A 72,089-nucleotide genomic window follows, 5' to 3' on the forward strand; every position below is an offset into this window, starting at 1 on the left:
TTAAATAGAAACAAAGTTTTCATCATATATTTACCGTTAAAGAGTTTACATATGAGGATCCTTACATTTACACACAAAGCTTGGAAATCACCTACATCTAACCTTGACAAATGGAGACTTAGCTACTCATTTTCATGGTAGCTTGGTCGGCAAGTAAGAAAAGAGGGTTGATCAACATCCAAGTCGAATAATCGAAGTTGGATGGGAATCCACCTTCTTTTTGTGGAAGATGGTTGCTAGATGAAGAGAAATGAAATTAGGGCATAAAATCCCCCACAAAGCAATGCTGTAAAATATCTAAGAGAAAGTACAAAAAATGGAAAAGTTGGTAAAAAGTGGTATCAAGTGGTCTGGGCACCAAAAGTGGCACCTGCTACTTATAGACAAGTGCAGAACTGTCATGTTCGCTAGGCGAGCAGAATGGCTCGCCTAGCGAAGGCCAAAAATGGGCACAAAATGCCCCTGCGCCCAGAGAAAACTGGGCCTGTGGAACTGTCATGTTCGCCTAGCGAACAGACCTTCGCCTAGCGAATAACTCGCTTCAACCTTCGCCCCAGCGAGGTTGAGAGGTTTTGCTACTGGAATGCTCGCTGGGGACTCGCTAGAGCCTCGCCTAGCGAGCTAGTGCTGGCTGCTCATTTCACCAAAACAGACTGAATTCGCTGCCACTTCGCCTTCAGTTCGCCTAGCGAATTAATTAACCAATTTACTGGAGCCTTTCGCCAGGAGCTCGCCTAGCGAAGGTTTTGCTTCGCCACATCCTCGCCTAGCGAGCTGGCAGATGAAATGCTCCTTTGCTTTGGTTCCTTTGCCAATTTTGTTGTGTCTTCATTATCAATTAATTCATGCCTTTCCTGCACAATAACACACACATCAAAGGCACCAAGCTTGTTTACCAATGTAATGCATTTCATGTAAAATGAATGTGGTTTAGACCACATTAGCAAGGTATAAGAGTGAAAGATGCCCACATATGATAGCTCACAAAAAAGACTTTTGAGCATCTAACAACTCTCCCCAACTAGATTCTTGCTTGTCCTCAAGCAAAGTATGCCTCTTTGAAGAACAAGAGGATTTGCTTTTAAGAAAATGGTTTCTCCGAAGTTGGATAAACGGCTCAAACACAAGCGAAATCCGCAAATACACGTTTCCAACGGTTGTGAATAAAATAATACATAAGAACTAAAACTTAAGTAGCAATGCAAAATATTTATCTATCTGCAACAATACTATTCTGAATGAATCACCCTATCTCTCCTCTTCGAATAAGGATTGAAGATTTAACGCGTTTGCAACCGCGGGAATAATCTCACTCTCTAACAAATAATGAAGAAATCAAACAGATTCATACAATGTCTAACAATTATAAGTTGTACTGTGGAAACAAAAAGATCACTAAGGGCTTTTCGGTTGAAGCTTGGTCGGGTTAACAAACAAGGGTCATTTCTAAGGCCATTGAAACGAAAGTGCCGATGCAAAAGAGACATTCACAGTAATATTCACACTACTCGACTCTGTTTCCTTTGTTTCTTATTTGTAACCTTCACAACACATATTCCACAACTCAATTCTTATTTTTCACTACTATTTTTTTTTTTTTTTTTTTCAAGCAAGCATTCATTTTTTTTTTTTTCATTCTTTCTATTTTTGTTCTTTTCTTTCACATCAAATATACAAAACAGATGTTTATTTTCTACATTTTCTATACATATATTTTTCTATGCTTGCTCGGTTTTTTCTTTTCATTTTCAAAAGCTGTGGTACTTACCAATTCTTTTTCGTTCTCCCCAACTTATTTCTTCCACACCCTAAGTGAATGCTCTTAACTTTTTACGGCAAAAGAACAATAATCAAGATTTTTCGGGTTGTAAAAAAAACATTTTTGAGATCTCGCTTTATTTCAAGCCGAGATTCAACTGTTCAGGCTCAAAGGGGTTAACAAATACTCTCTCTACTCACAGGTAAGTTGTTTTTGGATGTAGTTGTGCTCGAAAGAAAACAAGTGCCTTGATCATTTCTAATTGCTTCCACAATTTCACAATAATAACAGACAAATAATGAATCAAATGAATCAACAAAACTTATTAGACTCCAGCATTTAAGTGTACAATGGAGGTTTCCTCACCATATATGGTTCTAAGTTCTAGATGAAACATTCATTCAATTATGTTGCAAAAAGACAATATTCTATTTACCAAAAAGAGTAAAGTTCCTAATGCATTCTAAAATTCTAGCCGACGGTAACCATGTACCTTAGCTTCATTCACTTGTTATTCTTATCATTGCCATCCAAGCTCGGATGCACCTTCATTGGGTACTTCTTGAGGAGCAACCAATCTAGAAGGGTTTGCCACTCATTCAACCAAAATTTTATTAAACACACAAAATTAACAACAAACATAAATAACATTAACTGAAAAATAAAATTTTGTTCGTGGGGGACAAAACACCCCAATAGTACAACCCATTGGTCAAAATACACAATTCAAAAGTACAAATAAAAATGCCATAATAAAAACTGAAATACAAAAAAAAACAAAAACTTAACCCACAAAGGGCTCTCAAGACTCCTCCTCACTACCGGCCTCAGAACCGGTCGCCTCATCATCATCCTCATCATCATCATCAGCTCCCACCCCCTCAGAATAGACTGGCACGTCCACGGGCCAATTTGCATTAGTCAGAAACTGCTCCCGTGTCATCAAAGCATGTGCACCACTACCCTGCAGCTGCAAACGCTGCATCGAGTCGTGCATGTCAATCATAGCCCTCTGCGATGCTGCCATCCACTGGAAATTGTATTCACACGCAGCCCGCAGGTATGGATCGACCCTGGGAGTAGAAGCACTAGGACCATCGGAAACCCTAGTGCTACCTGAGGCTGCACTGCTGCCGGTGGCCTTAGCTCTGCAGTATTTTGCCACATACCGGTCATCAATAGGAGCCGGGATCCTAACCTGACCCCTAGACGGAAGTCGCACTCGTGCCTTAATGCACAGGCTCATAATCAAACAAGGGAATGCAAGGGGGCAATTCACCCGAGCCCCCGACTTCAGTCCGCTTTCTATTACCGTCTTCAGCTCATTGGCAATGATCCTCGCCACATCAATCTCAACATTGGCGAGGATGGAATGTACTAAGTGTGCCACTGGGATCGGCACAGTAGATGTGTGGGATTTGGGTTGTATGTTGGTCAAAACCAGAAGAAGAATCAGCTGAGCCATGGGAGTCATGTCCTCCCGATGATATCTCATAGGAACCCCAGATGGGTTCGGCTCAACTGATTTCCCTGGTAGAAGCAGGGCGGCTGTAATTGCTGGGATATCCTTGTGCAGCCGGAGGTCAATATGGTACTGGTCTCTTTCATCAGCACCCAGCTGAAGCGGCTCCCCGAGGATTTGGTTGATTGTATCCCTGTCAAAAGGAACTGGCCGACCGGCCACTCTAGAGACCCAAGTGAAGGGCTCATCATCATCTGGCAATGCGTTAGCGTAGAACTCCCGCACTGTAGCGATGTCATAGTGTTCCAAGGGATTTATCAACCTATCCCATTTCTTTGTATCAATCAACCCGGCAAAACTCCGATACGTGCCCTGTGGGTTAATCAGAAAACGCTTCTCAGGCAAAATGTTTCGCTTCTCCAAAGCGATGTACCGTGCCGCTTGTTTCGGGCCCACAAACTTGTCGTGGTCGAATTGGATTGGCACGGTTCGTGAAGTAGTTGTCGCTCCCTTTCTTTTCTTGCCAGCACTAGCTCTTGACTCCATTCTGCAAAACAAGAGATAAAGCAACAAACACGAAACAAACAGATTAGAACCAAAACAGTTTTTATAAGGGACTGGTTTGCTCGCTGCTGCTTCGCCTAGCGAAGTGGCAGCGAATGCTCGCCCCAGGTTCGCCTAGCGAGTGCTAGCGAACCTTACGGGTTTTGGGGTTTTCTGCATTTTCAAAATTGTTTCCCCAAAACCTGTACATACAAGGTTTCCACAGCAAAACCCAATGATTCCTCATGACAATGAATTGTTCTATGCTATTGGGGATACCTAATTTCATGGAAAACCTAAGTAAGAGTAAATCCCCAATTTAAAAACCTAAATGCACAACATTGCAAACTCCCAAAATTGCATGCAACCTCAAGGTTCCTATCACACCTATCCTATTTACCATTCAAAGTTGGAAATAAATAATGCAACAAAAGAAACATGCAATAGGGCAAACCTTGAGGTAAACGGATTTGGAAAGGAGAAGTGGGAAGTGTTTGCAATTGACCGACACACAAATGTTGTTGATATGGATGCACGGTAGAGAATTTGAGAAGGGAAATCGCACACTTCAGCAGAGCAGTTCAGAAGAATTTTTAGGGTAAAGGCAAAACTGCCCTGCTGAACTGTTTAAATATAACAGTACTGGTGCGCTCGCTACTGCCTCGCCTAGCGAGCAGCCAGCGAGCGCGCTCGCTGCAGCCTCGCCTAGCGAGCTGCAAGCGAGCATGACAGCAAGTGCTTTTGCAAATGCAGCACTTGCATGTCATCCAGCCTGAAAAACATAAAACATAAAACAGGAAATACTTACAATGTTGGGGTGCCTCCCAACTAGCGCTTGTTTAACGTCGGCTAAGCTCGACGGTGCGATGCTCACAGAGGAGCATCGAGCGGCTGAGCACAACTCTCGCGATCCACATGACCGCCGAGATACACTTTCAATCGTTGGCCGTTCACGGTCCAACTGTCTTTCTCGTCCATGTCTTCAATGATAACGGCCCCGTACTCTTTTACTTCTTTCACCCGAAATGGCCCGGACCATTTCGATTTCAACTTCCCGGGAAACAACTTCAACCGGGAGTTGAACAATAAGACCAATTGTCCGGGCACGAATTCTTTGGTACGGATCTTCTTGTCATGATACTTCTTGGCTTTTTCCTTGTACAACCAACTTGAGTGGTATGCGGCATTGCGCATCTCCTCCAACTCAAGTAGTTGTACTTTCCTTTTTTCACCGGCCGACTCATTCTCAAAATTTAAAAATTTGAGGGCCCACAAGGCCTTGTGCTCCAATTCAACCGGCAAATGGCAAGTTTTACCAAATACCAATTGAAACGGAGTTAGGCCAATTGGAGCTTTAAAGGCAGTACGGTAGGCCCATAATGCTTCGTCCAATTTTTGGGACCACTCCTTTTTCGAGTTAGACACGGTTTTCTCGAGGATTCTCTTAATCTCACGATTAGAGACCTCGGCTTGGCCATTAGCCTGAGGGTGGTACGGAGTTGTCACCCTATGCGATACACCATAATGTTTTAAAATTGTTTCCAAAGGTGCATTACAAAAGTGTGACCCTCCGTCACTTATCAACACTCGAGGTGTTCCAAAACGAGAAAAGATGTTTTTCTTTAAAAATTTTATCACCGTTTTGGCATCTGCCCGAGGTGAGGCAATCGCCTCAACCCACTTAGAGACATAATCAACAGCTACAAGCATGTACTCATTCCCGTAAGAGGGTGGGAAAGGTCCAACAAAATCTATGCCCCAACAATCGAACACTTCTACTTCTTGGATATTTTGGAGAGGCATCTCATCTCTCTTACCTATCCCACCACTTCTTTGGCAACTGTCACAACTTTGCGCATGGGTATGTGCGTCTTTAAAAATAGTTGGCCAATAAAATCCCGATTGAAGAATTTTAGTGGCCGTTCTAACCCCATTATAATGACCACCATAAGGCGAGTTGTGACAATGCCAAAGGATGCTCTGGGCTTCATCACCAGTTACGCATCTCCTTAACAGGTTATCGCTACCCAACTTAAACAAGTATGGGTCGTCCCAAACATAATACTTCGCATCCGAAAGGAACTTCCTCTTTTGGTTCGAAGTTAGGTCGGCCGGCACACAACCACTAGCCTTGTGGTTTGCAAAGTCTGCAAACCACGGCCTAACTTGAACCTTAAACAATTTTTCATCAGGAAATTCTTCCCGGATTTCCTTTTCAGATGCGGTAACCTCGACATTCACCAAGCGGGATAAATGATCCGCTACCAAGTTTTCCGACCCCTTCTTGTCTTTAATTTCGACATCGAATTCTTGTAACAAGAGGATCCAACGGATGAGCCTTTGCTTCGAATCCGGCTTGGTCAGCAGATATTTAATCGCCGCGTGGTCGGTGTACACCACGACTTTAGACCCTATAAGATAGGACCTAAACTTTTCTAGCGCATACACTATTGCGAGTAGTTCTTTTTCCGTTGTGGCATAATTTATTTGAGCCTCGTTAAGAACCTTACTCGCATAATGTATAGCATGAAAAGTTTTGTCCTTTCTTTGGCCAAGTACCGCTCCAACGGCATAATCACTCGCGTCACACATTAATTCAAAATTTTCATTCCAATCGGGAGCGACTATTATTGGAGCGGTAACCAATTTTTCTTTTAAAACCTCGAAAGCTTGCAAACAATCGTCGGTGAAGAGAAATACCTGATCTTTGGCGAGTAAATTGCTCAAAGGTTTAGCCACCTTTGAGAAGTCCTTGATGAAGCGCCGGTAGAACCCCGCGTGCCCCAAAAAACTACGGATGCCCTTCACATTGACCGGAGGGGGTAATTTTTCAATTACATCAACTTTAGCTCTATCCACTTCAAGCCCCCTTTTAGAGACTTTGTGGCCTAGCACAATCCCCTCGGTCACCATAAAGTGACACTTTTCCCAATTTAGCACCAAATTAGTCTTCACACACCTTTCCAACACCGTCTTCAAATTTGCCAAGCATAGACTAAACGTCCCACCAAACACCGAGAAGTCATCCATGAAGACTTCCATTGTTTTCTCTATTAGATCGGCAAAAATAGCTTGGACACATCGTTGGAATGTCGCCGGCGCATTGCAAAGCCCAAAAGGCATTTTTCTGTATGCGAACACTCCAAACGGACACGTGAAAGCCGTCTTCTCATGATCAACCGGGTCAACCGCAATTTGGTTGTACCCGGAGTAGCCGTCTAAAAAACAGTAGTATTGTTGGCCCGATAGTCTTTCAAGCATTTGATCCATAAATGGGAGTGGAAAATGGTCCTTACGAGTCGCGGTATTCAACCGTCTATAATCTATACACATTCTCCATCCCGTGGCAACTTTAGTCGGGATCAATTCGTCTTTGTCATTACGGATTACGGTCATTCCTCCCTTCTTCGGAACCACGTGCACGGGACTAACCCACGGACTATCCGAGATCGGGTAAATCATTCCCGCATCCAAAAGCTTCACCACTTCCTTTCTTACAACCTCTTTCATCGTAGGATTTAAGCGGCGTTGTGGTTGAGCCACCGGCTTGAAATCCTCCTCCATCAAAATCTTGTGCATACAATAGGATGGACTAATTCCTTTAAGATCGGAAAGAGTCCAACCCATAGCTTCTTGATTGGTTTTGAGCACAATGATTAGACGGGCTTCTTCTTCAATTGTCAAAAGGTTGCTTATGATAACCGGCTTGTCCTCGGTATCATCAAGGAATACATATTTCAACGTCAAAGGTAACTCTTTTAATTCAATTGACGCTTTCTCGTCAATTACCTCCTTCTTCAAATTTTCTTCCTCTACTTCCCACGGTTGTAGGTCTTCCAAGCTATCAAGTTCCTTCAAGCATTCCTCAAGAGCTAGCTCCTCTTCAACAGTGAAAACCTCCAATGAGTCGTCGAGAGCTAACTCCATAGGAGATATCTCGTGAATATGCTTTGAAACTTCCATAATAGCGTCTTCGATCACATCAATTCGAAAGCTATCATGTCTATCCTTGGAATGCTTCATCGCCTCGAATAGATCAAAGGTGACCTCCTCATTTTGAACACGCACCTTCATTAAACCGTCATCAACATCAATCATCATTCTTGCGGTCTTCATGAACGGTCGGCCCAATATGAGCGGAGCATCATCATCTTCCTCCATATCAATTACAATGAAATCCACCGGGAAGAAGAATTTGTCGACCTTCACCAACACATCTTGGGCTACGCCATGAGGATGGGTCATCGACTTATCCGCCAATTGTAATGTCATTCGGATGGACTTAATCTCGATGTTGCCAAGCCTCTTGATAATTGACAAAGGTATAAGATTTATGCTCGACCCCAAGTCAATAAGTCCCTTTCCGACATACACATCACCAATTTTAACCGGCAATGTAACTCTTCCCGGATCAACCTCTTTCTTAGGAAGTGTCCTTTGAATGATGGCACTACAGCTCGCATCAAGGACGATGGTCTCCGGTTCCGTATACCTCCGCTTTTTGGTTAGTATGTCCTTCATGAACTTGGCATACTTTGGCATTTGTTCCAAAGCTTCAGCAAACGGAATGTTTATTTGTAATTGCTTAAAAATATCCATGAACCGGGCGTAATGCCGTTCATTCTCCCTTTTTGACGGGGCGTGAGGGTAAGGAAGGTTTTGGACAGGAGTAGCGCTCACTACCTCCTTCCCTTTCGCTATTCTAGCGCTTTTCCATCTCGGCTTCTTCACTACCTCCCTTATTACCTCATCATTTTTATTCTCCTCAATCTCCACATTTTTTTCATTTTCAACTTCACCATTATTTTTATTCTTTTCAACTACTTCCTCATCACTCCACACTCCTACTTCACCATCAACATTTTCTTCCACTATTTCCTCCTCAATCTCCTTCTCTTTCTCTCTTTTTTCACTCGCCATTCTTTTTTCGTTTTCACTACCCAACTCCCTTCCACTTCTCGTCACAATCGCCTTACAATGCTCCTTAGGATTTGTTTGTGTATTGGCCGAGAAAGAAGGACCGGTTTGTTGTTCAGCTAGTTGCTTGGCAAGTTGCCCCACTTGAGTTTCAAGATTTTTTATGGCCGCGTCATTACTCTTTTGATTGGCCATTGACATTTGCATGAATTGCGTCAATGTCTCTTCCAATTTAGAATTGACTACCGGCGGTTGTTGAGATTGATACGGATTTTGGGGAGGATTTTGACGGCTAGAAGAACCACCTCCATAACCTTGGTTATGATAATAGTTGCTTCTAGGTTGGAACCCTTGGTTCCCTTGGAATTGTTGTTGTTGTTGAGGGTGCGGTTGATAAGGTTGTTGTTGTCTTGGTTGATAGTCCCGTTGATTGGCCATATAGTTCACTTCGTCAAAGCCGGGAGGTGGACAAAATCCGGTGTCATGTTCACCTTTACAAAGTTCACAACAAGCTATTTGTTTAACTTTTGACGGTTCTCTTAACTCTTTGATTTGTTGCGTTAAAAGTTCCACTTGTTGTGAGATGAGCTTGTTTTGGGCAAGTATGGCATCATTCGTCCCTAACTCAAGCACTCCCGCCTTCTTCAAAGAATTTCCACGACTTTGACTTTGAAGATCATTCAAAGCCATACGGTTGATAATGTTGGTGGCTTCTTCGGCACTTTTTGACATCAACGAGCCACCCGAGGTGGCATCCAACAACGTCTTACAGTTTGGTTGAAGTCCATTTCGGAAGATATGGATTTGAGTTAATTCATCAAATCCATGCCCTTTACATTTCCTTAGCATGGACTTGAATCTCTCCCACGCTTCATTCAACGATTCACTGGTTCCTTGAGAAAACACCGAGATGGCCGTCTTTGATTCCATGAATCGGTTATGAGAGAAAAATCTTTCAATGAATTTCTCCTCTAACACATTCCAATCTGTCATTACGGCAGGTGTTTGATCGAGATACCAATCCTTTGCTTTACCGAGCAAAGCGTGAGGAAATAAACGTCTGAACAACGGAAGCTCCTGAGCCTGATCCACTCCGGCAGCCAATGCTATCTCATAGAATTTTGTGAGAAAAGCAAATGGGTCTTCATGGTCCATTCCGGTGAATGGACTCCCATACAATAAATTCAGAGTTCCCGTCTTCATCTCAGCTTGCCTTCCAGTTTGGTTGGCAAACTGAGCGGTGTTCCTTGGACTGTTGATACATGGAGTAGAAATCGGTGGTGGTGGTTGTGGCTCCATGTTTGGTACGAATGGGTGTGGATTTGTGGTTGAAGAACTTTCTCCTTGCTCTTGGCGTTGCCTAGCCTGTTGCCTCCTACGTCTTGTTTTGCTATTGAGCCTCCTTGCGGTTCTCTCGATCTCAGGATCAAAAAGAAGTTCGTCCACAGGGATTTTCCCTCGCATAAAACGTAAGCTGCACACTAAACCAAACGAATTACAAGCACAAGTCAAAAATTCACAAGCTAAAACTTAAACAACCAATGCGATGCTCGCAATATCAATTTACAATCCCCGGCAACGGCGCCATTTTGTTGAGGACAGTTTTTAAGTGTCGGGTTTTGTTATCGTATCCACAGAGATTGTAAGATATCACTGCCGTTCAATGGTTGAATTAATCTTAACTTGAAGTAACACTAGGGTTTTGGGTTTTAATCAAGTTATATTGCATACAAAGTAATTAATTGCGGTAAAAGTTACGTTTTGATTAATATGAGAAATATTGTCAAAGTTAGGTTTCAATGATTACATTTGCTTTGCATGTTTTTGCACGGTCAACAATATTATAAACTCCTTTAGATGATAAATAATTTCACAAAGTCCTCTCAATGCGTTTCTCTCGAACACCCATTGTGAGTTTTGTCATTTTGATCCATTGTTTCTCTCGAACACAATCTATCAAAAAGACAACGTTTTGGTTCAACCTTATGGTGAACAAAATCATTCGTTACTATCTCTAGCTAACAAACAAGTTTGGATGAAAACCTAGGTCAAGAATCGGTAAACATCTCTCGATCAAATACCAACACAAAGAGTTTTAAATAGAAACAAAGTTTTCATCATATATTTACCGTTAAAGAGTTTACATATGAGGATCCTTACATTTACACACAAAGCTTGGAAATCACCTACATCTAACCTTGACAAATGGAGACTTAGCTACTCATTTTCATGGTAGCTTGGTCGGCAAGTAAGAAAAGAGGGTTGATCAACATCCAAGTCGAATAATCGAAGTTGGATGGGAATCCACCTTCTTTTTGTGGAAGATGGTTGCTAGATGAAGAGAAATGAAATTAGGGCATAAAATCCCCCACAAAGCAATGCTGTAAAATATCTAAGAGAAAGTACAAAAAATGGAAAAGTTGGTAAAAAGTGGTATCAAGTGGTCTGGGCACCAAAAGTGGCACCTGCTACTTATAGACAAGTGCAGAACTGTCATGTTCGCTAGGCGAGCAGAATGGCTCGCCTAGCGAAGGCCAAAAATGGGCACAAAATGCCCCTGCGCCCAGAGAAAACTGGGCCTGTGGAACTGTCATGTTCGCCTAGCGAACAGACCTTCGCCTAGCGAATAACTCGCTTCAACCTTCGCCCCAGCGAGGTTGAGAGGTTTTGCTACTGGAATGCTCGCTGGGGACTCGCTAGAGCCTCGCCTAGCGAGCTAGTGCTGGCTGCTCATTTCACCAAAACAGACTGAATTCGCTGCCACTTCGCCTTCAGTTCGCCTAGCGAATTAATTAACCAATTTACTGGAGCCTTTCGCCAGGAGCTCGCCTAGCGAAGGTTTTGCTTCGCCACATCCTCGCCTAGCGAGCTGGCAGATGAAATGCTCCTTTGCTTTGGTTCCTTTGCCAATTTTGTTGTGTCTTCATTATCAATTAATTCATGCCTTTCCTGCACAATAACACACACATCAAAGGCACCAAGCTTGTTTACCAATGTAATGCATTTCATGTAAAATGAATGTGGTTTAGACCACATTAGCAAGGTATAAGAGTGAAAGATGCCCACATATGATAGCTCACAAAAAAGACTTTTGAGCATCTAACAGTTGTCGTATGCCCTGGTCAACTTCTCCAATGGAATACTGTCGATCCACTGTATTGCATATGCGTTTGACAATTTGATGTCTTCGCGGTAGTGTTGGAAAGAAGGTTCTATTAATGCATACCCTGCATTGACAACCTTCTTCCGTAACATTTTGTCTTTGATCTCCCACATAAAATTTTGAGCGATATGTCTAATGCAGTAGACATGCGTCGACAGAGGATCGTGTCAACCATTATCAATTTTTTTGTAGGCACTTACTATATAAGGGTGTCAGTCAGAGGTCAAACATAAGTTAGGCTGAGGATCAATGTGCAATCGAAGATTTTTTAGGAAAAAACTTCATCCCTTAGCAGTCTCCCCTTCAACTAGGACAAAGGAGATTGGGAAAATATTGTTGTTGCCATCTTGTGCCACTATCATCAGTAGCGTTCCTTTATATTTCCCGTACAACCATGTACCATCAATTTGTATAATAGGTTTACAGAAAGAAAAACCTTTGATGCATGGTTGATACTGAAGGAGAATTGCGATCCAAAACGCAGCGGAAATTAAAATTTTCTCCTTTAGAGATCCTTACGAATGGTCATGATCAGTGATAGAATATTTACCTCTTGTGACGATTGAAACCTTTGGTGCAGATCTCTTGTGACGATCAAAACCTTTGATGCAGATCTACGGAGTGATCACGAATGTTGAACGATGACAACATCTCTACTCAGTCCACATGAACGGATTCCTTTAATCTCAGTGCTAGCTGGTACGAATGAAGGCTTTGAGTGAGTGAGTGTGTGTGTGTGTGTGTGTGTGTGTGTGTGTGTGTGTGTGTGTGTGTGAGATAGAGAGAGAGAGAGAGAGAGAGAGAGAGAGAGAGAGAAAACGAAAATAATGCAACCGCAATTAATGCTTATGCACAAGGGTTCTATTTATAGAACCACTTGTGTGGGCTTCAAGCTAAAAAACCCACTTAAGTGTATTTTGGCCCCTATCTTATAATATGCCCAAAATCACTTAAGCTCGTGGTACCTTACCATATTTTGTATTTTACTCAAGTACACCGTACCTTACGATATTCTATAATTCACTTAAGTGCACCGTACCTTACGGTGTTTCTTAGTTACTCTATCTCTCATCAATCCGTCCTTTGTGTGTGACCCTGTAGGTTTTCGCGACGTTGACAATTATATTAAATCACGCATTTAACATAATAAATAGTGAGCGGTATCTAGCAACACATCACTATTACCCGAGACACGAAAATGTCATGTGATCTGACAAAACCTTCTGTGATAATACTTATGTGTAGAATTACCTTTTTGCCCTTATGTCTATATTGAACACAAGGCATAGACCGTGTCATCCTTGTCCAGTTCAATATTGGACCCATAGACATTTATCCTGTTACGTAGGATGGGCAAATTCCATCTAGGTCACTCATGTCCCTCAGCATGCTTCGTGGAGTACCCATCAACTGTCTTTATGGTTATCCAGTTACGGACAATGTTTGATCAGCAATAAAGCACTCGACTCTACATCTAGGGTCCATAGTGGTTTCAGGTCGAAGAGTGGTATACACCATTATCACCATGAGAATAACTTATGACACTTTGCATAACTTTCTATATAGTATTCTCATAGCTGGTCAATCCGGTATAAATATTACTCTCAATATTCATACCTATGTTTAAGACTTGATAACTCCTTATCCATGATCCATGAGATGTGATCATCAATCTATATACATAATAGTCTTAATGCTTTAATGTTATCCCATTTCACAATAAAGCTCAACTACGGATACTTTAAGAATAATGTCCTTATGTTTAATGTGATCTCATGGTTAAGTCATACTTGATACATTAAACAGACTGGCTATTCTAGGGACTTTATTAAACAAACGTAATAAAGAAAAAACCTTTTATTATTAATAAATAATTCGATACAAGTACCAAAAGTATTGGCCTCTAGGGCTTACATCAACAGATACGCCCAGAAGAGTCGGTGGAATATTCCATTTCCAGTAGCCCAAGTCCCGTATAGGGTATACGTCGGCAACGTTTCCAAATTGAAAATAGTCCCTGAAGCATACTGTTTAAGAGCAACCAAGTATTTTGGAAGTTGTTTGTAAGACTCCTCCCAATTGCCATACACTTTTCAACCGCGTTTGTCCCAGTTATCCAAGTCTTCCTGTATGATGGAGTATAGTTGTATTGTGTTACAAAATGCGAGATTATTATACTCACCTTTAACGATGAATTGTCGCTAATGACAGACAAAATTTCATCGCATATTAACTGATAGCTGGGTTTGCGATGGTCTTGCATTGAGTTCGTTAGCATGCATGTGTGAATTGGAACCATGGAACCAATCTCCCAAGAATCACTCCTCTTCCGATAAGAAGCTGACAACTGGAAAATGTATAGCTCATTTCGACAATAAATCTTATACCTCGTTGCATTGGTTCGATCAACCCTGTAATCAGCTTATAGTTTCATGTGATACTTTTTAATAGCTTTTACACAATATTCTTTTGTGCGAAATGTGTCTCCTTCTTCCAATTATCCTTGAATTTGCACACAAGGATTAAAATATATTTGACGAAGGTTCATTTGCACCCAAATTCAAGCTTGTCATGTGTTAAGGTAGACAATATACATGACTAGCTAGTAATGACTCCTCTTCAACAACATTGACTTCTTCTTCTTCGTCATCAACAACATTGACTTCTTCTTCTTCGTCATCAACAACATTGACTTCAGCTTGTTCGTCATTATCAGTTTTACAAAACACTTGTGATTGATCAACGAACTGAGACACTTGTTGTTGTTTCTATATCATTGTACCCAAATTGTGCATGACTGACAAACATATGTTGAACATCATCATCATCTCGAATCTTCATCTGACAAAACTTTACTTGGTTGTCTGCAAACCGCACCAAATTTGTATAGATGAGTTGTCCCACCTGACTACACTACAATTTATTTTCTATTATTTGTTTAAAATATGAAAAATTTGATCAGCGATTTATTATAACCGAGTTACTTTTGTGTTGAAAAAAAAACCGAATAAGTGATGCTCAAATATTTCACCATCGGTATGGACACTGATCATGTAATGTGGTGATGAAGACATTTTTTAAAATGTAAGTTTAGTGTTTAATGGTGAATGCATTAATCACATATTAGCATGCTGTTAAATAAGGGAGACAGTGAATATACTGATCACATAAATAATCTGCAAAGATAAGACAATGCAATGCAAAGAATTTGCAGGATTCCATGCAGAGACAAGACAATGCAAAGCGTACGCATGCATGATTATTTGCCCTAATAAGGCAAAACATGCGTCTACGAAGATGTTTTTTCCTTAATAATCCAAAGCATACGCCCTTATCAATGATGCATAAAGCAAGCCATGCGCCACATGCATTGGCGCCACTTCCTTGCATGGATAAAAGTAAGGAATGCGTCACTAGCCTTAACGCCTATTACCATGCATGTCTAATTACATGCATGCACCCTTATCCTTGGTGCCTACCTCATTCCTCACATGCATGCGCCCTAGCCTTGCCCATACTCCCATGCTTCACATGCTGCATTCACATGCTGCCTATCTCATCTATAAATATTTTAGCAACTCATAACACTCAACATCTGCAACACACAATATCTGTAACAATCAACCTCTACAACGCTCAACATATACAACACTCAACCTCTGTAATACTCAATCTCTCTACCAAGGTCAGTCTCTCTGCAACAGTATGTCTCTATTGACTATGAATGATGAATATCGAGGAACAATTGACAATATTGTGACATTTGTATGTTATCACTTAGTCTTATTATTATTACTCCTTCTTACTTATTTCTTACTTATGTTTCTATTGTTTATTACTCCTTCTTACTTTATTTCTTACTTATGTTTTATGAGGACCCAAAGAGATTTCGATGTCGTGTACATGAATATGTACCACACGATCCTTTGATAGAACCATATATTCGAGGATGTGGTTTTGGTAATCTACTTAACATAGTCTCATACTAGATTGACTACAAATTTATTCTTGCTTTATTAGAGAGATGGAGACCCGAGACCCACACATTTCATCTTTCTTTTAGTGAGTATACCGTCACACTTGAAGACGTCTACATGTTGTTAGGTTTACGTATCGATGGTAAGGCCGTAAATGGTGGAGTTAACCAACATAACTCTATATGCAATGAATTGTTGGGTGCCCCTTTGTGTGAAGACACAATTACGAGAAGAGACTTTTGGTCAAGCTAGGAGTCAAGATATTAACTTAAAATATCTTAAACAATATTATGCAAGTATAACATTAACCAAAGAATCTACCGAGTATGAAAAGATAATTAAAGCTCGGTATTATATTATGATTCTATTCTGTAATTTTTTATTTCCTGAAAGTACTGGTAATACGGTAAATATTATGTATTTGTCGTTGTTACGAAACATAAATAAGGTAAGCACATATAGTTGGGGTTCAACTGTTTTGTCCCATCTATATAGCGCGTTGTGTAAAAATACAAAAAAAAATACTTGTACGTTTTGTTCATGCGCCTATTTGCTACAAGCATGAGGTTGGTCAAGAATGTCGTCACTCGCCCCGGTAAATGAGAAGCCATTCATATTCCCTTTTGCAACAAAGTAAGTTTAAAATTTTACCATCTAATTGATTAGACTTTATATTACAACTAACTGTAAATAATATTTTTCAAATCTTTTCGATCCAGGTGGTCAGTTAAAGGGATGAACTACAACAGGTGTCTGAAGCACGCTGTAGTAGTCTATCACAATCTATTAGACCACATTGGACCAGACGATGTAATACTACTACACAACTCTACATTTGATTTACAAAAATTATTCAATTACATATCATCTAATCATATCATATTTTTGTATAGTTTATCTGGATGCCATATCTGGGTCTTGATCATCAGGTTAACCATGATGATGATGCAGTTTGGACAGCAAAAACACAAATTATCTGGTTCACTACTGTGGAGATGCACCAGAGTGATCGTGTAAAACTGCAGTTCGGCATGCAACAACAAATTCCAGAACCTCCAACGTGTTTGAGAGATTGACATCAATAAATAATCAATGGCCAATGGAATTATTCCGACTGGAGAGACTTCACAAAAGAGATGTGTCGTCATTGAAGAAATCGACGATAACACATCTTAAATGAACTAGTCATACATGGTGCTAGACCAACTTAACATTATATGGCATGGTTTAGGTCGGTTACAACGCCATAATTTGTGTCTGAGCCAATGTATTTGATTGATCCACGCCAACGAGCTTCGTTATCATACGCCCAACAACAAATCCCCGTCCAAGAACAATGTCGACCCACCCAAACCCAACGACCAACCTCACACCATCATCCTACCATATACACCCAACCTCGCAACCAATTCATGCCACACACCCAACCTCAAAACCAAGAATCAAACCCTAACCACCAATAACCATACATAACCACCACAACAGTCTATAGCCCAGATGATTCATACGATTCAGCGTCATGCCATCGTAGCTCCCCCACCAATGAACACCCAAACACCCCATCACCACAACACCCAACCATTGTTTGACTTTAATACACCCTATGAACCCTTGTTTCGTTTCTAAACCGATTCAATGTCTCAATTCAAGCAACCATACCGTCCACAATTCATCAACCACAATGACCCAACTACGATAACATGGACATCGAACTCAATTACGGAAGCGCCGTTGGCGACAGTACCCCTAACTATTGGGGACAAATGATGACAAATCTATCAAATGCGCTGGACCTTCCACCAGACCTTCGCACCAGCCACCATTGGATCATGTCAGCATTCAAAGACCCCAAACACCTCAGGAGAATCGTGGGAGACCTCGAAGACATGCTAACGCACATGCATGTGGAATAAATGGCGTTTCAATCGGGCGGGTCATTTAATTTAAGTATTTCATTTAATTAATTATAATTATAACATTTAAAATTTTAAAAAATAAATATGAAAGGAGCATGCGTCACATGCATTGACGCATACACTATGTAGTGTATGCATGCGCCAATGCATGTGGCATCAAGACATGCATGCGCCAATGCATGTGACGCATATATGCATTGACTTTGCAAGGATGCACCAATGCTAAAGACACCTTCTTTGAAGGTTAATAGGATGCCTATGTTCAACTATTTAAAATTTAATTTAAAATAATTAATTATTTTAAAAAAAATTCTCAAGTGTAAGTTCGCCTTCAAAAATTGTCTTCATAATTGGTTTGTTATAGAATTCAAGATTTATATATATAATTTAAATGAATATCATTTTTTTCATTAATGAATATATTATATAAAAAATTTATTTAAGAATGTGATTGATTATCATATACTATAATATTACAATATACTGTATTATATTTAGATCATTACGTTTCCGTGTGTAAATAATGGAATATATCCTTTAAATGATTGGGGTACAAAAGGTTTTATGAACCGGGTCTAATTCCGGTTCAGTCAGGTCAAATTTATAAAAAAAAACCACTAAATTTATCAAACTATTGTGACCTAATTTTGCTTTCTTCTTCACGGTTCTTCACTTCCGCCACTGCTAGCTACAATGGGGAAAGCTAAAAAGGCACCCAAATTTGCTGTTATGAAGAAGCTTGTCACTTCCAAAGCAATCAAAAGGTGAGTTTTTTTACCTCTCAATTGTTATGCTTGTTTTTTTCCCCTAAATTTTCAGTGGTTGAATTTTTGTGAATTTCAGCTATAAAGAAGATGTTTTGAATCCAGAAAAGAAGAAAACACCCGACGAAAAGTTACCTAGAAACGTGTAAGCGCTTTTCATTCCAATTTAATATATCAGTTTTCGTTCTGTGTTTTTTTAGGGGTTAATAATCACTGTTTTGAATTTGCATTATTCAGCCCTAAGCCTTCTTCGGCGCTTTTCTTTCAACACAATACTGCTTTGGGACCTCCTTATCGGGTTTTGGTGGATACTAACTTTATCAATTTCTCCATCCAGAATAAAGTATGTGCCATTCGTTTTGCGTTTTTTCCTTTTCCTTTTTAATATATTTGTTATTGTGATTTTTGTATTCTCTTTTCAAATAAATATATGATTTTTGTTGCCAATGAGCTTTTTCTTAAAGGTTTGGAATGATAAATCAAACATTCAATTTCTGCTGGAAAATTAAAGCACTATAGAATTTTAGTGTTTGATTGATATAATTAGAATTGTATGAGTTTAATTTTCTTTTTGAAGTTTCTTTGTTGGTGGCTCACACAAAGGGATTTGTTTATGCAGTTGGATTTGGAGAAAGGAATGATGGATTGCTTATATGCAAAATGTGAGTTTGAATTGATTATTACTTGATTCAGTTTGTTTATTTTCATGTATGTATAAGTTTAGTTGAATGTTGGGGTTCCTGATGTGGTTTTTTAGTGCTTGTGTTTTGGTAGTCTTTCACATGATTGAAAACCTGGTTTTTCAATGTAGCATGGTGTCTTTGAATTGAATCTGTCATCCTATGCATTATTCTTACCCTTGCTCTACTCGGACTTTGAATTTTCAGGCACTCCGTGTATTACAGACTGTGTAATGGCAGAATTAGAGAAGTTGGGCCAAAAATATCGTGTAGCTCTGAGGTAGTTCTCATGTTATATGGCTTGATTATTATTGGTCTATACTTTCATACGCCTGCTATGTATGTGTAAGCATTCAAAATTACGTATGTGATTATGCATGCTGAGCGTGTCCATGCTTTTTTGGGATATTTTTATGCTAAAACCCTATATTGTTGGAAGGTATAAAAGAAATTGGTATCCAAACTTATAGCTTCATTCATTTTCTCTAGTAAAATGTGAAAATCGTTCCTTTTATATGTCTTCCTAGTTTTTCATGCTACTATTGATTACATTTTGGATTATGATACAAGCCATGTCTCAGTTTAGTGCTGAATATGAATTATATTTTTCCAGTTTTAGCTACTGGTTGTATTGATTTATCTCTTTTATAATGACAGGATTGCAAAGGATCCTCGATTTGAGAGATTACTCTGTATTCATAAGGGTACCTATGCTGATGACTGCCTTGTTGGCAGAGTTACTCAGGTGTGATTTATTTTTAAGTATATGTTAAACATTGAACAAGATATGAGATTAATTGTTAAAAGGCTCTCACACATGACAGAAGATTATCTTAACTGCTTTTTCCTTCTTCCTGTCTTGTGATCCTTTGGAATTGGAGAACAGTTTTAAATTAATGTTTTGATCAAATAATGAACGCAGAATCCAAGATAATGGTAAAAACTGGTTTCTATTTTATGGGTCTGAACTATTTTAATCTCTTAGCAGTGATCAGAGACATATAGATGAGATGGAAATTATATTTACTAAAATATTTTGGCACTTCCATACTAGAGAGTTAGAGTTACTTTTCCTTTTTCCCATCTACATCTACTTTTGAAAATATCGAAATATTGCAAGAAAGCTTTTCTAATGGTTTAATTAATACTCAGTTTAATTAATATTGCAAGAAAACTTTTCCTTTATCCTTTAATTCAACATTTTTATCAAGCAAGAATTTCTATGCAACACACACTTGCATTCTATTCTTCATATTGTTCCAAATTATTTAATCAAACCTTTTTTTTTGGGAGCAGAATAAGTGCTTCATTGTTGCAACATGTGATCGAGACTTGAAGAGGAGGATCCGGAAGGTAAACTAATTAATCCTTTCACTGCTTGTCATTACTTTGATGTTGGACCTGGATGCATGACTCATGAACTGGGTTTCTGTATTGCAGGTTCCCGGCGTGCCGATAATGTACATCACCAAACACAGATACTCAATCGAGCGGTTGCCTGAAGCAACAATTGGCGGAGGTAGCTACTCGGAATTATTCTGTATAATATATGCTAGCTATATTTGTGAATTGAATTCAGTTTATTTGTCAAGCCAATCTTGCACATCTCCTATTAGCAACTTTGCATTAATACACTGTTCTATGCTAATTGTTTTTTTTTTCTGGCACGCAACTGACGACGAACGTATGATTCTTAATGCAGCACCTAGAATTTGATGCAGTAAAACAGGAAAAGCTATGCCTACCAAAAATTTTGACACTCCTTTCTGGGATTAGAAGAAACCTTACGATATGATGTTTGATGCTTTTGCTAGCTGGATTGGAATCTACTAGAAGCTTGATACTGATCAAGACGCAATTCTGCAACTGTTGAACCTTTAAATTTCGTTAGTGTAACTTTGTAGATTTTGTGCTGTCAAACTATTTTTCGTTTTTACTCTGGTATTGCCTTGCAAATGGATCAATGTGAACTTACAGAATACCTAATTTGTGGCTGATGGCATTTTCATAGTTATAGATGTTAGCCTATTGACAAAAATACTTCATTTATGATTGGAAAAGAAAAAGAAAAAGATGTGTTCATAGAGTTCATCTCTCACATGTCATAATCACCATTTTCTTGTTTTAATTGAAGTGTATACTTAACTTAAAAAAGGGTGTGTCTGAAAAATTCAACATTATTGAGTATTTTATCAATGTTTTAATTTAAGTTAATTTCATCACAATTCCTAAATGCTGGATGAGCAGATTAAGATAGGGTTTCTGTACTGATCATATATACATTCATGCCCTGTCAAATATGTTAGTCCAAGGATATGAATTGGAACACCGAATGAGTATAAGACTATTAAGGTCAAATTTATTTCTCTTAATGAATTAACCACTAATATCTGTTTTTGAAAAAACAAACATAAATATTTGTTTATCTATTTCAAAAGATATTGAGAATTTATACTAAACATATTTACTAATATATATTATTTTTGGAAGTGAATTATGTTTACCTTATTTTATGCTAGAAATGGCAGCTAAATTGGTGAGTTAGGTTAAAGGTTCTATTCTCTCCCATTCCACTATTAACAAGAATTAATAATTGACATGTTTAAGAAAAAGTATTGTATTCCTTTGTTAGATTAATTAAAAATAATTTAAAACTAATTAATCCTATTTTTAATATAATAGTCACAAAATTACATATATAGATAAATTATTAATCCTGTGATAACACAACTAATACCCAAAACCACGTAAATTACTGAATGCTGTGCGTGTATAAACGTAAAAAATGAACTATACTATGAATGCTTTAATATGTGATAATGATAATAAAAGTAAACAACAAGTAGCGTTTGTAGTCCAACGGTTAGGATAATTGCCTTCCAAGCAATAGACCCGGGTTCGACTCCCGGCAGACGCATTTTTTTATCTGTTGTTGAAACGATTATGTTTAGAATTCAATATTCACTATTTAGCAGCAGAATGACTAGTTTGTCGAACCTCAAAATTTTGAAGCTGGAAGGGTTTTAACATCCTCATAACAATTATTAGGTCTTAGCTTCATTTTGAAGCTGAAAGGGTTTTAACGGGGTTTAACATCCTCAAAACCTCAAAATCTCCCTCGGTCGGAATCCAACTTGTCCGATGGCATTTGTCTCTGGATTTCAGCGGTTACTCGGCCATTCCCAGACCCACTTCACTTCGATTCGTTTCAATTCAACTCTCACTTCCCCCAAACTTTTCGTCAGCGGTGAGTAACCAAAGACCAACCTTTCCATATATTTTATCATCTTTTCTTTGCATCATAACTTCAATCTAAGGTTCTAACATATGTATCTTCCATGTACAAAATACCTTAAGCATGCATTTTCTTGTGTTTGTAATTTTGAACAGGTCTTTCAAGATTGACAACGGATGAAAAGCTTACTGAAGCATTTTCTCCTTTTGGGCAGCTCATGGAAGGTGATAATCAGCATTTTTTGTTTTATTATGTTTCGCAGTACTTGATTATAATATCCTTATTTTGCTTCATGATTCATTTTGATTATACAGCTAAGGTGATAATTGACAGAGCCTCCGGAAGATCAAAGGGGTTCGCTTTTGTGTCGTATGCAACCGTAGAAGAAGCTGACAAGGCCAGAGAAGGAATGAATGCTAAGTTTTTGGATGGATGGGTTATATTTGTTGATCCTGCCAAACCAAGAGAACCTCGACCTCCTCCGCAAGCAGAATCTCAGGCATCTCAAACAGGGTTCACAGTTAATAAGACTGTTGGATGGTGTGGTTGATTACTCTTACGGTGTTGGAGGTAATATTTTAAGGACCATATGGTTCAAAATAGCCAATTTTACTCTGACTTTTTTGTACCAATCAGTGATAATTGATTATTCGAGTTAGGCATTACTAATGCTGTTGAAAATTTTGATGTCAAACTAGAAACTAGTTCTTCCTGTATTCGTCTGATACGAATTTCCTCGATACTTTTCCCAATTATTTATAGTATTGACAAATATCTGCTATTGAATTTTCATTGCTAAGGTAATCTCTTGTGTATTCAAGTATTTGTTGCAACATTCCTTCATCTTTGACAAATGAAGTTTTTCATCTCTATTGAGAAGCTCCAATATTTGCAATATAATCAACTCAACACTATTAGTTCCATCTCTAAGACACTTTTACTTTTCATGTGAGATCAATCATATCCCGAATGGATTGAATGATAGAGCATATAAATGTATAATTGATTAAGATTAAGATGCAGAGGTCTAACAATCAAGTCCAAGTCCAAGGCATGTTGATAATCACTAAAGTACAACATACCTGTTGATCCGATGCTCCAAGCTAAGCTGAGAAGTCAAACATTGCAGAAGTATTGCTGTTGCAGGATTAAAGTTATGACAAGCTAGTTTTTTTCTTCTTTTTCGGGATCTTGCAATTTCTAGATCAATTGGCAGCATCGTGAATTTGACCGTATTGATATCTATAATATTGTTTTTATGAGATTTGGAACATCTGTACAAAGATTGTACAATTGCTAGTCATTTCAATTGATAACATATGCAGCAATGGTCAAATGAATATCATGCATGTCCGCATAATTTAGTTAATCGCATAATGGGCCAAAGACTAGGCAAGGGTGATACCAAAGATAAAAGTTACACATAAAGTACCCTATATCTTTTCTCACATGAACATAAACACTCCATTAATTCATGTGAAATTCAGCATGTTCCATGTCAAACGCCAACAATTAGTTTGTGAATAATTAAAAACAACAATTAAGTACAAATAAGACCATAGATTAGAAAAACTAGTTCTTTTTTTCATCCGCATGTTGTGATTTTATCATGTGTCCTGATACGAATCAAGCTTGACCAAGATAATATTTAGAACATAATTCTCACATCGATAAATTGAACTTGTCCGTTGATACTATACTGCTTAAATATCAAGTGGCATAATTCTCAAATCGTCGTAGCTTTGAAGTTGCATATTGATAAACTGAACTCGTCCATCATCATCGTTAGACGAACGACGATACTCAACACTAACCACACTTCTTGTGTTGCGATGGTTGAGAAGACAATTCATTTGGTCTAATTGATCCTTAGATTAGACAATGTAATATCAACATTGGTCCTGAACAAATGGGGATAAATTCTCTTATTCTAGTAAACTGCAACTTAGTTAGAGTTCATTATGGTCGGATATGACTAAGAAGAATTAATTATTTTACTGATGTCAATTCTATGTTCTCTTATCCATAGTATTTTGGGTAATCTAGCAAGCAGAATGTTCTATTTATGATCTTCATTACTTCCGGGCTACCGGGTAACCCTACTATATACAATCATTATACACTGTCATTATTCAAAGGCATGAACTACAAAATATAAAATGAAGTAACTGTGGGCATTAGTGGATTGTTTGAAGTGTTTTCTTAACTCTTTTTCTGTAAAAATATATGGTGACATCTTCACAAATCAGATAGGTATTTATGAGACAGAACCAGCTCTCAATTTTGCAGATCTTTGCTTGACAAAAAGACTTGATAGTACACTTTTGCTGCGACTAGGAACATGGACAGTCTCGCACAGATTTTGAGTGTTAAAGGACCCAAATTTTGTCAATGGTCTGAAACCCTCTAATGCATCCTGCAGACAAAAAAAACAGTAACATCTCTAAAAATGCATAACTTGCCAAACATTATCAGTTAAAAAAAATATGCAAACAAATTGCAAAAAATGAGTTTGGATAATCACAGTTTGACTATTCTATTAAGCATGGAACAACACTCAAACTTGCTGATGAATGTGACATTACCCTTCTTGTGACACCGAGAGATTGGTTGGCTGCACTAGATGTAGGAACTCCATTTTGTACGTGGTTTTTTGATTCTGAGGGTTTCAACTGTGTAATCTCTTCATTATCTGCATAACACACTTGAGACTGATTAAGATCCAATCTCTAATTATTTGATGATCCAAAACAAATTATATATAAACGGCAAATAAAATTGAATCACCAAAACAATTGAGAGAAATCACACCCTCAAACTAGAGCGTACATGCCATATGCATCTAACTTGTTTAATATCATATGTACGCTACAGGTGTGAAAATGTCCACTAGTTGATCATTAGAATACACCAAAGAAGTCTTAACTCTTACTGATACTAACAAGAGTCTTTTCCCAAGAGAAATAACAAAAAATCCCAATACATTTAATCCTCTCTTGCAAAAGTTGAGTTCTTGAAGTAGGTGTTTTCACCCAATGTTGGGTGAATCATGGCTGAGGTGTGGCCTAATAAAGTGTCTGAATGCCCCGAAACGAAAAAAAAAGAAGTGGAAACCAACTGTAATACTTATTTTCCTGAATAAACGTTTCACTAGTAGACAGCAGGTTCATCATGCAAGTTGCAGTCTTCCAGATACCAATTCCAAATTGATGAAAACATGATCTCTTATAATTTGAGGATACAAAACAAATAAATTTTATTGCATAAGTGGGAATCCAAAAAGGTTATGGATTGAGAAGTCACATCTGTGAATCCCACTATCTAAGGAAGCAAAATCATATCAAGGAATTAAAGGAAAATCTTAGAATTTGTGATTAGACCTAATTCAACCTTACCAAACCAGTTTGTAAGGTGAAAGTTACTCCCACTTATAATATGCATTCAAGTGATACAAGTGATACAATTAATTAACATTACCTATAAGGTGGAAAACTCCAGTGGTCTTGACAGAAAATTTGGGATCCTTGATTCTGCAAAAGTGGAGCGTAAAAGTATTAAACAAACACTGTAATTTTGTGCTGCAATAATACCATCAATGGTAATAGAAAATAAAACAAATATACCAACAGTCCTGCGCAGCATGAAACTAAAAACTTACTTTTTGGAAGGATGTGAACTCCGTCTTTTTAAGGTTGACTTAGTTTCTGATGCAAGATGCCATGAAAGAGTTTTTGAAACAGGGGTACCTAAAAACAATAATATGCATTCAGTTGAATAAAACAATGTCCACTTGCCAAAAAATCTAAAGGGGCATACATTAAAACCAAACACTTCAGAAAAGACGGTTTTCCAAACAACACACCTGAAGGTTGAGGACGAGTTCTGCTTTTAAATGAATTTTGTCTTGCATCAGTTTGTTTGTATGGACGGAAATGTACCTTTTTATTGGCCGAATCTAGCTTGCATTGTTAAACAGAAACGGAAAAAGAAGCATAAGTAAAAACAAATTTCACAATCTATGCTGTCAATTAACTACTTGTGGAGAAAATTAAAGCAGTTAAGCATACTAGGCAAAATGTAGTGCTTGTGATGTCTAGGAATAATAGCCAACAACTGCTGTTGCCGAACACCCTCTTTATTTGTATATACTTGGCATGTAAGAAGTCTCTGCATGTAAGGAAATATGTCACTTCAACTCCATTAGAAACACCTAATTTAACATGATATCTCAAAAGGTTTTGTAATGACCTGGTTTAGGGTAGAGATCTTCAAGTCCATGGTTGAGACATCCAATGCTTGCTGCTCAAGAAGGTCAGTTAACTTGTAAGCCACAGTCCCAAGATGATCAACTGCGTTTACAATGGCTCTTGCAGCATAATCTTTTAGGTTGTCAAGTACCCTGAAATCCATGCAGGTCAAGTACACAAGACTTATTGGTCAGCAGATGATGCGTAGGCTAATATCTCTCACGCGCTATTAAAATAACTAGTCACAAAAATTTCAAGGATACAAATTCATGTCATGTTCGTTAAGGATGACCATTTGCTAAAACATCCGTTTTCCACCAGTTTCACCATTGAGACACTCACACAAACATATATTTTAAGAATCAGAATAACTCTGCATATAAACAATTATGCTGACACCGGAAATTGGGAATCACCGAATCAGTGCTCACAGATGTTACACTAACAAAAAACAAAGTCTAGTTAATGTTCTTCAGGTCTGCACTTTTAGACCACACCTTGTTAAATTACTGTTTAAGCACACTAAATTTACATATCTGCTTTTTTATGCACATCATTATATTCAATCCTACCCACATAAAGCAAAGCATACAACTTACATTTATAGAAATACTTGTTGAATGATACTATAAAAAGATTTAGCCATAATATTAACCGACAAAGTTCTTTGATAAAATCAAGTTTGTTTGTCCCAGTTTAAGTATATGTTTGGAATAGCGGTGGAATGTAAAAAAACGTACTTCCATTGAAGCTACATTTTATTGCTTCAGGCTTTTCATATTGGCATTGGGACGCGAGAAATCTTATCCTAACGCCCATCCAAACATATGCTAAGTGTACGTTTGGTTTCACATTTGAAGCACTCATAATTGATTCTAAATGTGTAGAATTGATTTTGATATGTTTGGTTGTTCTTGACTAGACTTGTTTATGCTTTCTAGAATTGATTATGTTTGAAGCTAAAATTTGTAACTTTCGAGTCTAAACGTGATTTTTTACACAGAAATTTACCGTTCAACTCACTTTTACATGAATTTATTCAAACATAAATCCCTTTATCTTAAACTCACGTTTACCCAAAATCAATTTTACATAATCATTTTACTTATAATCAATTTTCTTCACCGCAGAATCAAACACACAGACTAATTCAACAAAAAAAAAGTTAAAAAGAAGGGGCTAAGATTGCCTTCCATGACAACAAACAAACATCTTACATTTCTTTGTGATGACTATGGAGATACGATTTTTCACAGTAGTCTGCAGCAGAATAGAGTTGAGGCCTCAAGTTCTTAAGTTCCTGAAAACACATAACAACACCTATCTCAAATCACAAACTCTTTTTTCATATGAAATACAGTGTTCAAATTCTGAGATAAAAACCCTAAAATAATGTAATAATAGCACCAGATAGAGATCTGAATGAAGTTACCTGAAGGGCGAAAACGAAGCTCTTGCTGGTTTCCATGGAAACTTCATCGAATGTCATAGCAAACTCCATTATGAAATAATGCACCACCAGAGGCTATATAATATAAACAACAAACTTGAAGATATTAAGTAGTGATTTGTGTTGCAAGTTGAAGCAATGGAGTTTTGTTGATTACTTAATTTGATTAAGAAGTGAAAATCATTGAAATAATAGTTTAATTAACAAGTATTATGTAAAGGAAAAATCACCTCAGATATCTGAAAAGACACTCCTTCTAGTTATTCTTGATGATGCCTCTTTGTAAGAACAACTACACCACCGCTATTTCTATTTCTATTTTGTTTTGTTTTGGAACAGAACATTTGTTTTTGTCTAACTAATATTCCTTCTTCATGCTTTAAATCTAATACTAACTCATTTCAAAATTAATGCTACCTCCTTTTCTTTTTTTAGTTCTTTGTTATTTTAACTATTCAATTTATTTAATTATTTATTATCTAAATTTTAAAGTTGTCATGTAAAGGGAAAGAAAGGGAGGGAGTATATTATTATGTCAATTCTATATATGTATTAGTTGAAAGTTTAGCACATTTTTGAAGTATTAACATGTAATTCGTCCGTCTTATAAGAAGTGTCTCATTGACATTTTTTTTATGTCTTAAAATAATTTCTGAATATTAATACAATATTTTTTTTTATTATACTCCTATTTATAACTTTCACTCCTTTCAATAATTCCACTAACTATATAAATAAGAGTATTGTAAGATATTGGATCGAATTCTAGTATGGTCAAAGAGTAGCTCATTGGTTCGACAATCCGACATGATCATTAGCATGTCGTCGAAGTCTGTTCACATGTTGTAATTGAAGTATGCTAGGATTGTTAGCATGTTAGTTATGTCAAATTGTTTAAGTTAGTTTATTCTCTAAGTTAGCTTGTTCTCTAAGTTAGCTTGTGTAATGAGTCTGTGTGTAAAAGTCCATTAGTTTAATGTGTTAGTTTTCTTATAAATAGCATATTAGTCTCTCATCATTCAATAACACAAATCCTAATTAGGATGAGAGACGTTATTTGATATTCTGTAACACTTGTGATCTTGTTTCAAAGAGAAAGTAAAGAATATCAGTTTATAACCAACTTGTTGTGTTCTTCTTACTTCCCTTTTTCTATCCTTGTGGGTTTCTTGCCGATCGAGAAAGCGATTATACTTTGTTATTTCGGTATCATTTTCACAACAAATTGGTATGGTGAACGTAGAAAAGACGTCGTCAACAAAGTATGAGATTGAAAAGTTCACCGGAGTGAACGATTTCGATATGTGGTGCTTGAAGATGAAAGCCCTACTGGCTCAACAGAGTTGTTTAGAAGCATTGAAGGGAGCCGAAGCCATGGATGTTGCGTTAACGGACAAATAAAAAACGAATATGATAGAGAAAGGCCACATCGCCATCTTATTGAGCCTTGGTGATAAGATTCTTCGACAGGTTTCGAAGGAGACGACATCGTCGGGGTTATGGGTGAAACTCGAAAGTTTGTACATGACCAAATCTTTGGTCAATCGCGTCTACCTGAAGCAAGTTTTGCATTCATTCAAGATGAGTGAGGACAATTTCTGATTGAGCAGTTGGATATGTTTAATAAGTTGATTCTTGATTTTGAAAATATCGATGTCAAGATCGAGGATGAAGATCAAACATTATTGTTGTTGTGTGCTTTGCCCATATCACATGCTCAATTCAAAGAAACTCTCTTGTATGGAAGAGAGTCTCTGACCTTTGAAGAAGTTCAATCAACCTTGTATTCTAAGGATTTGAATGAACAAAAGAAGCACAAGCCATCTTCGATTGGTGAAGGCATGTCGGTTAAGGCGAAATTCACAAAGAGGGATGGCAATTCGACAAGAATAAGGATAAAAGTCAGGAGAAGTCTTATAGTGGTGATGCATCTGGTATTTAATGCTATCATTGTGAAAAGGAGGGTCATACAAGAAAAGTGTGCCATGAACGCCTGAAAGATCATGAAGGTAAGGATAATGGCAACGCAAGGAGAGAAAAGTATTCTAAAAGTCATGAAGGGGTCGAAGGAAGTCTTAAGAGGCGTGAAGAAACAAGACTTGTATACCCTTGAGGCTGAAGTTGTCAGTGGTTGAATTTTAAATAAAATCATAAGTCTCTATTTTCGCTTTAAGTCTTCCGCGCACGTTTTTGAAAAACCTCAGATATTTTGTTTTGGAAAATCAATTGAATTTTTAATTAGGGACTATTCACCCCCCCCCCCCGAATGTTTTTCTACTCCATATTCTCAACCAAAAGAAAAACCTTTTTTGAGATTTTGGAGTCGGAGAGTCCAGAAAATGTGAGTCAACATGTTCATAGGAGACCGTCGTGTGGAATCGTCACTTTGTATCGTTTAAACCTTTTTAGGGGCACCCTTTTTTTAACCGGTTCCGACAGTGGTTTCAAATCCATTATTTTTTTATAGACAAACTTCCTTACTTTCTCTTTGATGTGTAATTTCATGATTTCATTAGCTATCATGACTCTCTCTCGGATGCTTTCCCACTTGGTCATGATAGATATGTTTGATTTATCTTCCTTCATCACACCATCATCATCAAAATTGAGCATTTTCTAGTGAGTGCAAACTATATAGTCTTGCAAATTTTCAAAGCCCATGTAGCATTGTCCTATTTTTCAGATTCCAAAAATGCAAAATTGGCTGAAAAATTCATCTCCGTAGAAGTAACACACACAATTTCAAGGAGTGGAAGTCTATACTTGTTTGTTTTATATATTGAATCAATTATGAGCACGATGGAAAAAATGTTGAACAACTTAATGGAATCAGGATGACTCCCAATTCTATCTCAAACGGTGACTTTATCCTCACAAACTCTGTACCTAGAAACATAGTCGTCATCTTCAAAAAGTTTCAACAGTTATTGCATCTCAGATCTTGATCCTCTTACCACCTTGTTGTTTCGAGCATGCACGTTGTATATTTTCTTAATGTTTGAAACATTTAGAGGTATTTTTCGTATCAAAGATGCAAGTATGTTTTTCGGCACCACCATGTTTAGCGTCATGTCCAAAATAAGTTTTATCTCCTCCGGAACAAGACGACATATAATGGAATGACCTGCTAGCTTGTCAGTCGGTCAAGACATGATTTTTTATACCAAAAATCATATTAAATTTCCATGTTTAATCCGCCATATAGTATCCACATAATTTAAATCGACACTCACATTTTCTCGATCTAGTGTCATCTCGTTTAAAGTTCTTAATTGGTACGTGCCACTTTTTTCGCATCCCATTGTTACAAACTTTTGTCTTCTATCCGAACCAATGTCGGACCTTCCGATTACAACGCCAAACCCCAATTTCCCGACCTCCATACAGACCTATTGCAGCATATGTTCATGAACAATAGACTCTTGTTTATTTGTAAATTGTACTCAAACATCGACCTTAACAACGATCAGTCGAATACGCGGTTTAACATCATCATTCACTTCATCTGATTTAACATCATGCTTCACTTCAACCTATTTAACATCTACACTCACAATAACTTTGAGAAATATATCCGAGTGCATCATATCTAATAATACCAATAACAGAAAAACAACTTTAAAACTTAAACTATCAGGACAATCCAGATATGTATCTTCGGACCACACCAAACTTCGTCCGGATATGCATATACGGACTCAGCGTTCTTTTTTTCAACTTAAAAACCAGATTAATGCAAGGAAAGAGGGATGAAATGAATGAAATGTACCTATAATTCCAACTTCTTTTACTCCCTTTGATGTGATGAAATACAAGAATGTTGTTTTGACGTTGAAAAGTTGATTGAGAATGAGAGAATTTTTTAAGGATTTTGAAAATTTGAGTCTATTTTCAGCATGAAGATGAAGATCATGCATGGTGGTGTTTTATCTAATTTTCCGCTTGACATTTCCGTGATATGCATCTCCGAAAATATACCAAGTCACTATAATTGAGTACATGGGTATTTCGGAAATGTATCTCTTGATACATCCAAATAATATACAGAGATGCATCTTCTGACCATATTTTGTTCAATATGGGATGAATTTCATAAAAACAAAGTCTGATATTATTTTGAGTGTATCCGGAGATGCATCTCTGGATGCATGAAGGATATTTTTGAATTTTTAGAGGCGTGAGATACACATAAGGGTGGAAACAACATTCCCCTAAAAAAATTTGATTTGTGTAGGCTAGACTTTAAGGCTATATTAATTGATCTGATCTATTCCGACTCCTACTCTTATAACCTTCGAGTGCATTGTTGTAATAGTACAAAATGGAACACGAAATATTATTATCATGTTGTTTTTCTTCCACTAATAATAGGTCTATGTCTACCTTTAATTTCATCAATGTCAATAATATATGTACTCAACTTATGAAACAATAAAAGCTAAATTAATAGCAGCATCATTATTCTTTACTTACATTATTGAAAATAATTAGTAGTGGTATGATGTGTGAAGTAGAATAAATTGAAGCTCATGGATCTACATGAAACAAGATATAACAAGATATTAGGAAATTAGAATCATACATGTAACAACTAGGTGTGAAGAACATGTGGTATAATGCAGTGATTCAATCTGCATAGTTCCCATTTCATTTTTGGCAAATCGTGCATCATCACATCATCCATGTTTTTTCTTTGCAACTCACAACTCATAAATATGCAACCCAGTTATATCAAATACTTTTTGGATCTGTTGTTTATGTTAGCCTGACAAGTCCCACATTGGCTTTGGCTTGTCAGGTTGGGCTGGTGGGTGCACCATGTTGGCCTGCCCGCTCCACGTTGAGGGTCGACTCAACGTGAGACTGGTTTCACTGAATAGCAAAAAAACCCTTCTCAAGTTGTCCTTATAAAATTATTTCTGAAGTATCCTCATTTATGCTGCTATTTTTTCATGAGTTTCAGATTCCTTTCAAGTTGATTAAACCTCATTTCTACTGCTAGTTTTTCATGAGTCATCATGAAATAGCTATACAGTTCCCAGAGCAGAGACAAACCTGTAAAGACAGTTTTCTGACAGTAACTACTTGTTTTGTGAGAAAAAAAAAGACAGACCATGTAGAGAGAAACTAAAGTATCCTTACTTTTCCACTGACTGGTTCAGCATACATTTAAAGTTAAATTTAAATTTAAATTACAATTACAATACATTACAAACATAGCATATCCATTCTATTTGCTGTAATGTTGCTGGAATTTTAACAAGTAAACTAATGCTTTCACATGGGCATTGTACATTTCTTTTGAGAATGTCCTAACATATGGCAGCGACCACATTGGACAACCCTTTTGGGACGCTTAAAGTTCTCTACTCTCAGAACCTTCTTTTTAGGTCTTCCAGGAGGTCGCCGAGTCTTTGGTGGCCGAATTACAATATCAACCCTTGCGCCTCCTCCACCTTCTGCCCCTTCTCCATGCTCTCTCCATTGACTCTTGTCTGGAATAGGATTTATCACCTGCGAATAGGCCATTCTGTAACTTTGTACAGTGAAACATGGTTCGGCAAACATATGGGCATTGTGCCCACAAGAAATAAGTGCAGCAGCAGCATGAGCACAAGGTAAACCATACAACTGCCATCGGCGACAAGAGCACTCACGACTTCGTATATCCACAATGTTGGTTCTTTCAGTTGACACAATTTCAAACTCAACTTCGTTTGCTCGGAGTACTTGGTAGCAATGAGCATCAGCTATTGCTTCCGAAATTCGCTTCTCAGCAGATGGTACAAGAATTGAAGTCCACCCCATGCCCACATCCCGCCGGTCATTAAACCAAGATGTCATCTGCTGGCGGATGTATTCCATCATCTGCACAACGGGGAGCTCGTGACATTCTTGGGCCCAGTTATACAGCAATTCAGTTACCCCAAGTGTGAAATGGCCATATCGAACACCATCAAAATATGCAACAGCCCAAAGATAGGGAGGGAAGTGTTGAAACCATGATATAACATCCTGTGAAATCTCTATCATCTCAGTAATTTTGCTTTCAAATTCAGCAGCTGTAAGGGCATAAACAGCATTCCAAAAGATGTTCACCAACTTTGTGTTTTTAAATGTATCGCGAAAATTTTCGCTTACATAACGCAGACAGAAACCGTGCGAAGCACTAGGAAAATGTGTTTCTACTGCCTCCACCATGGCTCTTTGCCTTTCAGATAGTATTGTAAGTCTAGGCATGTTGTCGGTGTTTACTCCAAGAAGTTTCCGTAATTCAGACATAAACCACATCCAGTTTTCATCGCTTTCAATATCAACAACAGCAATAGCCAAAGGAAACAAAGCCTCATCTGCATCAACAGCTGCAGCACAAAGTATTGTACCTAGATATTTTCCTTTAAGGTGTGCTCTGTCAAGCTCTAAAAGAGGCCTACAAGCATTTATAAACCCATAAATTGACGCACGGTAGGCAATAAACAGGCGTTGAAAACAATTTTCTTGTCCGGTGGCACCAACAGATGCAATGCTACCAGGGTTCGTTTTCCTTATTTGCTCACAGTATGCAGGGAGAAGACGGTAACCTTCTTCAAATGTTCCATGAAGCGCAGCCATGCTTCGCTCCTTTCCTCGCCAAGCTTGCATGTAAGAAACAGCAACTCCGTGTTGATCACGAATATCTTGCAGTATTTCCCTTGGTTTGTATTGTGGATTATCTCGAATGCGTGATTCTACAGACCTTGCAACCCAACCTACTGACGCCTGCTGATGATGAAGGTTGCGAACTCCCTCACAAGTGTGGTCTCCTTGTAGGGTTCTTATGGTAAAAGTAGGAACACCAGGACATTTTGCTACATGGACACGCCATGGACACCCTTCTTTGGAGCACTTTGCTATAAAACGACTGCGGTCTGACTTAACAATCCGAAGATCGAAATGCATAGCTATGGCTATATCTTTCAATGCTCTTCGGCAGGTTTCCACATCTGGAAACTCTTGACCAATGACTAATGGATGTTCTGATATAGTAACAGTATCATCTAAAACTAAAGAATGAGTATCCATATATATCTTCGAAAATAAGGAACCAGCAATGTCATGTGACTCTAAGGGTCTTCATCATATTCATGAATTTTCAAGGACTGCCAAGGATAGGCATTCAAAAATGCCACCATATTAAGCCTCCTCCCAATAACAGACTCTGCATTACACAAGAGAATGAATGTTAAATCATACACAGTTCATAACAAAAAGCCATTGAAACAAAATGAAATACAGAATTACCACACAGACAAGGAACACAAAAGCTGTAAATAAAGTATTAACTGATAGTGGATCCTCAATAGTTGGATTATTAAAAATGAGAAAAATGAAAACAATTGCAGAGGAAGAAAACACACTCAAAAAGAGTAAATTTTGTTGAACCCTCATAAGCCTTTTGTTGACTTAGAGAGGTGATGGAAATAATAAATTTAAGCTGCCAAACGATCCGGATAGAAGTTAAGCAAGCAATACATGGATGATATGAACCGAAAAGTATAATAGTTTGAACTTTGAACAAAGCCAACAAAAGATTTGAGTTAAATTTTCTTCAATGCAGGTAGAAAACCAGTTCTGTCACAGCAACCTTACAAAGGGATAATTTTATCGCTGCCCGTTCCTAATTAACTACAATCTTCCTTTACATATGCACAAGTCCCTATAGCCTTCACATCATCATCTACTTGCTTATAGTTCAAAGACAATCCATAGTTAAGAAGAATACGACTTTGTCTATACCAGTTTCGCCGCGTGTACATGCTTATACGGATCTGCTAACTTCACAGCCCCGCTTCTTTCGTGCATCACAGTAAATAAAAGCTATACTTTTTAGAAAAGCTACATACTGAACCCTAATCAGTGTTCCTAATAGCCCATTAAAACAAAGAGAAAAAAAAAACATTTTTCCTATTTGGTTTGATCCAGAAACTGAGTTCAGGGTTCAATTTTCAAAAAGCAAAGCATAAGCATGATTAAAGGATTCACATTAAAGCTTCAAATCACGAGGGGACATTAACGACATTGCTCACCTAGGTCAAAATCCTGCATTGAATGAGGCTCCAATGCAACACAACAAGTACTATTAAAACCTACTTTGGATCCAACACAAACCACAATCTGGAAATCTCAAATTCAGAATCCAAAATCCAAATTTCGTAAACTACGAGGTCGGATTTTCAATTGGGAAACACAATTAACATAAAAACATGAATTTTGTAAGATTGATTTAACTTTTTGAGGCATAAATAAAATCGTGCGCAGAGAAAATTGGGGATACGATGCGGAAGAAAACGAACAAGAGGCGGGTGAAGGGATTTTCCTACAAAACACGTGTAATAAATTGTTTGGAGTAAGAAGAAGAAGAAGAAGAAGAGAGTGTACCTTAGTTTAGAGTTATTGTTGTTATTACTGTCGAAAAGTTTGACAGTAACGGTTTCTGCTACTGTTGTTGTTGATGTTGTTCCTTGTTCTTGTTGTTCAGCTTTCGTTCTTGCAATTTCACGAGATGGTGGACCGCAGTAAACAAGATTTTATTTTAATTTCTTTAATTTCTTTTTGTTCTTCTCTCATTTTCTTTTTCTAAGATCTTTTTATTATTTATGTTATGTCCTTCTTCAAATACTCTAGTCAAACTAAATTTTGTTTATCTACTTTATCTATTATTTATTTATTTTGATAGGGAGTACCATTAAAATATCAAGAGAGTACTATGACCAAAATTTTAGTTGTTTATATTAATTAGGGTGGCAAACCGCATGTCCGTTGCGTTTAGATCTGTCGAATAAAAATCCATAAAATAAAAGAGATGAGATGAAGTGGACATAATTGAGGGTGTCGTTCTAAACTTTGTTTTGTTCTGCAGAAGAATGAAGGCGAAGTAGGACGAGCATGCAGACATTGTAGGTTTTTAGTCTAAAACTTGCAAAATTTTATATTAATACTCACGCCTGCAAAAACTCGCAAATAAATAGGGTGGGGCGAACATATTAGAGAGTGCAGGCAAAAATATTTACTCGCCTCGCGAAAAAGAGTGGGAAAAACGGACATACCCCGCAAGCCGAGTCTGTTTTGCCATCCATAGTGATAATACGTTACTTTGACAGATTTAAAAAAAAATTAAGAAGTTTATTAATAATATTTTTTTGGTAGTCAAAGGTTTTTATAAAATTCAAATAAAATATATAATTGTTCTAAATTCAAATTAGAACTAGAGGCGATGAGATAATGCTTTGCTGCGGTGGAACTTTCAGTGCGGTGAAGAGGGGACTAACATGCGAGGTTAGTACTATATAGCCTAATTGAGTGAAAGAATAATGAGTAATGTGTGTATGAGGGTGTGAATCATGTATCTTTTTCTTCATATGAGATCCTTTATGACTGAAACATAGTTTGAGTGATTCAGATTTAAATCAGATGCGGGTTTTCTCTTATTAAGTATTTGGCCGGTCTAGAAAATTTGTCCCTAAGACTTTTTGTGGCTTAGTAGCGAGAAGCATTTTAAAGAGATGGGTCGGGTTCCCCGCATTATGGTCATTGCTTGGAGAACTGGAAGACGTTTGGTAGTCAGCGTGAATAGCCTGGGAAACACATGCACTAAATGTGAGTCTCATCATTGAGACGTCTCGCAGGATTTGTTTGACACACGATCCTAGGTTTCTATACTAGGGAGTGACGCCTCTTCCTAGGATAGTCAAATGTCATTGTATTCTTGAGGAAAAATCTAACTGTTGTCTTTTTGTCTCGCTTCTGAGCCCTTGATTCATTTGCCTACCTTCTCTATATAAGGGCTACTTGTGATTTCAAAACTCTTTTCGCCCTCTACGCAAATTGCAATTCTCTTACTTCTACACACTCCAAGTTTTTTCTCCGAACTTTGGCAACACCCATTTTTTCAATATTTTTCCTTCTTTGGGTTATACATTTCCTAGTCCAGCGAATCTTCTAGGTCATCTCCTTTAAGTGTTATCTTTGTTTTTGGTTCTCTTAGGTACCATCTTTTTATTTTATGTTTACAACTCATTGCTCTCCACAAATAGGATAATGAACCCAGGAATGCCAAATATTGACCCTTTAGAAGTTAACCAACCTATTGCAAACCTTATTGTGCTTAACAACAACTCTGGGCTTGGAGGGGGTTCTGTTGAAGATGGTAACAAACACACTAGTTTTCATTCTATTGAAGGTGTAGATGATTCTCCCTAAGGACATGAAAGGAAGAACCGTGATAATTGGCCGTAAAGGTGGTAGCATTAACCACATCATTATTAATCATGCAATAGATAAATAAAAACTCTTTTTGTATGGCTACACCGGTACTATTACCTCACCCAATCAAGGTGTAGGCAAGGGCCTTTTAGGCATACTAGAAGAAAGGGTTTTGGATGGTGGAGGCTTTTTCCCCAACAGCATTATAAAAGTGATAGCCGGTAATATCGCCCCAAAAGTTCTTAACATGAAATTTGTTTGGGACATCTATGGGCCTATAGATAGGTGTCGCATCCGCGAAAAACAACCGGCGGGAAAAAAGAAACAACAGAGCCGCCACCGTGCGTTATTTATCCCAAAGGAGGGAAAGGAAACGCTCGAAGTAAACCTGGAAAAGACATGGTCTCGCGACCGGAGATTACAAGGATCGGGAGTCGGTTATGCAAGGGGAAGGTATTAGCACCCCTCACGTCCGTCGTACTCGACGGGATCCATGCTCAAAAGAAAAGGATGAGGTTGCTAAATAACTGCTCAAAAGAATGCACACACACTGGAATAAAACACAGACGGAAGAAGAGGGGAACGGGCTCGCTAGGACATCGCATCCTATGCCTACGTATCTCATCTGGAATGAGAATCAGAGCTACCGTAGTTCGGCTCACGCACGCCGAAACAAAACACACGCACAGACGCTGAGACGTTAAAAGAAACACGCAAATGGAAACAGACTGCCATGACTGGCCTTACGTCCGACTCCAAACAACAAACACAAACGAGGAAACCGACTGCCACTCGCTGGACTTACGTCAGACTCCAAGCACCCAAACAACCACAGGAAACCAACTGCCAATCGCTGGACTTACGTCAGACTCCACACAAACAAACACAGGAAACCGACTGCCAATCGCTGGACTTACGTCAGACTCCAAGCAAACAAGAGGTTAACCGGACGCTGAGTCGTCAAAAGCAACAAAAAGGTTGAACAAACAAGCCAACAGGAATTCTGGTACTCGAGCCTGCTAGCTGTCAAACAAACACACACAAAAAAGGAAAAGGGTGCCCGGAGAGATCTCGTACGATCTCCTGCCTACGTACCTCATCTGGTATGAGGATCAGGGCAACGTGTAACACCCCAATTAAAATAAGATAATTATTTAATTTAAATTAATATTTTTTTTTTATTAATTTAATTGAATAATTGGAATTTGGGATTATTATTACTATTATTTTGGAATAATAATTATTGGGATAATTATTTATTGGAAAATATATATAAGTTGGAATTAAGGAAAAAGTCCCATTTTGGAGTAAAAAGGTTTTTACGTGAAAAACAGAGAAGCGATCGTGAAAGAGGAAAAGGGCAAAGGCAGAGCAAGAGGAAGAAGGTTGGAGAAGAGAAGAGCTTGAAGCTTGAGATTTGCCGGATTAACTCAGGTAAGGGGGGTTTATCATCGGTTAAGGGTATTATATGATAATATGTACTGGGTAGTGATAACCATTGTTTTATCTCTGATTAGATTGATGTATGATGAAATTGTGAAATAGTGGATGAATGAAATTGGATGATAATTGAAAGGAATTCGTAGAAATTTAACATCTATGCACATAACAGCCAGTGGATGAATGAAATTGGACGATAATTGAAAAGGAATTCGTAGAAATTTAACATCTATGCACATAACAGCCAGTGGATGAATGAAATTAGATGATAATTGAAAGGGAATTCGTAGAAATTTAACATCTATGCACATAACAGCCAAATGACGTTCGCCATTATGCCTTCGGCGTTCGCCGTTTGGGTTTTTTTTTCAGAATAAGAGCGTTTAACGCTAATGGCGTTCGCCATTAGCCTAATGGCGTTCGCCATATCAGTTTGACAGACAGTTTTTCCAGAATGAGAGCGTGTAACGCTAATGGCGTTCGCCATTAGCCTAATGGCGTTCGCCATATCAGTTTGACAGACAGTTTTTCCAGAATGAGAGCGTGTAACGCTAATGGCGTTCGCCATTAGCCTAATGGCGTTCGCCATATCAGTTTGAAGGGCAGATTTCGCGTTTTAAACTCTCAGATGTGATATCGTGGTAATGTTGTTGTTGTTTTGTTGGGTCTTGAGTAGTATAGGCATTAGTAGAGTGTGCTAATACTGTTTTTGATTATGTGGCATGATATGATATGCTTATGTGATAATATACTGATGATGTGTGATGGTATGCATGATGCTGTGAATGTATCAGTTATGTGTGCACTTGTGAATAGACTGTTTTATGGCTTAGAGTGTGAGCATATGTCTATTCTTGAATTGTTGTTGATGATGTAGCATGGCTAGGTGATTAGCATGCATATTGTGGCCTTTATGGTGGTAGCTAATTCCCATTGTGAGGAATTAGTGAGTTAGTCATTATGGATTGTTGTCGATGTTTGCATGCTAGGTGAATTAGCGTGCATAGCATAGCCCTTGAGGGGTGGTAGCTAATTCCCGTGGTGAGGAATTAGTGAGTGAGTCACTAGGTCTCAAATGAGTGGGACTAGTTGGACTTGGTAGCCGTGCCTGGATTTGGACGGTGAGGTGAACTATATGTTCACAAATAGTCGGTACCGCATGCATGGAGTCTCATTGCATAATATGTGTATGGCGTATAATATGAATGGATGTATTCCAATATTATACGTGTGTTTGTGTTGATATTGAGTATGAATATGAGTTGTATTGGTATTGAATATGATGTTTGAATTGATACTGCCGTTATTGAGTGTGTAGTCTGGTTAGAGTGATTTGATGCGTTAGTTACTTAGCATTACATAATGTTGTATAATGCTTATTATATTGATTGAGGAACTCACCCTTACACCTATTTTTCAGGTAACGAGCAGTGAGTTGAATAGGAGCTAGTGCTTGGAGTCTAGTGTAGTCTCCTAGTGGGTCATGCTCTGATAGATGTAACATCGGGAAGGGATGTTTGAATATTTTATTGATTGGTTGTGAACCATTTTGCATGTAATATGTTACATGATGTGAATAATTGAATTGATTTTATCCGCTGCGTATTATGCAGATACTTTATAATTTGGATTAAATAAATGAGCATGACAGGATATTCTGATGATGGTTGTGAAATGATTGTGTGACACCCTTCGGGGCATAATTACTCTGATTGATATGTTGCTATTTTAATTGAAATATTTGGGGTATTTTAGAAGGGTGTTACATTAGTGGTATCAGAGCATAGTCGGTCGTGTCGAGTCGTAATTATTTTGTTTCCCCTGTACGGGATAGGTGTTGTGTAACCCTATCAGTACTTATTGTTTCATCTTGTTAGGTTCTCAGAATAGAGATGGCTGGAAGAAGTAGAGACGATGCTGTGATTGCTGAGGCTCTGGGTATGCTAGCTGGAGTACTTGGGGGAAATCCGAATGTTGTGGGAATGGGAGCTGCTCGTCAACTGAGTGAGTTCCAGAAGAACAATCCTCCAATGTTCAAGGGAGCATACGATCCAGATGGTGCTCAGAAGTGGTTGAAGGAGATCGAGAGGATCTTCCGAGTGACTGAGTGTGCCGATAACCAGAAGGTCGGGCTCGGTACGCATATGCTGACAGAGGAAGCAGATGATTGGTGGGTTGCTACCCGCACTGAGTTGGAAGCTGCCGGAAGTGCTGAGGTCACTTGGGCGGTGTTCAGAGAGAGATTTCTGAGGAAGTACCTTCCAGAGGAGGTCAGAGGAAGGAGAGAGAAAGAGTTCGTAGAATTGAAGCAGGGCAATCGGTCTGTTACTGAGTATGCTGCTAAGTTCACAGAGCTGTCGAAGTATTACATTCCCTATGATGAGGCTACTGGAGAATTTTCAAAATGCGTGAGGTTTGAGAACGGGTTACGTCCCGAGATCAAGCAGGCTATTGGGTATCAGCGGATTAGAGTGTTTTCTAATTTGGTCGACTGTTGCAGAATGTTTGAACGGGATACCAAGGCCAGAGCGGAAAGCTATCAGCAGAGGGTTGATAGGAAAGGCAAGAATCAGAATGATCGTGGGAAACCGTATGCAGCTGGCAAAGGTTTCCAGAGACAGAGTGGGATGAGGAGACCTAGTGGGGGAGACTCCAGTGTCCCTGCCAAATGTTATAGATGTGGTCAGGCTGGACATCGTTTCTATGAGTGTACCAGTGCTGAGAAGAAGTGTTTCAAGTGTGGAAAAGGTGGTCACTTGGCGGCAGAGTGCCGGTTGAAGACTGCGACTTGTTTCAACTGTGGAGAGGTGGGTCATATCAGTCCACGGTGTCCTAAGCCGAAGAAAGAGAATCAGTCGGAAGGCAAGGTCTTTGCTTTATCGGGTTCTGAGACTTCTGCAGATGATCGTTTGACCCGAGGTACGTGTTATATTAATGGCTTTTCTTTCGTAGCTATTATTGACACTGGTGAGACCCATTCCTTTATATCTTTGGATTGTGCTGTGCAACTTAAATTAGAGATATCTGAATGCATGGAAGTATGGTGATTGATACTCCTGCGAAGGGTTCAGTGACTACTACTTCAGTTTGTTTAAATTGTCCTTTGAGTATTTTTGGTAGAGACTTTGGATTGGACCTAGTGTGTCTTCCAATAGTGCAAATTGATGTTATCCTGGGTATGAACTGGTTGGTGTCTAACCGAGTTTATATCAACTGTTTTGATAAGACTGTGAGCTTTCCTGAGATTGAGGAAGGAAAGAGTTTGTTTCTATCAGCTAGGCAGGTGAACGAGGAAGTAGCAGATGGGGCAGAGTTGTTTATGCTGTTAGCGACTTTGGAGGCTAAAGATAAATTGGTGTTTCCTGAAGAAGTGAACAAATTACCGCCAGAGCGTGAAGTTGAGTTCTCGTTTGATTTGATACCTGGTACTAGGCCGGCGTCAATGGCTCCATACCGTATGTCTGCTGTTGAGTTAACTGAATTGAAGAGTCAGTTGGAAGATCTGTTGGATAAGAAATTTATTCGTCCGAGGGTGTCACCGTGGGGTGCACCGGTGTGGTTGGTTAGAAGAAGTTAGTTTCCTGGTCATGTGATTTCAAGAGGTGGTGTTGCTGTTGATCCTTCTAAGATAGAAGCGGTATCTCAGTGAGAAGCTCCGAAGTCTGTTGCTGAGATTCGAAGTTTCCTTGGTTTGGCTGGTTATTATAGGAAGTTCATTGAGGGATTTTCTAAGTTGGCGTTACCGTTGACAATGTTGACTAGAAAGGGGCAAGCGTTTGTTTGGGACTCAAATGTGAAGAAGGTTTCCAAGAGTTAAAGAGAAGGTTGACTACTGCTCCTATTCTGATATTACCGAGTCCGTCGGAACCATTGAGGTTTCTGTGATGCGTCATTGTTGGGTTTGGGTGGTGTGTTGATGCAGAATAAGCAGGTTATAGCTTATGCTTCGAGACAACTGAGGGTTCATGAGAGGAACTATCCGACGCACGATTTAGAGTTGGCAGCTGTGGTTTTTGTTCTGAAGTTGTGGAGGCATTACTTGTACGGGTCAAGATTCGAGGTTTTCAGTGACCATAAAAGTTTAAAGTATTTGTTTGATCAGAAAGAGCTGAATATGAGACAGAGGAGATGGTTGGAGTTCTGGAGGATTATGACTTTGGTTTGAACTACCATCCGGGTAAAGAAAACGTAGTGGCTGATGCGTTGAGTCGGAAATCATTGAATATGTCTATGTTAATGGTTAAGGAATTGGATTTAATTGAGCAGTTTAGAGACTTGAGTTTGGTGTGTGAGAGTACTCACAATAGTGTTAAATTGGGAATGTTGAAGTTAACGAGTGGTATTCTGGATGAGATTAGAAAGGGTCAGAAATCCGATGTGCTTTTGGTTGATAAGTTGACTCTAGTGAATCAAGGTCAAGGTGGTGAATTCAGAATTGATGAAAATGGTGTTTTGAAATTTAGTAATCGGGTGTGTATTCCGGATGTTATCGAATTTAAGAAGAGTATTCTTGAGGAAGGATATCGTAGTGGCCTGAGTATTCATCCTGGAGCTACGAAGATGTATCATGATTTGAAAAGGTTATTTTGGTGGCCGAGAATGAAAAGAGAAATCGCGAGTTTTGTTTATTCTGGTTTGACTTGTCAGAAGTCAAAGATTGAGCATCAGAAGCCGTCTGGGCTAATGCAACCGTTGGCTATTCCAGAGTGGAAGTGGGATAGTATCAGTATGGATTTTGTTTCTGGTTTGCCGAGGACAAATAAGAATTTTGAGGCTATTTGGGTGATTGTTGATAGATTGACAAAATCGGCTCATTTCATTCCGATCAGAATGGATTATCCGTTAGAGAGATTAGCCGAGTTGTATATTGAGAAGATTGTAAGTTTGCATGGTATTCCGTCGAGTATTGTTTCGGACAGAGATCCTAGATTTACATCGAAGTTTTGGGAAGGTTTGCAGAAGGCTTTGGGAACTAAGCTGAGATTGAGTTCTGCATATCATCCGCAGACTGATGGTCAGACTGAGAGGACGATTCAGTCACTAGAGGATCTTTTGAGAGCTTGTGTTTTAGAATAGAGAGGTGCGTGGGATTGTTATTTACCGTTGATTGAGTTTACCTACAACAATAGTTTTCATTCGAGTATTGGTATGGCACCGTTTGAAGCTTTGTATGGTAGGAGATGTCGGACACCTTTATGTTGGTATGAGTCCGGTGAGAGTGCTGTGGTTGGACCGGAGATTGTTCAACAAACTACGGACAAGATTAAGATGATTCAGGAGAAGATGAGAATTGCTCAGAGTCGACTGAAGAGTTATCATGATAAGAGGAGGAAGGCACTTGAGTTCCAAGAGGGAGATCATGTGTTTCTTCGTGTTACTCCGATAACTGGTGTTGGTCGAGCTTTGAAGTCAAAGAAGTTGACACCTCGATTTATTGGTCCCTATCAGATTTTAGAAAGGATAGGAGAGGTAGCCTATCGTATCGCTTTACCGCCGTCGCTTGCGAATTTGCATGATGTTTTTCATGTGTCTCAGTTGAGGAGATACATTCATGATCCGTCGCATGTAGTCCAAATAGATGATGTACAGGTGAGAGATGACCTGACTGTTGAAGCATCACCTATGAGGATCGAGGATCGAGAGTTGAAGCAGTTGCGGGGTAAAGAGATTGCATTGGTGAAGGTAGCTTGGGGAGGACCAGCAGGTGGCAATGTGACCTGGGAACTTGAGAGTCAGATGAAGGAGTCTTATCCGGAGTTGTTCGCTTGAGGTATGTTTTCGAGGACGAAAACTCTTTTAGTGGGGGAGAGTTGTAACACCCCAATTAAAATAAGATAATTATTTAATTTAAATTAATATTTTTTTTTTTATTAATTTAATTGAATAATTGGAATTTGGGATTATTATTACTATTATTTTGGAATAATAATTATTGGGATAATTATTTATTGGAAAATATATATAAGTTGGAATTAAGGAAAAAGTCCCATTTTGGAGTAAAAAGGTTTTTACGTGAAAAACAGAGAAGCGATCGTGAAAGAGGAAAAGGGCAAAGGCAGAGCAAGAGGAAGAAGGTTGGAGAAGAGAAGAGCTTGAAGCTTGAGATTTGCCGGATTAACTCAGGTAAGGGGGGTTTATCATCGGTTAAGGGTATTATATGATAATATGTACTGGGTAGTGATAACCATTGTTTTATCTCTGATTAGATTGATGTATGATGAAATTGTGAAATAGTGGATGAATGAAATTGGATGATAATTGAAAGGAATTCGTAGAAATTTAACATCTATGCACATAACAGCCAGTGGATGAATGAAATTGGACGATAATTGAAAAGGAATTCGTAGAAATTTAACATCTATGCACATAACAGCCAGTGGATGAATGAAATTAGATGATAATTGAAAGGGAATTCGTAGAAATTTAACATCTATGCACATAACAGCCAAATGACGTTCGCCATTATGCCTTCGGCGTTCGCCGTTTGGGTTTTTTTTTTCAGAATAAGAGCGTTTAACGCTAATGGCGTTCGCCATTAGCCTAATGGCGTTCGCCATATCAGTTTGACAGACAGTTTTTCCAGAATGAGAGCGTGTAACGCTAATGGCGTTCGCCATTAGCCTAATGGCGTTCGCCATATCAGTTTGACAGACAGTTTTTCCAGAATGAGAGCGTGTAACGCTAATGGCGTTCGCCATTAGCCTAATGGCGTTCGCCATATCAGTTTGAAGGGCAGATTTCGCGTTTTAAACTCTCAGATGTGATATCGTGGTAATGTTGTTGTTGTTTTGTTGGGTCTTGAGTAGTATAGGCATTAGTAGAGTGTGCTAATACTGTTTTTGATTATGTGGCATGATATGATATGCTTATGTGATAATATACTGATGATGTGTGATGGTATGCATGATGCTGTGAATGTATCAGTTATGTGTGCACTTGTGAATAGACTGTTTTATGGCTTAGAGTGTGAGCATATGTCTATTCTTGAATTGTTGTTGATGATGTAGCATGGCTAGGTGATTAGCATGCATATTGTGGCCTTTATGGTGGTAGCTAATTCCCATTGTGAGGAATTAGTGAGTTAGTCATTATGGATTGTTGTCGATGTTTGCATGCTAGGTGAATTAGCGTGCATAGCATAACCCTTGAGGGGTGGTAGCTAATTCCCGTGGTGAGGAATTAGTGAGTGAGTCACTAGGTCTCAAATGAGTGGGACTAGTTGGACTTGGTAGCCGTGCCTGGATTTGGACGGTGAGGTGAACTATATGTTCACAAATAGTCGGTACCGCATGCATGGAGTCTCATTGCATAATATGTGTATGGCGTATAATATGAATGGATGTATTCCAATATTATACGTGTGTTTGTGTTGATATTGAGTATGAATATGAGTTGTATTGGTATTGAATATGATGTTTGAATTGATACTGCCGTTATTGAGTGTGTAGTCTGGTTAGAGTGATTTGATGCGTTAGTTACTTAGCATTACATAATGTTGTATAATGCTTATTATATTGATTGAGGAACTCACCCTTACACCTATTTTTCAGGTAACGAGCAGTGAGTTGAATAGGAGCTAGTGCTTGGAGTCTAGTGTAGTCTCCTAGTGGGTCATGCTCTGATAGATGTAACATCGGGAAGGGATGTTTGAATATTTTATTGATTGGTTGTGAACCATTTTGCATGTAATATGTTACATGATGTGAATAATTGAATTGATTTTATCCGCTGCGTATTATGCAGATACTTTATAATTTGGATTAAATAAATGAGCATGACAGGATATTCTGATGATGGTTGTGAAATGATTGTGTGACACCCTTCGGGGCATAATTACTCTGATTGATATGTTGCTATTTTAATTGAAATATTTGGGGTATTTTAGAAGGGTGTTACACAACGTAGTTCCCCTGAACAGGGAAAGAGCTTCTAACCTAATCAGAGACTGGGAAATGACAAACTAGAAGGGAGCCTGACTCGAGCCTAATAGTTATCATGTAATCCACCATGGTCCTAGGTTGAGGTTTCTAACTAACTTGCACAGGGAGCAAGCTATCCTAAACAGCACAGTCAAACAAACACCAGCACAATAAACAAGCACACACACTATATGCAAACAGTTTGGGCTCATACAAGGCTAGGCTGCAAAAGCAAGCCAACTGGAATGGGGTGTGGTTAGCTCTTAACCCTAACATTGAGAGTTAGGGTGAAGCAGATGAAATAGGAAGTGAGGGTAAGACCTCACAGCTCTTATCCTTGGCCTGGGAGAGCTTGACTCAAATAGAAAGTGCGGGAGTTCAGAATGTAGGAACTCTTCTCCACAGATGACTGACACAACAGGATCTTGGGTTCTTATTCACAATGCATCAACACAAGGTATGTGAGCAAGATGAATGACACACTGAGTAGCAGGAGATGGATTACACATCTCTTTTATCTGCCAATTGCCTCCTAAGAGGTCTTTACCTGCTTGGCACAAAATTAAACATTCACAAGCATTGCCTCTTAAGGAGGGCTTCAGACAGGTGCCTGCCCACATAACAGGACAGGTCTTCCAGACTACATGAAGTCAGAAGAATTATACCTCAGCATTTAAGCAACCAAGCAAAGCAAGTTCAAAAGAACTCAAAGCAACTTAGGTACCTGTGAAAAAACTAAACCAATCAGTTCAACTGTACAGACAAACAATCAACATGCAATAACAAACAGACAGACAATGTTCACAATGTGCAAGCCACAAGGCAAACTCAAATGAGTTAGCATCAACCTAAAAAACACACAAGTGTTAGTAATCAAGAGCAAACATCAATGCTCAAATGAGGAAGCATCATCAACTATGGACTTGGATGATTAAACCTGAAATCAAAATCCACATGTGAGACACAAACCACTAGGTCAAAGCCTAGGGTCAAAGATGGAGCAAAAATTCAAAACAGAACCTAAAATTTAACATGAATCATCCTCACACACACATTGACATATTCCAAAAAGTCCCCCATCAAAATCAATCACCAAAAGCATTTCATGATCAAGTGAAGTTCAAGGCAATTTTAAAGCTCATATGTGATCAACATGAATGGAAAAATCAAATCAAAACAGAAATGAATCAAATAAATCTGAAAAAAATCATGCACATTCAAGACATCTAACATGATCCACATACAAAAAATCAGAAGCATTGAACATCATTTGGCATGGCAATCACATGGTACAAGTTGAACAAGCAAAGGTGTGACACAAATTGTCACACCAAGTTAGCACATGCATAAAACAAAAATGATAATTGAGAAAAATGTCAAACCAAAACCAAAATGTCAAGAAATGAGTCTAGATTTATCATGCAAAATTTCAGGTACATTGGATAAGAAACAAGCATTTCATGATAGGATAAGCAAGGCAAGGTCACAATTAGACATATGATCAATCAACCTAGCACAAAAATGAAATCCAGCCGTACACAATTTGCAAATTCATGATCATAAAAAACTAGACAAAATAAGGATTAATATGCAAAAAATTGGAGATGGATTGGATCATTTTTCAATTTATTATGATTTTTCTGAGTTGGAAGAAAAATTAAAATCAAAGCATGGCAAAGTGGAAAGAAAAGATGAAAAGATGAAAATATGAAAGCATTTTGAAAATCAGCGCTCAGCAGGGATCGAACCCTGTACAAATTCAAAAAAAGTGGCGCCAAGGTGAAACGACGCCGTTTCACAGAAAACCCTAACCAGAGAGGAGTCGACGCAAGACCAGCTATGGTCGACTCAAAACTGTCGAACGGTCGACGCAACATTGCTGTATGGTCGATGCAAAGATGAAAATCAAACACAGAAACCCTAACCAGAAACTGGAGTCGACGCAAGCCAGCTATGGTCGACTCAAAACTGTCGAACGGTCGACGCAACATTGCTGTATGGTCGACGCATGGCTGAAGATCTTCATCTTCTTCATGAAGAAGAAGATGAACAGTGCGCGAACTTCAACATTTTTCCAGAATTTTTTCCAGAACTCAAAAACAAATACATCATCATGAAGCTCTTGCAATGGAGAGCAAAAATCAACAATCGTTTAAGCGGAAATCATCAAGATCTAAGAGAATCAAGCAAGAACAATTCATGGATGTAAAACTTTAAACACTCATATCTTGCTTAATAATGCACCAATTCGCACGATTTTTAGATCAGAATCACTAGGAGAACAAGATCTACCAGAATATATACATGAATTTAAGAATTAAGAGATTCGAAAACTGAACCTCTTGAAGAGCAGTTCTTGATTTTGCACGATCCACAGCTTGTAAGTATCCAAATCCACTCTACAATGCTTGAAATGATGTTTGGTGAAGAAAAAGAAGCTTGCACACGTGTAGATCTAGCTCAAAACAGAAACTCCATTGTCATCTTCATGAACTTCCACCACTTGATCTTTGCACGAATTCTACAAAACAACACTTGATATACACTAAATCCAAGCTCAGGAACAAGAATATGAAGTCAAAATGCAATGCTATTTGGAAGAAAATGGAATTATGAATGAGAGAAAAATTTGAAGTGAGAGAGAATTTTAGATCTAGAAATGTGAAAAATGATTAACCTCCCCAAATTCTGTTATGATTTAGTATATATACCATGTGCTAATCCTATTTTAATTAAAATTAAGCAAGGTTTAGTTGAAATTAAGCAAAAACAAGGTGTATGGCAAAAATTGAAAATTTGAATGGTGCATGTAGTAAATGGGCGTGAACAGTAACCTTTTCTTGATCAAAGTCACTCAAAATCATCTTCTAAACACATTGGCAATGGTAGAAAGCTCCCATGATGCATAGATTTCAAATTTGTGAATTTCCCTCTAAAAATGGCTTGAAAAATCACATGATTATGTGATGAGATTTTATGAAATGTGATGAGTGATTTAGAAAGTTTATGTCATGAGAAGAGTTTTAGAAAAAGAGGCACCAAATTTGGAGTTATGAAACAAAAGTTATGCCCTCTTGAAATCCCATGCACACTTGGCAACGATTCGACCATATCTCTTCAACCATTCATCATAAATTCCTGATCTTGGACTTTTTGGAAATGGGAGAGAGAGATCTTCAAATTTCATGTTGGGCAAAAATTCATTTGAAGCTTCTTTGATGATGCGAGATCAAGTTGAATTTGAATAAAAAAACTTTCCACTTTGGGAGACTTTCAATTATAGGTCACTTTCCATTTTTGGAAACTTTTGATCTGACTTCAAATTCTTCAAGATATGCATTTGTAATGATGAATAAGCCTCTTTTAAACATGAATGAGATGTTGAAACTCATTTCTCCACCTCCTAGCCCTCAGTTGACTTTCTGTTGACTTTTATGGTTGACAGATGACTTGAACATGCACAGATGATTTTGAGCCTCAACCACTTGATGAAATAACTCCAAAATGAAACCCTAGCTTATACAAGCTCAATAAAATCATATGATGATCTCCATCTCAATAAAGACCTCATCTCCTTGAAAAACCCTGACTGGTAGAATGCATTGATTAGGGTTGACCAGAGGTCAAAACCCTAATCCCAAAGAATCTGAGCATGAACAATGAGCCCCTTGAGGAAGACATAACCATGATGATGATGATGTACCATTTCAACCAAGATAATACTCAACCTCCTTGAGGAACCAAGAAACCCTAATTGAAGCACAAACCTCAGATGATTAGTGATCAATTTATGAGACCCTCAGGCTTGCATCTCTTAACCTCTCCATCTTCTGAGAAAGACCTAGGAGGATGACTTGCCTATTTCACATGATATGCAAAGATGTAATGCCTAATGTCCTACAAAATGAAATGCAATATGCTAAGCTAGTCCCAAGAGAGGAGGGCAAATTTTGAGGTGTTACAATAGGCAATCTGAGAATATGTCCCAACTCTTCAACACTCAACTCAAAGTTTTGATTAAACATATGGAATTTGAGAGTACAATAATAGTACCTTGTACCGTCTATCCATTTTTCAGCAATTTAAAATCTAAGGTACTCAAAAACTCAAGGGTAATGCGCTCATAGGTTGGCGCTTCCCTTTGCATGAACTCTAATAACCCAATGGAATGAAACATTCTATCAATTTCGGATTTTAAACCAAAAGTTGAAAGAGTGTTTTCACACATGTACCTTATTGGTGTGAATTTTTGCTTGATCAAGGCGGAATACCGTTTGGCTTGATCTTCATTCTCGAAGACAATGTTGTATGGATTTAAGTCTCTAGTGATCCCTCTCTTTTTGGGTCTTGAAGATTCAACAACTTGTTTTCCCTTTTCACTTCTTTTCGACGCCATTGTTGATGAAAGTTGACAAATTTGAATTTAGTCTTTTGAGAATTTTGTGCCAAAATTTTGATAATTGTGATGATTGGTGAAGGTTTTGTGAATGTGTTTTTGGATTTGATGGTGGGATGGGTAAATATTGAAGCTTTTGTTTGAGTTTTAATGGAGGTTTGTTTTGAGAAATAGTTGAGAGAATGGTGAAGATGGAAAGTTTAGAGAGAGGAATTTGGGATAAAGTGATGTAAAAATCAGATTTTGAAGGTTTAAATGAGTTAATGGGAATGATTGGGTTAGACAAAGGTGGATGGGGCCAAGAGAAAATGGGAGAAAAAATTCAAAAATTTAAACTTTGGGGCATTGGTGCCTGCTATAGTCGCACGTAGCAGGTCCCTAGTTTTTATATGGCAAGGCCAAAAATTAGGGTTTTGGCGGGTGTACTGCTACGATCTATAGTATGTTCTATGCCCACCTGAAGGAGAAGGGCGATCCAAAATGCAACAGAAATTAAAATTTTCTCCTTTAGTGATCCTTACGAATGGGCATGATCAATGATAGAATCGTTACCTCTTGTGACGATTGAAACCTTTGATGCAGATCTACGGAGCGATCACGGACGTTGAACGACGACAACGCCTATACTCAGTCCACACGAACGGATTCCTTCAATCTCAGTGTTAGCTGCTACGAATGAAGGCTTTGAGTGAGTGAGAGAGAGAGAGAGAGAAAGAAAGAGAGAGAGAGAGAGAGAGAGAGAGAGAGAGAGAGAGAGAGAGAGAGAGAGAGAGAGAGAGAAAGAGAGAGAGAGAGAGAAAATGAAATTGCAACTGCACTAATGCTTCTGCACAAGGGTTCTATTTATAGAACCACTTGTGTGGGCTACAAGCTAAAAAGCTCATTTAAGTGTATGTGGCCCATATTTTATAATATGCCAAAATCACTTAAGCGCGTGGTACCTTACCATATTTCGTATTCTACTTAAGTACACCGTACCTTACGATGTTCTACAATTCACTTAAGTGCACCGTATCTTACGGTGTTCCTTAGTTACTCTATCTCTCATCAATCCGTCCTTTTGGGTGTGACCCTGTAGGTTTTCGCGGCATTGGCAATTATATTAAATCACGTATTTAACATAACAAATAGTGAGCGGTATCTAGCAACACATCACTGCTACCCAAGACACGAAAATGTCATGTGATCTGACAAATCCTTCTATGATAATACTTATGTGTATAATTAGCCTTTTGCCCTTATGTCTATATTGAACACAAGGCATAGACCGTGTCATCCTTGTCCAGTTCAATATTGGGCCCATAGACATTTATCCTGTTACGCAGGATGGGAAAATTCCATCTAGGTCACTCATGTCCCTTAGCATGCTTCGTGGAGTACCCATCAACTGCCTTTATGATCATCCAGTTACGGACAATGTTTGATCAGCAACAAGGCACTCGACTCTACATCTAGGGTCCATAGTGGTTTCAGGTCGAATGGTGGTATACACCATTATCACCATAAGAATAACTTATGATACTTTGCATAACATTCTATATAGTATTCTCATAGCGGGTCAATCCAGTATAAATATTACTCTTAATATTCATACCTATGTTTAAGACTTGATAACTCCTTATCCATGATCCATGAGATCTGATCATCAGTCTATATACATAATAGTCTTTATGCTTTAATGTTATCCCACTTCACAATAAAGCTCGACTACAGATACTTTAAGAATAATGTCCTTATGTTTAATGTGATCTCATGATTAAGTCACACTTGATACATTAAACGGACTAGCTATTCTAGGGACTTTATTAAACAAACATAATAAAGAAAAAGCCTTTTATTATTAATAAATAATTCGATACAAGTACCAAAAGTATTGGCCTCTAGGGCTTACACCAACAATCTCCCACTAGCACTAGAGCCAATCAGACATACCCCTAATGCCCATAGATCTAGTTTGACCATCATGCTTCTACTGCGCAAGAGGCTTTGTCAGTGGGTCAGCAATATTGTCAAGTGTAGGTACTCTGCATATTTTCACATCTCCTCTATCTATTATCTCTCGAATAAGGTGATAACGCCTGAGTATGTGTTTGGATCGTTGGTGAGATCTAAGTTCCTTAGCTTGTGCGATAGCACCATTGTTATCACAATATAATCCAATGGGATCCACAATGCTAGGAACCATGCCAAGTTCACTAATGAACTTTTTGATCCAAACAACTTCCTTTGCTTCACTTGAGGCAACAATATACTCGACCTCAGTTGTAGAATCAACAACTGTATCTTGCTTTGAACTTTTCCAGCTTACAGCGCCACCGTTTAAGCAAAACACACAACCAGATTGTGATCTAAAGTCATCCTTATCTATCTAGAAGCTAGCATCGGTGTATCCAATTACAGCCAACTCTTCCTGACATCCATATATCAAGAATGAGTCCTTAGTCCTTCTCAAATACTTAAGGATATTCTTGACAACTACCCAATGAGCATCACCAGGATCAGATTGGTACCTACTCGCTGCACTCAAAGCATACGAGACATCTGGTCGAGTACATAACATGGCATACATGATAGATCCTATTGCAAATGCATATGGAATCTTATTCATGCGATCCCTTTCTTCCTTAGTTGAAGGGGATTGTGTTTTTAATAGACACATGCCATGTTGCATAGGTATGAATCCTTTCTTGGAATCATGCATATTAAAGCGTCTCAACACTTTGTCTATGTATGTACTCTGACTTAGGCCAAGCAGTTTTTGTGATCTATCTCTATAGATTCTGATTCCTAATATATAGGCTGCTTCACCTAGGTCATTTATAGAAAAGCATTTCCCCAACCAAGACTTTACTTGTTGTAGGGTAGGGACATCATTTCCAATGAGTAATATGTCATCTACATATAATACCAAGAAAAAGATCATGCTCCCACTAACCTTGTTGTAGACACAAGGCTCATCTTCATTCTTGATGAATCCATATTATTTTACTGTTTCATCAAAATGAAGATTCTAGCTTCTGGAAGCTTGCTTCAATCCATAGATTGATCTTTGTAACTTACATATCTTTAGGGCTTCTTCATGTATGTCAAATCCTTTAGGTTGTGTCATGTACACATCCTCAAGAAGATTCCCATTAAGGAAAGCAGTTTTGACATCCATCTGCCATATTTCATAATCATGATATGCAACGATAGCAAGTAAAATCCGAACAGATTTAAGCATTGCAACTGGTGAAAAGGTTTCATCATAGTCAACCCCATGAATTTGTTTATATCCTTTTGCAACCAGTCTTGCCTTATAGGTATGTACCTGTAAGACCCTAATTTTGTCCCTAAGATCCCTCATGGCATCATATCATATCATTCATTGCCTCAAGGATCATTGTGCACCTTGTTTCCCTTCCCTATGGGTGGGCTATCTTTTGAGTGTGATTCTTGATCACCAAGCATGTTTGTCATATGTATGTCATTGCTTTTCATTTGTTCACTAACCAAAAGTACAAAAATATGTCATCTAACCTTGTTACTTACAGATGAAGCAATTACAGGTCAAACCAGTCAAAGGCATTCATTGAGCAATAGATGGTGGCCATTCTTGAGAATTTGGGCACCATGATCATTCACAAGAGTTCATATGAGTTATGATATCATTTTGAATCAAGATCCCAAGTGGTAGAGGCTTGGATTTCATCTGATCATAGCCAGGTCAACTGAAACCCTAGAAAAGTCAACACAAGTCAACTGTGCATTCAATCATGGATTTGGAGGTGGGAAGAGCCTAGAAATACTTCATTCATGTTCATACAAGTCTCATTTGACATTTCAAACATCAACATTGAAGAAAATAAAGTCAGATGAAAACTTTCCAAAAATAGAAAGTGACCTATAATTCACAATTGCCAAAAATGGAAAGGTTTTCTCCTCAAGTTTACATCATCAAGAAAGCTTCAAATGAAATTTTGTCCAACATGAAAGTTGAAGATCTTGCTCTCACCTTTCCAAAACGTCCAAGAACATGAATTTCTCATTTGTGGTTGAAGAGATATGATCAAAACATGGCCAAGTGAATTTGAACTTCAAACATGCATAACTTTTGAACCATAAGGCCAAATGAAGTGGTTCTTTTTGCAACATTTCTCTCTTGATCTCTACTATCCAATTCATGCATCATATTCCATGCATTTTGATCACAAAAATATTGGCATTTTCGTTTGAATTTTGGAGGGAAAATCCAAATTCAAAAATTGTGCATTGCCTTCACTTCCCACCATTGGCATTTGATTCAAAATCACATTTTAAGTGCATTTCCACCAGAACTCGTGCACTGTAGCATTGCATTACACATATAAGGGTGCTTTGGCCAATTTGCATAAACACTTCAATTTCACTAATCTCTTGGCATTAGCTTAAGCATGATTAACAAGCATCATTAGGAGAGCATATATAATCATAATCCTAACAGAATTCTGTAACCATAATTCACAAATTCAGATCTACAAATTTTTTGCTCTCAATTTTCTCTCAAATTTTTCTCTCATTTCTTCAAATCAAAGCATAATTTCTTGCTTCATTCATCATCTAGCATCATCACTGATCAAGAAGCAGGCAAAAACCACTCCAATTCGTGCATCTTGAAGCTGCTCAAAGCAAGAGGTCATCAATGGTGAAATCCTCATTCTGTTGATTCAAGCTCGATTGGACATCAAGAACTCCTCCAATCCACTCCATAAGCTTGCTAGAAGAGGATCTAAGCACTACAAGGCCAGGAACACGTGGAATTGCAAACTGCTCTTCAAGAGGTGTTGAAATCGATCCTCTCTTTTCTTAATTTCATTATGTGAATCTTGTAGATCTCTCTCTTGTGAGCATGCTGAGCTAAAAATCATTAAAAACCGTGCATTATTCACTTAGATTCATGGATTTAAAGTTTCATGTCAAATTTTATGTTGCTCGATTCATGCATGTTGTGATGATTTTGGATGAAATGCGTGTTGATTCTTAGTGTATGATGTTAGATCTACATGTTGCCATGCTTAATTGTTGATTCTAGAAAAAAAGTTCATGATGTGTTCTTGATGCTTGCTGTTTTTCTGGAAAAATATGAAGAAGACGATCCAGATGTAAGGCCACGGTTTTGGCTGTTTGATTCGCAACGCTTTTCTATTTCCTATGTTCCTGAGAAAACCGTTGCCATAGTGTTAGGGTTTAGTGGTAATTGGCTGCATGCGCGCCTTCATGAAGCTCGCTGATTGGCCAGGCTTCCACTAATTGAAACGCGCGCGTTTAGTCCTGTAGCGCCAATTCCAAATTCAAATTAATTTCAGCATATTCCAATTAATTCATTTCCTAATTCAATTTTTATTTCAATTTCCATTTGCATTTTAGAAAATTCATAACTAATTCATTAATGATCCAATTGGCATGGGAATTTTTGCTATGATTTCCTTTTTCTCTCTACTTTTTTATCAGCATGATGATCAAAGTTGTGCCTGGCCTGGATTTATTTTTGTCTAGTGTTTTTGTATGTGTATGCATTTTGGACCTTGCTTTCCATTTCCTTTGTGAAATAATGTGTGTTGATCCAATGCTTCTGGAAATTTGCATGATGAAACTAGACACTCTAATTGATATTTTGGTGTTGATTTTGAAATTTTATCATTTGTGGTTTCTGGTTTGTGAATTTTCTAAGTAGGTGTGATAATTTGTGTCACACCTTTTGATGTTCATCTTCTCCCATGTGTTTACCTTATCAAATGATGCTCAATTGTTCTGATTTTTTGCATGCTGATCATATGAGATTTCTTGAATATGCATGAATTTTTCCAGATTTTTGTGATTGATTTCTGATTTGATTGAGATTTATCTTGCTGGTTGATCACATTTGGACTTTAAAATTGCATTGAACTTAGAATGATCATGAAATGCATTTGGTAAATGATATGAATGTGAGACTTTTTGCCATGTGTCAATAATTGTTTGAAGTTTCATCATGTCAAATTTCAGCTTCTGTTTTAAATTTTTTCCTCATCTTTGACCCTAGGCTTTGACCTAGTGGTTTGCCTCTCATGTTTGAAGCTTTGTTTCAGGTTACACATACAAGTTACACAATTGATGATGCCTCATCTTGAGAGCATTTGATATTTGCTTTTTCTTACTAATGTGTGTTTTGTAGGTTGATGTTGACTCATTTGAGCTTGACTTGTGGCTTATGCCTTTGCCTATATTGGTTATCTGTTGCATTAACTGTTGGTTGATTGTCTGTATAGTATACTGATTTGTTTGATGTTTCCGCATGTACATTAGTTGCTTAAGTTCACTTTGAACTTGCTTTTGCTTGGTTGCTTAACCAATTAGGTATAATTTCTCTTCTTCATGTAGTCTGGAAGACCTGGCCTGTTATGTGGTCAGGCACCTGTCTGAAGTCCTCCTTAAGAGGCAATGCTTGTGTTTGTTTACTTTTTGTGCTAAGCAGGAAAGGTCCTCATATGAGGCAATTGGTAGATAAAAGAGATGTGTAGTCCATCTCCTACTATTCAGTGTGTCATCCCTTTGCTCACATTACATGTTGATGCATTGTGGATATTAACCCAAGATCTATAGAGTCATTCACTTCTGGAGAGAGTTCCAACTTTCTGAACTCCCACACCTTCTAATATTCAAAGCTCTCCCAGACCAGGGATAAGAGCTATGAGGCACACCCCTCATTTCCTTTTCATCTGCTTCACCTTAACTCTCAATGTTAAGGTTAAGAGCACACTTACCCCATTCCAGTTGACTTTAAAGTCTAACCTTGTTTGAGCCTAATTGCTTGTATATAGTGTGTGCTAATTGACTTGTTTGTCTGATTACTTGATTCATCTGTGCATATCTGCTTATGTGTGCCTTTGTGCATTTATCATCATCATTTGTATATCATTTCATAAACATTGCTTTATAGCATTTTTGCTTTGACCATGGAGGAGACAAGCATAAGTCCATTATTTGGCAGTTGTTCCAATGATATGGTGTGAGACTAGTGTAAGTCCATTGATTGGCATCTGGTATCATTGTTTTGTTTTAGGAGATTGGTATAAGTCCAGATAGATTGGCATATGATATCCATGTTTTGTTTTGCTTTAGGAGATTAGTATAAGTCCATTTATTGGCATCTGATATCCTTGTTTGTTTTAGGAGATTGGTGTAAATCCATTGATTGGTATCCGGTATCCACCTTTGTTTGTGAGATTGGTGTAAGTCCAGCAATTGGCATCCGGTATCATTTGTTTTGCTTATTTGTTATTGCTCATTTGCCTATTCCTAAGGACACACTTGAATCATCTTCCATATGATTTCAAGAGGTGAACATATGAGAAGTTTTACACTCCCTCCCCTCCCATCCTTTTGTTTCTTCAAACCTCTTTGCACTTGTTGACTTTAAAAAACTTGAAAATATTATTGTGCAAACTTTTCACCTGTTTTCAAATTAGAAACCTGGGCCTTAAGCCCTTGATCTTCAAACTCATTTTCTTATACACTTATTTTTGAATTGAATTCTAATCATACTTTGACCATATTTTGTAAATACTCATAATTGGTTAATTACACTCATTCAATTGTTTTGTGGCTTTGTCCATTGTTGATATGTTTTCATACATTAGCCATAGGTTTCAATTATTATAGTGGTTGATGTAAATCTCACCACATCCTTAGTGAGTTGATTGTAAGTCTCCCATACTTATTATAGGGTTAACCCCTCACTAGTATGTTGAAGCCATCATCACATGGTGGATTGTTGGTCTTGGTTGAGTTTTCTCCCGATGATAATGAAAAGCCTTAGTGCTCTTGTTTTAAAATCAATTCACCTACCTTTTTTTGGAAATCTTTTAGCCGAACTACGGCGTTTTGATCCTTACCTTTCATGGAAGGTACGTAGGCAACGGGTTCATCCGTTCAAACACAAAAACAATAAAAATTGTATATTCTTTTCTCATCCCTTCATTCATGTTTGCACAATAATACTTTCATAACAAATAACATCTTATACAACAAGTGTGAAAAGGGCTCCCTAGGAGTACCTAGGATGTTTTGGGTGCCTAACACCTTCCCATTGCGTAATTTACCCCTTACCCAGATTCTCTGATCTTTTCATTAGTTTTCTATGTGTAAAACTTCTTAGGCTTTTGTTCGCTTTTTAGCCATTCCTTAGGATAAATAAAAGTGCGGTGGCGACTCGATTCTTTGTATGCTTTGCTTTTGATTTAATCAATAAATCATAAAGTGACGAATACACCGCTACAGAAAAGTGGCGACTCCACTGGGGATATAAAATCCTTGGTGGTATTGCCTACTTTTCACCCTTGTTGTATTATATTTGCTTATCTGTTATGTGACATATTTTTGTACAATTTGGGATTACTGTATTGATTGTAATGTTTGAATTGCTTGATATACAATTGCTGTTTGCTTGGTGATCTCTGTGAGATGAGTTCTATACCCGAACTCGAGTGCACCCTAGGATAGGAGAATGGCATAGTCTTGTCGACTGGTGTGGAGTAGTCCTTAGCCAGTTGACTTGCGAGTCCATTCACTTGGTGGAGGTCATGTTGGATTAATAATGTCACACAAGTTATTTGTGGTTAGGCATTATTCTTTCAATCATGTGCCTTAGAAGCCAAGGACCTTAGTTTACCAAGCCCATCTTGGCCTATTTTTAGGACGTAGTGCGGAGGTCGTTCAGATGTCAGATCTGATGCGATTGTTACGCGATACTACACTCATAAGAGTCTCTCTTGAGAATATTTTTGGAATACGAGTACTCGTTCCTCCGATAATATTCGAAAGATGGGACGATGATTATGGGAACCTCTGGTAGAACATGTTCGGCAGGTTTAAAACCTAGTACACTCCCTTTGGGTGGTTCTTAACCAGGACTCCATGCTCGTGACTCACAACAAACCCGTGATTCATGGTTGAGTCGTTCAGACAACCTTAATATCAATGGAACCTGGGTGTTGATAAGGTGTAAATCCTAAATCCACCAAAACGGATGGTTGATATTAAGGATGTTTGAGCCGGTTCATGTACCGTTAATATCAATGGAACTTGGGTGTTGATCAGGTGAAAACCATAATCCACCAAAATGGATGATTGATATTAGGGATACAATGAGCTTTCCCATGACCTTTGTCTGGTGTGATTTGCTTGATCCTTGAGTGTGATTGTTGCATTCATGCATTCATCTGCATTCATGTCATCAGAAAATAAGAAAATTTTCAAGGAACTTAAAGGGTTTATTTGCAAAATTTTCAGACATGGAAAGACCGAAAAGGCATACAAAGAAGTACAGCTTTAGACAGCCTGATGTGAAAGAGTTAAGGAATCTGACATCTTATGTATTAGATCCCTTGGGTTTCAAAGCTCGCTATGGGAAGCTTCTGCCTCTGCTGACTACTCAGGTTGATGAGGGACTTATGAGTACTCTGGCGCAGTTTTATGATCCTCTGTATCACTGCTTCTCTTTTCCGGACTTCCAGTTGTTGCCTACCTTGGAGGAGTATTCTCATCTTATTGGGATCCCGATTCTGGATCAGGTGCCGTTCAGTGGCTTGGAGAGTATTCCGACTGCTCGAGAGATTGCAGACTTGTTGCACATAGATGAGTCTTTGATTAAAGCTAATCTGATTACCAAAGGTGGAATTCAGGGTCTTCCTTCTGAGTTCCTCATTGCTCAAGCTACCATGTATGGGAAGGCCATGAGTGAGGATGCCTTTGAGGCTTTATTTGTGCTGCTCATCTATGGTTTGGTATTGTTCCCCAACATCGACAAATTTGTGGATGTGAACGCCATTAGGATCTTCTCAGTTCTTAATCCCGTTCCGACTCTGTTGGGTGATGCCTATTTCTCTTTGCATCTGAGGAATGCAAAGGGTGGAGGAGTTATCGTGTGCTGTTTGCCTCTGCTGTATAAGTGGTTTATTTCTCACTTACCGCAGACGGTCGCTTTCAAGGAGAACAAGGGATGTCTACGATGGTCTCAGAGACTTATGTCTCTCACTAATGATGATATCTCTTGGTATGATCGCGTGTATGATACTGTGCAGATTATTGATTATTGTGGTGAATTCCCTAATGTGCCTCTTCTTGGTACATGTGGTGGGATCAGCTACAATCCTATCTTAGCACGTCGTCAGCTTGGGTTCCCCCTAAAGGATAAACCTCATAACATTTTGTTAGAAGGTGTGTTCTTTCAGGAGGGTAAAGATCCCCAAGGCTTGAAAGCCAGATTTGTCCGCGCTTGGCGCAATATTCATAAGAAGGGTAGGAATGAATTGGGTCCGAAGAATTGCATTGCTTTGGAGCCATATACCTCTTGGGTCAGACAGAGAGCTTCTGAATATCTGATGCCGTATGATCATCCGAGACCTACACCGATGGATGTGGCTAGGCCTTCAACCCTTCCTAACCAAGGTGTAGAGGAGTTGAGAGAAGAAGACCTTTCACGTGCATGGTTCCGTGAAAGAGAAGAGTTGCTTCAACAGCTGAAGGAGAAGGACACTCTGATTGAGTTTCTCGAGCATCAGGTGATCGATGATCCGAATGATATTTGGACTTCTCTGCTTCCTCAGTCTTCCAAATTCTGGAAGAGGAAGTATGATCGGCTTGCAAAGGAGAAAGCGGATATGGAAGCAGCTTATGAGAGAGAGATCAAGAAGCTGTGTGCATCTCGTCTTCCAGCATCCCGAGCTTCTAGGGATCAATAGGATGTTTATTTTCCTTTTCCCTTGTAATAATAAAAAATGTTGTACTTCTTTGTCTTGAATATATTTGATGAGATATTTTCCATATGCTATTAAATGCTTAAATATTCAAATTTGCAAATAAATGCCCTAAAAAGTTCCTTGAAAATAAAAACGAAGCATATGCACGAGCATTGCATGCATCATTTTTGCAAAAGCAGGTATCTTGTTCTTGGTCTTCTTGTCTGTGTCCTAACTCTGTGCTCTTCATTTATTTTGAAGACAAGCTGACTCATCGGTACTATACCATAGCCAATTCTGCTAGAGTGATGGATCAATTGGAACAAGAGAACAAAGAACTGAAGGAAGAGGTCGCTCGTCTGAGTGCTTTGATGGAGCAGTTCTTGTCTGCTCAGAATCAACCTTCTCCGCCTCCTGCAACTCCTCCCCAGAGGACGGTTATATCTGAAGTCGTCGCTCCGACTGTGCCAGCTGCCAGTGCTCACTTCATGCCTAATGCCATGCCAGCCGGGTTTCCTTGGGGTATGCCTCCGGGTTTCATGCCTGATATTCCTGCTCCGACTTTTGCTTCTATGCCGACATCTAGCCCGGTCCTTGCTGCTGCTCCTCCTGTCGTGCATACCATTCCCAGGGTAGACGACACCATCTATCATTCTGAGCCGTCTGAGGGCCCAGATGTTAATGAAAAGATGGAAGCTATGAATGATCAATTCCTCGAGTTGCGTAAGGAGTTGAAGACCCTCCGAGGGAAAGATCTGTTTGGCAAGTCTGCTGCTGAACTTTGCCTTGTTCCCGGTGTTAAGATTCCGATCAAGTTCAAAGTGCCTGACTTTGAAAAATATAAGGGGAACACCTGCCCTCTTGCTCACCTGGTCATGTACGCCAGGAAAATGTCTACGCAAACTGATAATGATCAGCTGTTGATCCATTATTTTCAGGATAGTTTGTCTGGTGCGGCTTTTCGCTGGTATACGAGCCTTGATAGCGCAAACATCCGGTCCTTCAACGATCTTGGCGAAGCCTTCGTCAAGCAGTACAAGTATAATGTTGATATGGCACCTGACCGTGATCAACTCAGGGCCATGTCTCAGAAGGATAAAGAGACATTTAAGGAGTACGCCCAGAGGTGGCGAGAGTTGGAAGCTCAGATTACTCCTCCGCTGGAAGAGAAGGAAATGACTAAGATCTTTTTGAAGACTCTTAGCTCATTCTATTATGAGCGGATGGTCGCTAGTGCTCCCTCTGATTTCACCGAGATGGTGAACATGGGGATGCGTCTGGAGGAAGGAGTCTGTGAAGGACGTCTGTCGAAAGATGAGAGCTCTTCTAAACGGTATGGGGCGTTTAAGAAGAAAGATGGGGAGGCACATGCTGCGCAGTCCCATGCTAAACCAAGAAGACCCTCTGTTAAAAGGAAGCCCGCGCGTCATCAGCATCAGGTGGCTCATATAGCACCTGTCTTCAGAGATAGTGCTCAGTATCAGCAACCTCAACAGCATCAGCATCAGCAACAACCTCAGTATCAACAGCAACATCGTCCACAGCAACAGGCTTACCAGCCTCGTGGTAGTACCAGCAACCAAGCTAATTTGAACTATGATAGGAAGAAGATCAGCTTCGATCCCATTCCTATGTCATACGCTGAATTGTATCCTTCCTTGTTGGAAAGGAAGCTGGTTACTCCCAGGGACCCTCCACCTGTGCCTGCAAATCCGCAATGGTGGTATAAGCCAGATCAACACTGTGTTTATCATTTCGGTGCTCCGGGGCATAACATTGAAAACTATTTTCTGTTGAAGACTAAGGTTCAAGACCTTATGAGATGCGGCATTCTGAGCTTCGAGGACTCAGGCCCCAATGTTACAAAGAACCCATTGCCCGAGCATGGGAAATCAGTGAACATGGTCCAGGGGTGCCCTGGGAAATATAAAGTCAAATATGTAAGCCATATTCGACAGTCATTGGTCGAGTTGCATCGTTTGCTGTGTCAGTACAGTCATATGGAGCATGACCATGACAGATGCCGCATCTGTTCTGTTAATCGTCTGGGTTGTCGCCAAGTGCGAAGAGAGCTTCAAGAGCTGTTGGATGAAGGTACCATAGAGATTCTTCAGAATCGAAATGTTGATGAAGATGAACCAGAAGTCAATGTTATTTCTCCTGTGTTCAAGCTGCCTGAGCCTGTTGTCATCCGTTATGATGGTAGCAAGCCGAAGGTCTCTCCTTCTCTGACAATCAAGCCTGCAGGCCCTGTGCCTTATGCTTCTGATAAAGCAATCCATTTCAGGTATAATCCCGTCGCTGTGGAAGATGGGAAGGAAGTGTCGTTGCCTTCAACCTCCGTGGTTAATATTGCTGACGTGAGCGGGTTGACCCGTAGTGGTCGTGTGTTTTCTGCACCCCCGGAGCCTCATGTTGTTTCTGATACTGTTGAGCGTCCGGTGGGGACTGCTGTGAATGTTCAGAACCCGGCACTTGCTGTTGCCAAACCCTCCTCTGTACAAAAGACTCCTGCTTCTTCTGTTGGCCCGAGTGGCGCTGTGAATGAAGAGTGTGATGAGATGCTGAGGCTCATCAAAAAGAGTGAGTACAACGTTGTAGACCAGCTTCTACAAACGCCATCCAAAATCTCAGTTTTATCTTTGCTGCTGAATTCAGAACCCCATAGGGAGGCTCTGCAGAAAGTTTTGGATTTGGCATATGTTGATCACGATGTCACTATAGAACAGTTTGACAGTATAGTTGCAAACATCATTGCTTGCAACACTTTGAGTTTCTGTGACGCTGATCTCCCTGAGGAGGGAAGAGACCACAACATGGCTCTACATATTTCTATGAACTGTAAGACTGATGCCATGTCCAATGTGCTGGTGGACACTGGGTCATCTCTTAATGTATTGCCAAAGACCACACTCTCTAGATTTTCATATCAGGGGCCTCCCATGAGGCAGAGTGGTGTCGTTGTGAAGGCTTTGATGGGTCGCGTAAGACTGTGATTGGGGAAGTTGATCTCCCAATCAAGATTGGACCAAGTGATTTCCAGGTTACCTTCCAGGTTATGGATATCCACCCATCTTATAGCTGTCTCCTTGGTAGACCATGGATTCACGAGGCTGGCGCCGTGACATCCACCCTACACCAGAAGCTGAAATTTGTCAAAAATAAGAAACTGGTCGTGGTAGGGGGAGAAAAGGCTCTCCTGGTTAGCCACTTGTCTTCTTTCTCGTATATTGACGCTGAGGATGAAGTTGGAACGCCTTTCCAAGCTTTATCTATTGCTGAGCCAATTGAGAAGAAGTCTCCCTCATTTTCTTCCTACCGTGATGCGAAACTGGCCATTGAATGTGGTGCAGTTGCTGGTTTGGGGAAGATGATCGAGCTTGAAGATAATAAGTCCCGGGCTGGCATTGGCTATTCCTCTGGGGCATTCAACGAGCGTGGCTTGTTCAAGAGTGGAGGTTTCATCCATGCTGATCAATCTGAAGAAGCAGCTGCTATCTTGGAAGAGGATGCAGAGGATCTGAGCAACTTCATCATACCTGGTGGTGTCTGCCATAATTGGGTCGCTGTAGATGTTCCTACAGTCATTCATAGATCAGAGTAATGATTCACTTTGTTCAAAACCCTTCTCCCATGCCAAAAGGAGAAGTGATGACATTGTTGGCAGCATTTATACAATGATATTTTCATTCAATTAATGCATTGTTAAACATTTGTTTTTCCATTTGTTTTCACTTTTTGCTTTTTGCATGAAATCAGTGATCACAAAAAAAAAACCCATAAAAACAAGAATAAAAGCAATCCTTTTTCATCTGCATAATGATTTGCTTGTTTAAAATTCTAAAGCTTTTATTAACCAAAATCATTATGCAGGTTGATTCTAAAACCCATTGAACATAATGATCCAACGCCATCTCCCAATTTTGAATTCCCTGTATTCGAGGCAGAGGAAGATGATGTTGAAGAGATCCCTGATGAGATTACCCGTCTCCTTGAGCACGAGAAGAAGATCATTCAGCCGCACCTTGAAGATCTAGAAACAGTCAACTTGGGGTCTGAGGATTGTGTTCGATTGGTGAAGATTGGAGCACTTCTTGAAGAGTCTGTCAAGAAGGGGTTGATCAGTTTGCTATGAGAATATTCCGATATCTTTGCTTGGTCATATGAAGACATGCCGGGTCTAGATACAGATATTGTGCAACATTTCCTGCCTTTGAAGCCTGAGTGTGTGCCTGTGAAGCAGAAGCTCAGAAGAACTCATCCAGATATGGCAGTGAAGATCAAAGAGGAAGTTCAGAAGCAAATTGATGCAGGGTTTCTGGTGACTTCTACATATCCTCTATGGGTGGCCAATATTGTGCTTGTGCCTAAGAAGGACGGAAAAGTCCGTATGTGTGTTGATTACAGAGATTTGAACAAAGCTAGTCCGAAAGATGATTTCCCTCTACCACACATTGATATGTTGGTAGACAATACAACTAAATTCAAAGTCTTTTCGTTTATGGACGGATTTTCCGGATATAATCAAATCAAAATGGCACCCGAAGATATGGAGAAGACAACATTCATCACACCTTGGGGAACATTCTGTTATCGAGTGATGCCCTTCGATTTGAAGAACGCCGGAGCCACGTATCAAAGAGCTATGACTACCTTGTTTCATGACATGATGCACAAGGAGATAGAGGTCTATGTTGATGATATGATTGCTAAGTCCCGAACGGAAGTTGAACATGTTGAGCATTTGTTGAAGCTTTTTCAGCGTTTGAGGAAGTTTAGACTTCGCCTGAATCCGAACAAATGTACATTTGGAGTCCGTTCCGGCAAGTTGTTGGGTTTTGTTGTCAGCGAGAGAGGTATTGAGGTTGATCCTGCAAAGGTCAAAGCAATACAAGAGATGCCTGCACCCAAAACTGAGAAGCAAGTCCGAGGTTTTCTTGGCCGCTTGAATTACATTTCCAGATTTATATCCCACATGACTGCCACATGTGCGCCGATATTCAAGCTCCTCCGGAAAGATCAGTCTCATGATTGGACCGAGGATTGCCAGAAATCTTTCGACAGTATCAAAGAGTATTTGTCCGAACCTCCGATCTTGTCTCCGCCTGTAGAAGGAAGACCTCTGATTATGTATCTGACTGTTCTTGAAGACTCGATGGGTTGTGTACTCGGTCAACAAAATGAATCGGGGAAGAGAGAATCTGCTATTTACTACCTCAGTAAGAAGTTTACTGATTGTGAGTCTCGATACTCAATGCTTGAGAAGACGTGCTGTGCTTTGGCTTGGGCTGCTAAGCGTTTGCGCCAGTATATGATAAATCATACAACTTGGTTGATATCCAGGATGGATCCAATCAAGTATATTTTCGAGAAGCCTGCTTTAACTGGGAGAATTGCCCGTTGGCAGATGTTGTTGTCTGAATATGATATCGAGTATCGAGCTCAGAAAGCTATCAAAGGTAGTATCTTGGCTGACCATTTAGCGCACCAGCTGATTGAAGATCATCAGTCTGTTCAGTATGACTTCCCAGATGAGGAGATTCTGTATTTGAAAATGAAAGATTGTGATGAGCCTACACTTGATGAAGGCCCAGAACCTGGTTCCAGATGGACGATGGTGTTTGATGGCGCTGTAAATCAGTACGGAAATGGAATTGGGGCAGTAATCATTACTCCTCATGGCACACATATTCCGTTTACAGCAAGGCTGACTTTCAAATGCACGAATAATATGGCTGAGTATGAGGCCTGTATTATGGGACTGGAAGAATGTATTGATTTGAGAATCAAGCATCTTGATGTGTATGGTGATTCGGCCCTAGTTGTTAATCAGATCAAGGGTGAATGGGAGACGAATCAGCCTGGTCTCATTCCGTATAGAGATTATGCAAGGAGGATTTCAACATTCTTTACAGAAGTTGACTTTCATCAAGGGTGAATGGGAGACGAATCAGCCTGGTCTCTTGCTACGCTTGCTTCGATGATTGTCGTCAAGTATTGGAATGAAGTCCCCAACATTGCCGTGATGCGCTTGGATAGACCAGCTCACGTATTTGCAGTTGAAGAAGTGAATGATGATAAACCTTGGTATTTTGATATCAAGAATTTCCTCCAGAACCAGGTCTACCCGCCTGGGGCATCTGTGAAAGACAGGAAAACTTTGAGAAGGTTGTCAGGCAGTTTCTACCTCAGTGGTGAAGTGCTGTATAAAAGAAATTTTGACATGGTTTTGCTCAGATGCGTGGATAGACACGAAGCAAACCTGTTGATGACTGAGGTCCATGAGGGTTCATTTGGTACTCATTCCAATGGGCATGCCATGGCTAGAAAGATGTTGAGAGCAGGTTACTATTGGCTGACAATGGAGTCTGACTGCTGCAAATATGTGAAGAAATGCCACAAGTGTCAGATTTATGCGGATAAGATTCATATTCCTCCGACACTCCTGAATGTGATTTCATCACCCTGGCCTTTCTCTATGTGGGGAATCGACATGATCGGTATGATTGAACCAAAAGCGTCCAATGGACACAGGTTTATTCTCGTAGCAATTGATTACTTCACCAAATGGGTTGAAGCCGCTTCGTATGCGAAGGTGACCAGACAGGTGGTTGTGAAGTTTATCAAGAATCAGCTGATTTACCGTTATGGTGTGCCAGATAAGATCATTACTGATAATGGATCTAATCTGAATAATAAGATGATGAATGAGTTGTGCGCTGAGTTCAAGATTGCACACCATAATTCCTCTCCTTATAGACCTAAGATGAATGGGGCTGTTGAAGCTGCTAATAAGAATATCAAGAAGATTATCCAGAAGATGACAGTTACGTACAGAGATTGGCATGAGATGCTGCCATTTGCTTTGCATGGTTATCGTACATCTGTCCGTACTTCAACAGGGGCAACCCCTTTTTCTCTTGTTTACGGCATGGAGGCTGTTCTCCCAGTAGAGGTGGATATCCCATCAATGAGAGTCTTGATGGAAGCCAAGTTGACTGATGTTGAATGGATTCAGAGTCGTTATGACCAGTTGAATTTGATCGAAGAGAAGCGATTGACTGCCATGTATCATGGTCAGTTATATCAACAGAGAATGAAGAAAGCATTCGATAAGAAGGTCAAGTCTCGTGTGTTCCGAGAAGGTGACCTTGTGCTCAAGAAAGTTTTGTCTTTCGCGCCCGATTCCAGGGGCAAGTGGACTCCAAACTACGAGGGTCCATATGTTGTTAAGAGAGCCTTTTCAGGCGGTGCTTTGATGCTTACAACAATGGATGGGGAGGATTTCATTCGTCCTGTGAATTCAGATGCAGTCAAGAAATACTTTGCCTAAAAAAAAAGTATATAAAAGAAAAACAGAATAGCTCGCTAAGTTGAAAACCCGAAAGGGCGGCTTAGGCAAAAATGAGCGTCTCGGTGGAGAACCCGCAGGGGTGATTCAGGCAAAAGTTAGAGACAAAAAAGAAAGAAAGTATATTTGCATCCCGCTAGATTGAGTACCTCACCCTGGGGCAATCTAGGCAAAAATTAGGGATTTGGCAAGTAACTGCATCCTGACAAGACTTTCTGTTCCACAACCGTCTTTTCGTCAGAGGTTCTCGATTCGTTGTCGACTGAAGCTTCGAATACATCGAAATTCAAATTGGTAGAGAAAGGATCATTATGTTCAATGTAGCCCTCTTCCAATATATATCACTGATTTCAAATTTGTACAGATCTATGGAGTCTTGCCATTTGCAGGCTACCATTCCATCAAATCAATTTGAGCTTTTTATCCAATTATTTGCACTCTTATTTGTTTCAATTCAACAAATGTTTTGCATGTTTTAATTGATAAAATGTCATTGTTTTAAACAAATAAATTTTTCAAATTGTTGTTTTAAACAAAGTGAACATTCACAATGATGAAAGGATACTTAAGAATTTCTCAGTGCTCTCCCAAGGGTGGCATGATTTCCGACAGATAAGACATTTGTTCATATTCCTGACTTGGTTGTATCCTCTTTATCCTGCTTTGTTGTTGGGGTTGTTTCCCAAGCAGAGTTGTTGTTAGGGATGTTCCCTAAGCAGAGTGTTGTTGAAGACTTCGTTTTCTTCTCCAGCAGTAGTCTCTCCCCAGTGCAGTCGCTAGCGGAGTTGTTGTTTCTCTCCTCAGCATGATTGCTTTCCTTTTGGAAGATTCGGTGGTTGGTGGAGTGATATCCCGGTACTTTGCCACTTTCCTCTGCGCAGTCGCCTGCAGGGTTGTTGATATGATATACTGCATTTTTATGCTATATCTCCCCATCGGAGCGTTTAGCCTTCAGCAGAGCAGTGATTATTTTCCTCCTCAGCAGTTGTTGATTTTGTTGTGGGAAGGTGTAGCATTTGGTGGTTGATCCCCAACTCTTCTCCCTATCCCCCGGTGGATTCCTCAGTGGATTCCCTAGCCGTCAGTAGATTTGTGGTTTGGTGGATTATATCTGTGTATTTATGCAAAATCCCCAAAAGAGTGGGTATCCCCTCAGAGCCTCCGCCAGAGCTGGTATCCTCGACAGAGTTGCTTTTGTGACAGTTTCCGCTTGTTGAAACCTCTGTTTCCCCAGTAGGTTCGGTTGGTGGTCTAGCATCCAGAGATTTGGTTGATTCCCTGATTGCTTCTGATCCTCAATAGAGTGGCTTGTTGCAGAATCTACTTGAGTGATCTGTTTTTCCTTCAGTGGGTGTATTCCCCGATGGAGTGGCTACTTGTGTTCTCCCCAGGTAGAGTTGCTGGTGCAGTAGATTCTACATGGATGATCTGTTCTCCCTCAATGGGTTGTTCCCCAGTGGAGTTATGTGGAGTTGCTTTCATAGCAGTCCTCGCTTGTGCAGTGAACTTTTGTTTCTCAGTTGATGCTGAGGACCCCTGCAGATTTTGGGATTTCTCCTTCTCCCCAACAGATTCGTCTTTGTGGCTGTTTATGCTTGTTGTGACTTTCTGTGCCCTGGTTGGGATGCTTGTTGATCCATCACTCAGAGATTTTGTGATATCTCTGAACTCTTTTGCCTTCCTGCAGATCTTTGCTTTTCAGCATGTGGATCTCCAGCAAATTGGCTTTCCAGTTGGTCTTTTCCTCTGGAAGTATAGTACCGGGCGTTTGGTTCCTGGGCCTGTTTGTGTTAGATATGTCTGTTTTGTCAGCATTCATCAAACATAAATTACGCATATTCATGCATACTTTCAACATTCAGATATTCATGTTGCATTCTTTTGCCATATAT

At 39.1% G+C, this 72,089-nt stretch overlaps 4 protein-coding genes and 1 non-coding gene across 5 annotated transcripts; 3 read left to right on the top strand and 2 right to left on the bottom strand.

The window, feature by feature from the left end:
• Nucleotides 1-18,264: 18,264 nt before the first annotated feature.
• LOC127132163 (uncharacterized) lies at nucleotides 18,265-21,267 on the top strand. The gene is made up of 9 exons (XM_051061048.1): nucleotides 18,265-18,501; nucleotides 18,581-18,646; nucleotides 18,739-18,844; nucleotides 19,121-19,163; nucleotides 19,389-19,461; nucleotides 19,839-19,926; nucleotides 20,478-20,534; nucleotides 20,622-20,700; nucleotides 20,884-21,267. The coding sequence occupies exons 1-9, from the start codon at nucleotides 18,431-18,433 to the stop codon at nucleotides 20,895-20,897; spliced, it is 597 nt and encodes a 198-aa protein (XP_050917005.1). The 5' UTR covers nucleotides 18,265-18,430; the 3' UTR covers nucleotides 20,898-21,267.
• A 759-nt stretch (nucleotides 21,268-22,026) lies between these two features.
• On the top strand, nucleotides 22,027-22,098 carry TRNAG-UCC (transfer RNA glycine (anticodon UCC)). The gene has a single exon. It is a non-coding gene; the product is annotated as a tRNA-Gly (tRNA).
• Nucleotides 22,099-22,156: 58 nt separating this feature from the next.
• LOC127132165 (organelle RRM domain-containing protein 2, mitochondrial) lies at nucleotides 22,157-23,220 on the top strand. The gene is made up of 3 exons (XM_051061050.1): nucleotides 22,157-22,428; nucleotides 22,572-22,640; nucleotides 22,731-23,220. Exons 1-3 carry the CDS (start codon nucleotides 22,323-22,325, stop codon nucleotides 22,964-22,966), a joined length of 411 nt encoding a protein of 136 aa, XP_050917007.1. The 5' UTR covers nucleotides 22,157-22,322; the 3' UTR covers nucleotides 22,967-23,220.
• A 1,239-nt stretch (nucleotides 23,221-24,459) lies between these two features.
• Nucleotides 24,460-28,507, bottom strand: LOC127132164 (protein ABIL1). The gene is made up of 10 exons (XM_051061049.1): nucleotides 28,344-28,507; nucleotides 28,096-28,188; nucleotides 27,881-27,963; nucleotides 26,665-26,815; nucleotides 26,484-26,583; nucleotides 26,279-26,371; nucleotides 26,075-26,162; nucleotides 25,894-25,946; nucleotides 25,002-25,108; nucleotides 24,460-24,832 (listed from the first exon to the last, which is right to left on the bottom strand). The coding sequence occupies exons 2-10, from the start codon at nucleotides 28,162-28,164 to the stop codon at nucleotides 24,674-24,676; spliced, it is 903 nt and encodes a 300-aa protein (XP_050917006.1). The 5' UTR covers nucleotides 28,165-28,188; nucleotides 28,344-28,507; the 3' UTR covers nucleotides 24,460-24,673.
• Nucleotides 28,508-33,230: 4,723 nt separating this feature from the next.
• LOC127132166 (uncharacterized) lies at nucleotides 33,231-36,772 on the bottom strand. The gene is made up of 2 exons (XM_051061052.1): nucleotides 36,532-36,772; nucleotides 33,231-35,311 (listed from the first exon to the last, which is right to left on the bottom strand). Exon 2 carries the CDS (start codon nucleotides 35,173-35,175, stop codon nucleotides 33,391-33,393), a length of 1,785 nt encoding a protein of 594 aa, XP_050917009.1. The 5' UTR covers nucleotides 35,176-35,311; nucleotides 36,532-36,772; the 3' UTR covers nucleotides 33,231-33,390.
• Between the last annotated feature and the right edge of the window lie 35,317 nt (nucleotides 36,773-72,089).

Source organism: Lathyrus oleraceus, chromosome 3 (assembly GCF_024323335.1).
Source record: "Lathyrus oleraceus cultivar Zhongwan6 chromosome 3, CAAS_Psat_ZW6_1.0, whole genome shotgun sequence".
Taxonomy (NCBI): domain Eukaryota; kingdom Viridiplantae; phylum Streptophyta; class Magnoliopsida; order Fabales; family Fabaceae; genus Lathyrus; species Lathyrus oleraceus.

Bases quoted from the DNA above. Each gene is read 5' to 3' on its own strand.
- LOC127132166 (XM_051061052.1), bottom strand. From the start codon at position 35,175: ATGGATACTCATTCTTTAGTTTTAGATGATACTGTTACTATATCAGAA.
- LOC127132163 (XM_051061048.1), top strand. From the start codon at position 18,431: ATGGGGAAAGCTAAAAAGGCACCCAAATTTGCTGTTATGAAGAAGCTT. The intron at 18,845-19,120 runs GTATGTGCCATT...TTGTTTATGCAG, and splicing joins ATTTCTCCATCCAGAATAAA to TTGGATTTGGAGAAAGGAAT. The intron at 19,927-20,477 runs GTGTGATTTATT...TTTTGGGAGCAG, and splicing joins TTGTTGGCAGAGTTACTCAG to AATAAGTGCTTCATTGTTGC.
- LOC127132165 (XM_051061050.1), top strand. From the start codon at position 22,323: ATGGCATTTGTCTCTGGATTTCAGCGGTTACTCGGCCATTCCCAGACC. The intron at 22,429-22,571 runs GTGAGTAACCAA...AATTTTGAACAG, and splicing joins CCCCAAACTTTTCGTCAGCG to GTCTTTCAAGATTGACAACG. The intron at 22,641-22,730 runs GTGATAATCAGC...TTGATTATACAG, and splicing joins TTTTGGGCAGCTCATGGAAG to CTAAGGTGATAATTGACAGA.
- LOC127132164 (XM_051061049.1), bottom strand. From the start codon at position 28,164: ATGGAGTTTGCTATGACATTCGATGAAGTTTCCATGGAAACCAGCAAG. The intron at 27,964-28,095 runs GTAACTTCATTC...ATGTGTTTTCAG, and splicing joins GCTTCGTTTTCGCCCTTCAG to GAACTTAAGAACTTGAGGCC. The intron at 26,816-27,880 runs GTAAGATGTTTG...CATGGATTTCAG, and splicing joins CATAGTCATCACAAAGAAAT to GGTACTTGACAACCTAAAAG.